Genomic DNA, 72,089 nt, shown 5'->3' with positions numbered 1-72,089 from the left:
GAAAGTTTAAAGTTTGTGTTTAGCGATTTAACATTTTTCATTAACATAGTGTTCCGATTAATTTGCACTATGAGGCGGTCCTAGCAATCCTACGGCAATTCAGTTAGCTATCGCTCAGTCAAAATGTTCAAGATGTCGAAGTGTAAAGCAGCTTAAAACACCATTCAGGGTGTTCTAGATTTCCATTCAACTGTTAAGGTAGGCTGTACTATGTATTGTAGCTTCCATTTATTCTATCAATCAATTTATGAGTGTAGTTTAATGACTACTGTGAAATCACTGCTGTGATATTTGAAAAACGAGGTCAAGCTCAGATTCCCGTGAATTTATTACAGTCCTACTCGTAGTACATTGGTCTTGTTAGTAACATTATCGCAAAAATTCTAATTCTGAATGCTAAAAGTGACCAATTTAATGTCAGAACTTTTTAGAGGACAATAGTAAGCAGCAGGTGGTAAAATGCATATCAGATACTCTGCAAAGTCAGTTATTTTTTATTAACTGCACATTTTATGCGTTATTTCACATAAACCATGGTAACCATTTTTAACTGTTTGTTATTGTATCATCCTTACTTGGATCCATCATCACCACTTGCCAGCCTTCTGTACCAAAAACACCAAGCAATATTACAGTATAGTAATAATGATGAGCATTTCTCCTCCAATTATGTATTCTGATCTTTCTTTATCATATGGTACACGAAACAAGATTTTCACAACAAAAGTCACAAAATTATGCACTACTCAAGTTTTATAAGAATGGTTCTACTCATTACAGTTTTCTTATTCTTCTAAGTTTGAGAACTACTTTGGGCTCTGTTTTTGTCTTACCAGGCTACATGTGTCATATTTAAAAGACAAAATGTCAGCTAATTGACCATAGACATAGAGAATTCACTGCTCAAGCTTGGATCTTAATCAGAACTATGAAGCAGTTTCAACACTCTGTTACACTTATGTTTCTAGTCATGCTTATTATTGGACTACACTCGATGATGTCAGGGAAACGAGGCTAAAAATTAGCAGTTGCTGTAAAGACAGCACACATGTAGATCAAAGAACTAAAATGAGGGTCTCACCAGCGCTGTAATATAATCCATGTATTAATGCAAATATGTACAGTAGAGTATATAAGACTTGCTTTTGGCAGCCAATGCAGCATAGGTCGAAATGAGGTGGAAATATCAAGCTAAATGTAAACATTATTATGTTGATAATGAAACTCCGTTTTGTGTAGCTTTGCTATGATTTGACATACTGCAATATAAGACTTTGGGTACTGTGTTTGTCTCACCAGGCTACATGTGTCATATGTAAAAGACAAAAGGTCAGCTAATTGACCATAGACTTAGAGAATTCACTGCTCAAGCTTGGAACTCAATAAGAGCCACTAAGCGGTTTAAACAAGAAATATAAACACCACACTCTTACATTTACGTTTCTAATCATGCTTTTTGTTGGACTACATTTGATGGTCAGGGTAATAAGTCTGAATATTAGCTGTTGCTATGAAGACTACTAGCAGCTGGCAGTACCCAATCAGATCAAAGGACTAATCAGCACTTTCCGAGCAATCAAAATAAGGGAGTCAGAAGAGCTGTAATGTAATAAATATATTGATGCCAATATACAGAGGATGTGAGGCTTGCTTTCGCAACCGATGCAGCATAGTTGATAAAATGTTCAGAATCTCTTCTGTAGTCATCTGAAGGTCAAAATGAGGTCAAAATATCAAGCTAAATGTATACATTATCATGTCAATAATACAACTCTGATCTGTATAGCTTTGCAGTTATTTGAAAGAATGCAGCTCTGCTTGATAGCCGTTGCTGTTCTGCTGTGTGACTTGTGCTAAATAGTTGCTGAGAGTGAGGAAGTGCCTGTTATTTATATCACACTGGCAATTTTATTCTTTCTACAGTGCAAACGCAGTCTCCAGTTTTGCAGGGCAAGATGCTGGTTCCCATGGCAACAGTGCGGACCACTCCTGCCCCTTCCCAGCAGTTTCCCCTGATGGCTCCGCCTCTTCCTGTCCAGAATGGAGCTCAGTCTGGAAACAAGGTGTGAAAACGTCTACGACACCGCTAATGAGCCACTCCTGTTCAGTAATGCTTACAGCTGAGGGTTTATACTTCTGGAGCTTGTCTGTGAGAATTTGTGTACACATATTTTTTGAATATTTTTCTGTTTTGTTCTAGATTATTCAGATTGCCCCTATGCCAGTTGTGCAATCCCAGCTTCCTCCAGCAGGGAACACATTCCCTGTGACCATGGCGGCAGCCACAGTGGTTGCCCCGGGCTCTACCCCCTCACAAGCTGTGCTGCTGCCTCCTCCACCCACTAGGTATGATGCACACACTTCCACTCCCCCACGACACGATTCCACCATCTCTCCACTCTCGAGCTCACCTCTCCTACACTGTCACGGTGCCGCAGTACTGCAGTCTTTCTCTCTGAACCAGTTTTCCTTCTCTCTGTAGAATCACATATGTCCAGTCCGCTCAAGGAGGCCCTTCTACTATTCCACTTGTATCCACAGCAACAGGCTCCAGCTCCCAAACAGCTGCTCCCACACCTGGCATGGCATACGTTCAGCCTTCGTTAGCCACTTTTACAGCAATTGGCCATCCTGGGCCAACTTTGGTGCAGCCTCTTATTACCGGTCAGTGTTTGTCAGTGTTTATTTTTAGTCTTAATTATAGCCTATTATGAGTTGCTTAAACATTCTTAAGATGCGTCATTCTTTTTTTTTTTAACAGGTCAGCCTCCTCTCTTAGCTCCACCCCAGTCTCCCAACCCAGCCATCTCAGCAATCTACCCCTCTACTGCTGTCACCTTGGCAACTGGAGTAGTGTCGGCAGCAACAATGCCGCCCAGCGTGGTCTATTCTGTCTCAAGCCCCTCCATCTTACCCAAACACACGTCCACCACATCTGCAACAACGGTGACCCTGGCAGGCTCAGAAAAGCATGGGCACGGTCCTGCACACCCAGAACTGGACAGACAGACTGAAAAAACACCTCTCTCACACACTGAAAGACTGAATAAAGGCGGCAGCTCAACAGCTCCACCATCTGGAGTGTCAATGACTTTACATTCTGCCAGCCCAGCTCAGCCTGGTACAGGTACAAAGCAGTAAACTGATAAATAAACCAATAAATAAGTAGATGAATAGATAGATAGATTTTAGAGAACTTTATTGTCATTGCTCAGTACAGTTACAAGGCAACAAAATGCATTTAGCATCTACCAGAAGTGCAAATAGTAGCATTGTGAAAAAAAAAAAAAAAAACTAAGAACATCATTAAACTTACATATCTAAGGTAAGTATAATAATTATATAGCTGTTTACATATGTGGTGTTAGGTCTATATATATATATATGTGTGTGTGTGTGTGTGTAATAACAATGGGAATACTAGGTATGTATAATAATAATAATATAATAACAATAAGAATAGGAATACTAGGTATGTATAATAATAATAACAATAAGAATACTAGGTATGTATGTATAATAATAATAAGCATAAGAATAGGAATACTAGGTATGCATGTATAATAATAATAATAATAATAAGCATAATAATAGGAGTACTAGGTATGTATAATAATAATAATAATAATATTAAGCATTACAATTAGAATATTAGGTATGTATAATAATAATATTAAGCATTATAATTAGAATATTAGGTATGTATAATAATATTATTAAGCATTATAATTAGAATATTAGGTATGTATAATAATATTATTAAGCATTATAATTAGAATATTAGGTATATATAATAATAACAATAATAAGCATAAGAATAGAAATACTAGGTATGTATAATAATAATAATAAGCATAATAATAGGAGTACTAGGTATGTATAATAATAATAATAATAATAATATTAAGCATTATAATTAGAATATTAGGTATGTATAATAATATTATTAAGCATTATAATTAGAATACTAGGTATATATAATAATAACAATAATAAGCATAAGAATAGAAATACTAGGTATGTATAATAATAATAATAATAATAATAAGCATAATAATAGGAGTACTAGGTATGTATAATAATAATAATAATAATATTAAGCATTATAATTAGAATATTAGGTATGTATAATAATAATATTAAGCATTATAATTAGAATACTAGGTATATATAATAATAATAATAATAATAAGCATAATAATAGAAATACTAGGTATGTATAATAATAATAATAATAAGCATAATAATAGGAGTACTAGGTATGTATAATAATAATAATAATAATATTAAGCATTATAATTAGAATATTAGGTATGTATAATAATATTATTAAGCATTATAATTAGAATACTAGGTATATATAATAATAATAATAAGCATAAGAATAGAAATACTAGGTATGTATAATAATAATAATAAGCATAATAATAGGAGTACTAGGTATGTATAATAATAATAATAATAATATTAAGCATTATAATTAGAATATTAGGTATGTATAATAATAATATTAAGCATTATAATTAGAATACTAGGTATATATAATAATAATAATAATAAGCATAATATAAATACTAGGTATGTATAATAATAATATTAATAAGCATAATAATAGGAGTACTAGGTATGTATAATAATAATAATATTAAGCATTATAATTAGAATATTAGGTATGTATAATAATATTATTAAGAATTATCATTAGAATACTAGGTATATATAATAATAATAATAATAATAATAAGCATAAGAATAGAAATACTAGGTATGTATAATAATAATAATAAGCATAATAGGAGTACTAGGTATGTATAATAATAATAATAATAATATTAAGCATTATAATTAGAATATTAGGTATGTATAATAATAATATTAAGCATTATAATTAGAATACTAGGTATATATAATAATAACAATAATAAGCATAAGAATAGAAATACTAGGTATGTATAATAATAATAATAATAAGCATAATAATAGGAGTACTAGGTATGTATAATAATAATAATAATAATAATATTAAGCATTATAATTAGAATATTAGGTATGTATAATAATATTATTAAGCATTATAATTAGAATACTAGGTATATATAATAATAATAATAATAAGCATAAGAATAGAAATACTAGGTATGTATAATAATAATAATAAGCATAATAATAGGAGTACTAGGTATGTATAATAATAATAATAATAATATTAAGCATTATAATTAGAATATTAGGTATGTATAATAATAATATTAAGCATTATAATTAGAATACTAGGTATGTATATTAATAATATAGATGCCCTTATGTGTTTCCTAGCTGGCATTTCTAAGCTGCCCCCGGTCCCTGCCAGGCCTCCTCAGAAAGTCAAGGCCACCCTGGCCAACATCCCTGTTGGATGCTACGACGGAGGGGGGCGAGGGAAAGAACGAGAAAAAGACAAAGAGAAGGACAAAGAAAGAGAACGTGAGAAAGAAAAAGAAAGTGGTAGCAGTCTCTTTTTCGAAGCGGAAAAAGGAGGAGAAACGGTCCCTGCTGCTCTCGCCACACAAGAGGAGAGCTCAACAGAAGCTGAAGCCCACAGCGTGGGTGAGACTGGAACCACAAGCGCACGCAGCAAAGAGCCAAATGCGAAAGAGGTGAGCAGCAACAAATACAAATCAGAGATCAAGATGACATAGCTTCAGAGCTTCAAAGAGGTCTGAGTCTACAGAGTGGCTGGATTTTAGCTGCACTAGTGAAAAAAAAATGGAAATTTATTTCATGTTTTAAACATGGATAAACAGTATAAGCAAAGAGTAACAGTGGATGCCACTCTGCAAAATGCCCTCGAAAGTACAGCCTCAAAAACACAAAATTGAATTTGCACCTCTTTGATGCAGTACATTCTGAGCTGAATGGCAGTTTCTTTGTTCATGTGAAAGCCAACAAGAAACAAAATGGTTCAATCTGAGCAAACAAAATGATTTCTAAGATGAATCAGGACCGATAATAGTCATGGTTCAGTTTGTACTATACGTGACAAAGTGATTACGCTAACCCACTACAGCTGAGAACTGGGTCCAGATTCCACAGACTTGACTGGCTGTGTCTGAAGGAGGGTGTCTGAAGGAGGGTGTCTGAAGGAGGGTGTCTGAAGGGGGGTGGCTGAACCTTGCGATAGATTGGCACTATATCCAAAGTGTGTTTGCCTTGATTGTCCAATGATTCCTGTTGGAAACTGACCCACTGCGACTCTAACCAGGATCAAGCGGTTGATGGAAAAAGAAAATGGAAATAAATACAATAAAATGCACTCACCTTAAACACTAAGTAGCTTTAATGGGAGAACAATCAAACTATAAATTGATCTTGTGTTTTCAAATTGATTTTGCAGAGATTATACTCTGATACATCTAAATCTGAATTCTTTAGAGACTGGCCAGTTTCTGTCATATGCTAATAATACATTTATTAAGGTAACAGCACCATGCTGACCACTGCTAAGGTGGTCTTCTGTTTGGTCTGTACCAGATTCCATAGCCTTTATGTGCTCTGGCATCAATGAGTCTTGGCTGCCTAACAACCTGTCAGCTGTTCGTGGCTTGTCTGTTCTCGGGCCCCTGTCTGTGGGTACCTATTACAGACTGCCTGTGAGTGGCCTGTGCTGTTTCAGAGATACTGCAACACAGTCACCCTGCTATGAGAATTTGGCCTTAATCCAGGTCACTCAGGTCTTTATGTAATGAACCACAGGTAACTACCATTAGCCCAATTTGTTTTGTATATCTTGACAGTGACATGCACAGTTGTTCTGAATATGTTGATGTTTAGCAGAACGGTGTGTATTTAAAAGCCACTGTATTTAAAAAAAAATGCACACAATGACTTAACGATTTGCGTCACACCATCAAAATTCTGCTGTGTATTAACTTAACTATGAGTGGTATCTGTCAGACTTAAAAGTTCAGGATCGTCATAATTCATCTAAAAGGTGCAGTTTATTAGTAAACTGCATATATTAAGTTAATATTATACATTTTTGTGTTTAGCACATGTGGTTCATACGTGTAAATAAGCTTCTAGCCATGCATCTGTGTCAGTAAAACAAAGTCAGTTTATAATTTGCCACAGCTCATTATCCTTTTTACTAATGTGTCAATCACAAGAAGCACCGTAGTCATTTCCCTTTTTGCAGAACACAAATAAGCACATGTTGTGCTCATTTCCCTCCTACCAGTTAGCATGTGAAACCTAAAAGCAACGGCGGGACAACTAGCAGCGAAAGTCTCTCATTAAAACTCTTTACAGTCAGAAGTAAGAAGCAGTAATTACCATAAAACCTCGGGGTCACATGCAGCTGACAAAACTTTAATACAGTTTCCTTGTTTTTCTTTCAGACCGAATGGAGAGACTCTGCGTCCTGCTCTCCATTACCAGTATCGACGTCAGACCCTGCTCCACCCCTTTCACAGTCAGACAAAGATGCACCGCCTCCCAAAAAGCTGAAGTCTCGCCCGCCGCCCCTCAAGCGCCCATTTGATTCAGTCGACAAGTAAGTTGCCTTCCTGACACAGCAGTGAATTTTTATGTTCCCTAACACACATGATGTAGATTTAACTTTTTCTTGGTAAGGTCGACGATTTGCAACACCAGATCTGGTCCCCATACCAGACTTGGTACAGTTTTTATGCTGGACGCCCTTCCTGATGCAACAAACATATCTTAATCCAGAATTGGGACCGGCACTGAGAGCGTCCCAGTCACTCAAATTGCTGCACCTCCCAATGGCTTGGCCGTTTTGCGATTCAAACCCCGGGTCTCAGCAGCAGTGGGCTAATATACTTTCCAGCTAAGCTGCCCGAATGTTAATGATGGTAGCTCTGATGGCAGTGAAATAGAAACAATATATTATGTCACAAGATGCCGTCCCAGTAGCCCAGTGGTTCTGAAACTCTGCCGTAATCCATATTTAATTAAAGCTTTGTTTTTCTGGTTGAATTCCATGCTTTATCGATTATTATAAGAGTACAAGTAAAGGTGCACTCAGGTGGTGCAGTGGTAAAACAAGCTAGCTCAACTGTGCTAAGATCTCCAGCTCTCAGGCTTGAATTTAACCTCTGCTATCAGCCGGTCGGGCATCTACACAGTTACACGACTGGTTGTGTGTCTGTAGAGGGAGGGACATTGGCTAAACAGGGTTCCTTGTCGCCGGGGCAATTGTGACCTCTGCTTACTGACTGAGGTGCCTGCATAGGGATGGCTGATCATGGATGGCAGTGGGGGGCTCTCCATACGCGATCCTGTGCTTGCAAATGGAAAGAAGTGATCCAGGAAAGAGGAGGGATGGCATAACAGGATTGCACTTAATACCAGTGGTTATTAAAACTACAAGAATTGTGAACATATCTGGTTAATTTAAGAATGACTCAATTTGCTCAGAATGCTTTAAAAGTTTAGACATTTTATAATTTCTACAAATTCTTTGTGGTCTTTTATTATTTCATTTGTGTAAGAAAACTAATTAAATATTTAGGTTTTTATCTTACAAAATATTGAACATTTCAGTACATTACATTTTAACTACGCACACTTGATATTCTCCTTTCTAAAAATTCACCAGCTGTATGTTTCCCAATGTTCTGTTGCCAGTCATTCAGCCCTTTCCTGTGATGCACTTCTCTAATGGATGTTGTGTCTGTAGGCGCTGACCTCAGTGTTTTTTTTGGGTTTTTTTTTCACTGGTCTCCCTTCTGTTGTGCAGACTTGATGTGCCGAAAAACTTTGTGTTCAAAGCCTCCTCATGTGTAGCTTTAAAACATCAGGGGTGCAATTTCAGTCATTCATATAGTGTGAATTGGGTTTTAAAAAAAACTGCACCGGCCCAGAAGAATGTGGAAGACTAGTGTTAGGTTAATACAAATCATTACAGAGAAAAGGGACATATGTGGATATGCTAGCTTAATATATGAGTGTAAATGGCATGACATGATTATATGCTGTCTTACAATTTAACCCAATTTGTTAGCTTTTTAAAATGTGAGTAGACGTGAGTACGCAGAAGTGGTTCTGTTTGATTTGGACATTTTTATACTAAGAATGTTAGTGGAGCATGTTATAGGGCAGTTGTAGCCTCAGTGATCTAGTAGGCCTACTAGTAATCATAAGGTTGCTGGTTTAAACCCCAACACTGCCAAGTTGCCACTGTTTGACCTTTGAGCAAAGCCCTTAACCCTCAGTTGCTTAGACTGTATACTGTAAGTTGTGTTGGATAAAAGCGTCCAATAAATGGCAAAAATAAAGTAAATATAAAATAATGTTTGTAGGCAGTTGTAGCCTAGTGGTTAAAGTACTGGACTAGTACTGGACCAGAAGGTTGCTGGTTCAAGCCCCACCACTTCCAGGTTGCTGCTGTTGGGCCCTTGAGCAAGGCCCTTAACCCTCAATTGCTCAGACTGTATACTGTCACAGTACTGTAAGTTACTTTAGATAAAGGTGTCTGCTAAATACTGTAAATGTAAATGTTATGTCAGACTGGCTGTTTATCCAAAAAGCTACAAGATTATTAATGTGACTAAAATTGACCTTTTGGCCTTCCATGCCTCACCTTCAGCATATCAAATGCTTTAATCTTTTTTTAAATGAGCAACTTTATTAAATCTGTATGCAGGGTGCTGTCTGAGGTGTACTTTGAAGAACGATTTGCAGAGCTGCCTGAGTTTCGTCCAGAAGAGGTTCTACCCTCGCCAACCTTGCAGAGCCTAGCCACATCCCCTCGTGCCATCCTGGGTAGCTATCGCAGAAAGAGGAAGAACTCCACTGGTGAGAGAGGCAAGAACTGCTACCTAAAGCTACTATCAGCTAAAAGATCAAAGTTGAAGACGTACAGACTTTAGTAGTAAATAATTGTATTTAATGTTTCTATTGTGTGCAGATCTGGACTCCTCCACGGACGACCCCATCTCTCCTAAGAGAAAGAACAGGCGCAGATCCAGCTGTAGCTCCGAGCCTAACACACCCAAAAGTGCTGCCAAGTGCGAGGGGGACATATTTACCTTCGACAGGCCTGGTAATACATCCCGAGTTTTATACCGACCACCTCCTGGAGAGGCACACCCCAACGGAGTTTGACATTTTTCATGTCTTTATGTATGGCAGGTACAGATGGAGAGGACGTATTGGGCGAGCTGGAGTTCGATAAGGTGCCATACTCGTCTCTAAGGAGAACTCTGGATCAGAGGAGGGCTCTGGTCATGCAGCTATTTCAGGAGCATGGCTTCTTTCCCTCAGGTAACAGGGCACTCGGTGATGCAGCCGCCTATTAAGCTGGTGGGGTGTTTTTAATAAAATGCCAGTAGGTTTAAGGAGTATTTAAGATTCCCAACACTACTGCACCTCATCACCATCACAGTTCTGTGAGGATCCCTTCTGAGTACAGGGGGGTAACAAAGTGTTCAGAGAAACAGATGGACTAAAGTCTGTAATTGTATACCCATCAAGTTTGTATAGTTTACATAGCTTATAAAAAATCAATAATTGTATATACCAGGGTGGCACAGTGGCTCAGTGGGTAGCACTGTTGCCTCACAGCAAGAAGGTCCTGGGTTTGATTCCCAGATGGAGTGGTCTGGGTCCTTTCTGTGGGGATTTTGCATATTCACCCCTTGTCTGTGTGGGTTTCATCTGGGTGGTCTTGTTTCCCTCCCACAGTCCAAAGACATGCAGTCAGGTTAATTGGAGATACAGAAGTCCCCCTAGGTAGGAGTGTGTGTATGTGAGTGTGTTTGCCCTGTGATGGACTGGCGGCCTTTCTGGGGTGTTTCCTGCCTTTCGCCCAGTGAATTGGACCCACCGTGACCCAGACCAGGATACAGAAAATGATGAGCATTATATAATACATAATGGCTCAGAGATCTGTGCATGCCCTGCTTGTAAATTTCTATGGTTTATGCACGATGGGCGGCACGGTGGCTCAGTGGGTAGCATTGTCTCCTCACAGCAAGAAGGTCCTGGGTTTGATTCCCAGGTAGAGCGGTCCCAGTCCTTTCTGTGTGGAGTTTGCACGTTCTCGCCGTGTCTGTGTGGGTTTCCTCTGGGAGCTCCGGTTTCCTCCCACAGTACAACGACATGCAAGTGAGGTGAATTGGAGATATGAAATTGTCCATGACTGTGTTTGATATTAAAGACTTGAACTGATGAATCTTGTGTGACCAGTGATTATTTGTCCTGTTACGAATGTAACCAAAGTGTGTAACACATGACGTTAAAATCCTAATAAATAAATTAATAAGTCCCCCTAGGTATGAGTGTGTGAGTATGTTTGCCCTGTGATGGACTGGTGACCTTTCCGGGGTGTTTCCTGCGTTTCGGCCAGTGAATTGGACCCACCCAGACCAAGATACAGAACTTGGGTGTAGTTAAGTAGCTTAAAAATAGCTGGCAGGCCAAGTTCATAATAATTTCATATAGGCTACATAGTGCACTACATATCATGTAGAAGATATTATGTTGTCTGCAGCATCAAACCAAATGAACATGATAGGCATTACATAATACATAATGGCTCAGAGATCTGTGCATGCTTGTTCATTTCTATGGTTTATACATTCCATTGTGAGCACCAGTGTGGATTTAGACCTTAGTCAAGACCTTCATCTGCAGTCTGAATACCATTATGCCAATTGCAATACTACAGCGCTCATCCTGCTAACATCAACACAATAAATGCAACCTGTGTCCAGTGGAAACCTCTAACTCACAAGTGTATTTCATGTTGTCTATATTTCTGTTTGCAGCCCAGGCCACTGCTGCATTCCAGTCAAGGTACGCCGACATCTTCCCCACCAAGGTGTGCTTGCAGCTGAAGATCCGCGAGGTACGCCAAAAGATCATGCAAAGTGCAGCGCCCGCCGAATGTCCCGGGACGTCGGATTCCTTCCCGGGACCGTCCGGATCGGCCAGCAACGAGGGCGGAGGAGGACCCGAGTGTGCCGAGAAAGAGCTGGAGCGGGAGGAGGACCTGAACCTTTCCGATTCCCTGGACTCTACCAGATGAGTTTGACGGACTGGCTGAGAGGAACCACTGGTTACCGGATTGCTCCGGGCGCATCTGTGAAACTCACAGCGACTCCTCGGAGTGTGTGAATGTGGGAAACGATGTTTGTTGGGCTTTCCGACTGAATTCCGCAGTATTTTAAAATAGACGATGGAAAATTTGAGACATTTTATTGTAAAATGGTTCTGCATAGGTCACATTTACACACCTACCCACTTACACCACTGATCACTGTCTTAATATCTGCACTTGAACTTGCAGCATTATTTACTGCTAAGGCTTCCTTTAGACTTTTAAGACTTGAAGATTTTGGAATGATCACCGTCAAGGTGATTCCGTTGCAGGACTTATAAGGGCATCTGATTTTTTTTAACTGTATCGTTTTAATTGGTAACGGTCGGGCATAGATGGTTTGTCATAGGCATGTCATAGTTTACCGCCAGTCATTGTGAGGCCGGCCTCCTTTGGCTTGGTTTTAAAGATGATGAAGACACAATGGACTCTTTTTTTAATACTTTTCCAGTTTTTTTCTTTCTTCCAGTGATTCATTTTTTGAAGGTTTTTTATCAAAGTTTGTTTGGTTTGTTTGTCAAGGCACTGAATAACCTCATCAATGGACAAGCTTAGCATTTAAAAGCTCCTCTTCCTATGATTGGCTGTAGCAGACGCTAATCAAGGCTAGAATCGGTCCTAAGGTGCAGCTATGAAGGAAGACGCCTTTAGAAGGGAAGTCAGTGGGAACATTATGACCACTGATTGGACTTTTTTCCCCTCCATATAGTCCTGTATTAAGAAACAACGTATTTAATTTTCTCTTGCCATTATATTCAAGGACGTTGGAACATGTTTAATAACTTTTCAATAAGAAAATAGACTTGGATTTTGAAATGTTGAGATCAGTGCCTAACTGGATTTCTCATTACTGTTCTTATGTGAATCTGATCAGTATACCATAGTACATTTACTGCAGCTTTTCATCATGCTTTCCTGGAAACTCCACATCCGGTTCATCTTTGAGAAAATGTGATGTTTTTTAAACAGAAAAGTTAAATATCGAAGGTGTTGTTTGGTATATCCCAGTCTTTTAGCTCTTAACATTCCTCACTATTCCTGTTGCTTCATTCCTCCTCCATTTCTTCCTCCTGTCCTCTGTTACTTTATTGATCTTTCTACGTCTCAGCTACTTTAGGTTGAGCAGACAGAGAGAGAGAGCGATCAGGAGGAGGAGGAGGACAAGGCAGGGCATCTGTGGTGATTGTATTGTGCAAGGTTTGTTCATGTTGTACATAGAACCGGTGGAGTATCACGCCACTGAACCATAGTAAGGAGCATTATTCAATGTTAAACAATACCATTACAGGAAGTGATGTTGTAAAACAAAGAAAAACTTTAAATGAAATGAACATGAATATTAACATTTTGCTAATTTTGCTAAGGATGTGAAAGATTTATACAAATAAGCTTTACATTTGTATCTATTTCTCTCAGTATATGAATAAATAGATGTTCAAATGAACAACAACTCAACTGTATTAACTGTCCTTGCAGGAAGCAGCGTCTCGTGGTGGATGCTACAATCAAAATATGACACAGTTGTGCGCTTCAGTAAATATTGTCATATTTACACACAACCTTAGACAGTATGGCTGATATGGTCAGACAGCACTAGGTGGACTACTGCTTTTGAGCCCCTACTTGCCCCTGCATGCTCAAATACAAGTGCATGTATAAATAGTGTGAAGACCTAGATTTTGACTGATTGGAAAAAGTGTCTAATAAAATACCTGCTTTCCTCGTAACGATACAAAATAATAAAACACAGCAAATGAACGTGCACATTTTCCATAGCTAACTTTTGATTTCTTTTTTATTATATTTTCCTTAATGTAATGATTTAGATATAGAAAATTCTGCATTTTACAGCACCGAGACGTTATTAATTGTCCTAATGCATGGAAAGCTGGTTGGCCATGTCTCAATAAATTAGCAAATATTTTAAGTTGGTTCCATTTTGAGATGATAACTCTCAAAGCTTTAAGTTTGCTTACATTGTGGAATAGTGTTTCTGTAAAAATGATATAAAAACTTTGTGATGTTTAAGATGAGTGAGATTTATATTTAAGGCTCCCTTACTTTGTGGTTCTAGAAAATCTTCCAATTCTTGCACTGGTGAAAGACGAGAAAATCTACTTCCCAATCTGCACTTCAGATCTTCCTAAAAAAGGCTTTATAAGATTAAAATCTGGTGGCAGGAGATGGCTGTGGGTTTTGTATGTAAGGGGGCATCATTGGTGAAGTTTAATGCACTTAATACTGTTCAGTTGCAGTGCAAAACATTCTGTGACCCCCCACAATGGATTGCATCTATTCATGGTAATCAGGGTAAACTGTACCCCCACAACAATGAAAATGAAATGAAGAATAATAATAAATACTAGTATTATTATTGTAAGATGAATAAAGCGCATGAGAGCGCAGAAGGACACAGCGAAGATGAAAAAACAACCAAATTATACTTACTCTTCGAATAAGAGCTATTTTGGACCTCCGAAGGCACAAAGAGCAGTTTTGTTTTGTTTTTTTGCTTTGATGCATGGAAACACATGAAGACACAGAGAAGCACACAATGGCGCACGAAGACGCACAAACGTTACTGTTATATATCATCTAAATACACCTATTTTAACACACTAAACATTTCCATTACGTTTTTCTTATTACACATTATCCTACTTAAAATGTTTTAACGAAGTTAAACATTTTATTGTAGGACTGAATATAACTAAATAATTAAAGAATAAAAAACACTGCATACATACGATTAATGCATGTATTTTGTTTCTGTTTATACTGTATATTAACTACATAAATTAATGGGGATTTTTACAGGCACTAATCTTGCAATCCTCTTTACCAGTTTTAGAAAAATTACTGTCATTACTAGCAGCCACGGACTGACAAAAATTTTTTCCTCAGCAAACATCATGGATGGGACGCTCCTTGGATAAAAATATATTATGTAAATATATATAAGCATAATTTATTTAATTTATTTTTATTGTTACTTTGAAATTTAATTGAAAAAAAGCTACATTACTAGTTAGCTAACTGGCTGACGAAGTGTCGATTTATATTAGAGTAAAAGTTGTCCACTTTATTATGCTAATGTGTTGTATTTGGACATAATGGACAGTGGGCAAGTTTATCGGCCCAAAATATTAGCTTGAACCTTAAATAAACTTTAATATTTTTTATATTATTTTTTAAATATTTATTTACAAAGTACATTCACTGATTGTCATATTTATTACACGAGGCTGTAGAACCAACAGAAAACAAGGTGTGGAACAAAGAATTACACTTGAATGTAGGACATATATTTGGCCCCTGTGTGTTGAGTATGGCCCTTTTGTGGCCCCTGGTTTTAAAAAATCCTAAAGCCGCCTTTGAAGCAGACAGGATGTGTGCCTCATTTACTCATGGAAGAGATTACACCAGTATGATTTACCTGGTAGCCTCCAGAATGTGATGGATCTGCTCGTAATGTTCTTGTACCAGATACCACAGGTGTCCTTCAGATGTTTTGTCTAGTCCATGTCTCGGTGGGTCAGAGCTGTTTTACCACCATATGTAGACAGGTCTGACCCCTGTGCCAGTCAGGCCATAGTTTGCCCTGCCTAAATCCGACTATGACGTCAGCAGCAACTAGTAAATTAAAAATAATAATTTTCTGAGCTTTTTTTTAGCCTTGTTACAACATTTGAATAATTTTAGGAGGATGCTCTATCTGAATAAATTCTGTATATATGTGCCCTTATAGTTTAGTCTTGGTAAAAATGATTTGCAAAAAATACTAATGTTTTAGCATGGTTTGTAGAAGGAAAACATGCATTAATAATTTGGAGTTCACAAATGTGGTTAGAAGGTTTGAGCTTGAGGATTTGTGTTCCTCCATATCAAACTAATCTTTGTGGATTTTGCTTTGTGCAGAAGGACATAATCGTGCTAAACGAGAGCCTTTTCGAAAATGTTGCCACGACATTGGGAAAATGTGTTATATACAGTATCTGTGATTAATGTAGGCAAAACATCTGAACTCAGATTTGATGGGGTGTACACGTTTTATCCATGCAATGTGCATGGCAATATCAGTCAGGCAAAATGGCATTCACAAATGACTTGAGGTGCTACCAATACTGACCTTGAAACCCTTGTTTTGAACAATTTGGAAAAAAAAACTGTATTGTTTACTTCAGTGTTGAACTTTGGATTTTCACATCTGATGATTTCATTGCTTGAGTCTTAGACAAATTATAAAAAACAAGTACATAATTTTTATTTACAACATATCCTACAGATAATGTAAAGCAAAGTAAAAAAGAAGTCATGAGAATGTGAACAGATAGCAGACAGCTACATATCTTAAGAGGCAAGACTGATACATTTTACGTAGCACTGATTCTCCTTGCCCATCTCCATGTTAGTGCCTGAGCAGATTGCTCACTTGTGTTTAAACCTTTCTGACAGTTCCTTTCGAGAACATTTTGTCCTGAAATATATTTAATCTTTTGTAAAATGGAACAACAGAAAAAATGCCTTTTGCATCAAGTTATTTAATTTATAACACTGTTATTTTAGACCCAGCGGGACTTCACAGCTTCACAGAGTGCCAGTCATTAAATCACTCTTGGCTCTCTCCTTTGCAGCGATGCTAACTGTTAGGATTTGATATTTGTCCACACCATTAGCTTTCTATTTAATATCCATATGTGTGTAACTATTTCTTTCTTATCACTTGAAGTCCTGATCTGTTATGAACTGGGTCACATCAGCTGCAAGTTCTCTAGTGTGATGCCCTCCATGTTAATGCCGCCCTCCAGCGCAGTCTGGTAAAGCTCTATAGCCTCCGCCAGGTCTCCACTCGTCTCGATGATGGCTATCGCCTCACCAAACTCATTACACATGATGGTTGGAGTGCCCTGAGTCTGTGATGAAAATAGAGAATACATTAGAAGGTTAAAAAGTCAACACATTACTCCAGTCCAGAAAATACTATGGAAATATTACTCAACAAAAACAGTCACAATTACTGCAGCTGTCCTAATGAAGTTCAGAATTCTGGGTCAGGATTTTTTTTCATACTTCCTGTTTATGACTTTTTCCTCCATTTTTCTCCCAAATTAGTCATATCCCATTGACTAAATCTAAACATTCCGATCAGATGCCAAATTCCATTAAAATAAAAATGCATGAACAAGGTTGCTTGTGGATGCCAAGGTGGTCTTAAGATGGCAGTGTACAAGTTAAACAAAAAAAGCTGTCACAAGGTCTTGAGCAAAGTTTTTGTTAATGGCTTAAGACTTTTAAGTGCTGGCCCCCAAGAGAATCCTGCAATAGCTACCTACCTGCTCAAGACTGGAGGTTTGAATCTGTATGACTTGTGGCTGCCCTAGTTGGATGCTTTCCTGGCTAAGATTCACCTCAGAAGCATTGACCACTGTAACTGTTGCCAGATTGGTCTCCAAGGCAGTTTCCAAACCAACATCTTTGCTCTGCTCCACCTCTTGTTTTGGCTTGTTGTGGATCTTGCGGTGGTTCCTCATGTTTGAGATGGTCTTAAAGGCCTTTCCACACTCGGTGCATACATGCGGCCTTTCCCCGGTATGTGTGCGTCGGTGCTCAGCTAGGTGCATGCTCTGTACAAAGCCTTTGTTGCAAAACTCGCATCGGAAGGGCCGCTCGCCCGAATGTGTGCGCAGATGCTCGCGAAGGTGAGTGTTCTGCCGGAAGCGCTTTCCACAAACTGCGCAAGGGTACGGTCGTTCGCCAGTGTGCACCCTCTGGTGCAACGTGACGCTTGATGCCGAAACGAACAGCTTTCCACACACAGGGCATGGGTGCGATTTTCCAGAGGCTGAGCTAGATCCACGTGGGCGCCCCGGCCCTAACCCGTGGCTCAGTTGATGCAAGCGTAGGTTGGCGGCCGAGTTAAGGCGCTTGCCACAAATTGTGCAGTCCAAGTTTGGCTTTTGAGTCAGAACTACAGCCGACTGCTCAGTGCTCTCATTAGACACTGTCTGACCTTGGTTCTGAGAGCTATCTGTAAATGGTTGTGTGAGGTTGGGATGCTCCTCCAGGCAGTGCATGTCCCTTTGTTTTTTGCGCAAGAACCCTTCGGGGCAGTGTGGGCAGGGGTAAGGTGCCGGCGACCCTGAATGGTGGAGAAAACGGTGAGCAATAAGCTTGGCTGGCTGGACAAATTTGGCCGGGCAGTCCGGACACGCCGACGGTGTGGGGTTACTGTGAAGCAGACGGTGCTGGCGCAGGTTGGAGGACTGTGTAAAAGCCCTGTGGCAGTAGTCACAGCGGTAAGGCCTTACCCCAGTGTGCGTCAGGCCATGGCGTGTCAGGTTGGCCAGGGAGGAAAAGGTCTTGCCGCACACGCTGCACTGGAACGGACGCTCGCCCGTGTGTGTTCGGAGGTGGTTTCGAAGGTGAATCTGCTTCTTGAACGGCTTGCCACAGATGTTGCATTTGAAGCTGCGCTCGCTGGAGTGAGCAGTTCTGTGGTGACTTAGCAAGCGGATCTGAGAGGGGAAGACTTTGTTGCAGGTTGAGCAGGGGAACTTCAAGTCCTCTTCGCCGATAGGAGCCTGCCATTTGTCTAAATCATTCAGAACGTCTGGGCCTGGATTGTCTGGATTGGTCTGTTGGTTTTGTGCCTCATCTGTGGTACTATCTGCAGCCTGCACCCCATTCACTGCTACCTTAACAGAAGAGGTAGCTGCCTCCAAAATGCTCTCATTAGAGTCTAGTTTAATAGTTACAGGTGCCAGAAGTCTTGACTGTTTCTGTTTAACCCATGCAGCCTGTCTCTCACGTGCCCTCTGCATTATGGAAAGAGGCGACCGCTGAGTCAGTGGAACCTGTAGAAGAAGCAGCAGACATGAAAGTAGTTGAAAGTCCATTTCAGACATAACAGCATGGAACATTCTTATAGGTATGATGTAAGCATTACTGTAGTGGCAGGGCTGACTGGTTCACGATTTGTGTGAGTGCGACGGTGGTACAGGAACTTGGTCATGTTGGTAAAAGTCTTGGCACAGACAGGGCAGCTGTGAAGTGGCTCAGATGTATGGGACTTCCTATAAAATCAAACAAAGGCTGTTATCACAATGTAATGCATTGAACTCATACACTATATGGCCAAAGGTGTGTGGACACACAAGTTTATTAGACATTCCATTCCACCCGTCCCTCATTCTTTACCCCAGCCAGCAGTGGATTCTAACGGATAGTCATATGGAGAGTCATGCTATACCCTATGTGTACTTTCAATACTTGAACTGGGGCCTTTACAAGACAGCAGAGGTTGCTATTGCAGCAGCAAAGCATAGAAACCCTACCTTACCTTACCTCCCTCAGACAAGGTCACTTGTGCCTGGTGAGTGACCTTTCAGGCCAGTAGCACTGCTAGAGTTTAATCCTAAGAGCTCGAACTCAAAAACTCTCAACGATGATTGGCTATTAGATTGCTGCACCACCCGAATGCAGTGAAGCATATTTTTATGTGAATAATTGTTACCACACCCCATACCTGTGTATGATGAGGGTCATCTCTGTAGTAAAGCTGTGACCGCAGTCTACACACAGGTAGCGAGCCTCGCCGGAGTGCGTGCGCATGTGCGTCTGCAGCGATCCCACCTTCTTGAACACCTTGTCGCACTCCGGGCACTCGTGTGTTCCCTGCTCGTGCACACGGAGATGCGCTGCAAGCCGATTGGCTGTGGTGAAAGTCCGATTGCACTCCTCACATTGCAGGTTGGCGGAAGAAACTGAGGAATTCAAACCGAGACCCGTCGATCTGGCGGCGTACAGACGTCCTGCGGTTTCTCCCTTCTTCTGCTGTGGCTTCCTATCCTCTTTCATCTCATCTTTTCTTTCATCATCTTTCATCCCAGTGCTGTCCTCATACCCTAACATGACCCCTGCACCCCCGCTCTCTTTATCCTGTGCCAGAAAGTGCTCTCCCTGGTGGTGGAGGAAATCCTCCGGCGTGCTGAACAGCAGGTTACATTCGGAACACTCGTACGGATGAATGATCAACACCTCTTCGCCAGCGTGCTTCCCCATATCTGTGTGATTGACCGAGGAAAGAAGATTGAGCATGGCAACACCGTTCTCTAACCTAATAGGCTCAGAGGGTAGAAGGTGAGGGAGGAGCTTGACTTTTCGGGCAGTCTTTGATACAGAGCCATCTGCGATTGCCTGCGCAGAGCAGAACTGGAGTCGGAGCATGGCAGAGGTGGAGGCAGGCATGGGTGAGGTGCTTGGCAGCAAGGTGGCTTTGGGTTGAGCTGCAGGTTTGGATGTGTTCTGCTGGTCTCGCAGAGCCTGGTGGTGGAAGGACAGAAAAGTCCCTTTAGTAACATAATAGTAATATGGAACAACGAGAGACAAAATATGAGAGACAAACAATGTGGTTACATTTCCATCAGAATGGCTGATAATAAACAAGATCTAAAGTTTTTAAATAACCTATTGATGGTCCTGACTTAATAAAGATGCTCTGGTGAGACCTGAAACAAACATTTATAGCCTGTTTGTTTATTAGGATTTTAACGTCATGTTTTACACTTTGGTTACATTCATAACAGAAACGGTAGTTACTCATTACACAAGATTCATCAGTTCAAGTTTAATATCAAACACAGTCATGGACAATTTTGTATCTCCAATTCACCTCACTTGCACGTCTCTGGACTGTGGGCGGAAACCGGAGCTCCCGGAAGAAACCCACGCAGACACAAGGAGAACATGCAAACTCCACACAAAAAGGACCCAGACCACACCTCAGCAGTGATGTAAAAGACAATATAATTGTTTAGTTGCAGCTATTTCTGCAATACGTGGTGCAACCAGTTCTTAAGGGAATGTGCCAAATGCTTTTTTGGAAGCGTGACACTCGTGTGGACAGCTTAGATCCCCAAATAAATAAAACTATAAATGACAAAATGTGTTGCATTTTTACTTTTAATGTTTTGTTTCCTTATCCAAAAACAATCAGTGTAATAAATATGCAGTGATATAAAAGAGGTGATCGATATGATTTATTAATATTACTTGAAAACATTAAGAAGTATTCAGTATAGCAAGCCAACCTGGGCTAAAGTCAGGATCTGTCCCGCCCTCCGTTCATCAAGCACCAGATTTTGCACACTGGAGACGGGAGTGACTGTACCATTGGGCTGTAGAACAAACTGCAGAAACAATGAGGGAAAACAGCAGAATCAAGCACACAGCACAGTTAGAGTTAGCAGATACATCAGCATGATAAATGGACCATGTTCTAGATGCTAGTATGGTACAAAATATTTAAAAAAACAACTGAATCTCCTCGGTTCAAAACTCGGTGTTGCCACCGGTCGGCCGGGCGCCATCTAGCAAGCATAATTGGCAGTGCCTGCAGCGGACACGTCTCCGCTAGGGCGGGATGACCGGACTACGTGGGTGGGGTCTTCAAACGCTGTGTAGGGACCCTGATTGGCAGATAGAGAGGAGTCTGTGCAGCATGCATAGGTGAAAAAGGGTTTCGCTAAGGGCTGAGTGTTGAGCGGAGGCATGAGCAGCAATATACCCACCTCCACTGCAATCAGGGATCCCCCAGCAGTGTAAGACAAATTGACTACACTAAATTTGGTAGAAAATGCATAAATAAAATAGAAAAAAAAAAACTGAATGGAAAAGGCCACAGAGACAGTAGATCCCTTAAACATTCCAGTCAGTATGTTTGCTTCCATAAGTCCAAAAAAAACAATAATTGTTTATAGACATATGCAAGAATTTACAATGTAGTAACAGACTAATCATAAGGAAAGGTACAGCAGCCAGCAGTTACTTAAATAGAGGACCTGAAAACAGCAGGAATAACAATAAGCAAAATTATAGCATATTTTATATAAGCTAGCCCCCCACCACTGGAATCCAGGGTTTGAATCCACAGTGGTGCTATCGACTGTTTGGGTCTATAGATACAGAAATGAGTGGCTATATCAGCAACAGATTGATGCCCTGTCTGGATGCATGACCATTGTGGGAGCATCACTATATGGGGTCGCTTCACATGAAACATGAATGAGGTGATCTATGAGGACATATTGCAGATCACACTGTTGGAATCCAAGCTGAATCTCAGCAGTGTGCCAGTGTAGCAGACAGCTACGCCACCAGAGCGCCTGGTTCATGTTCAAAAGTACAAAGTCAAAAAAACGTGGTGTGTAGACTCACAGTGTCTGACATGTTACTGTTTGTGCTGATCTTGTGTGTCTGTCTGTGTGCCATCCACAGTTCAGCGGTGTCAAAGAGGGCCAGGCACTCCAGGCACTGGTACTGAATTGGCACGGCTGCAACTGCTTCTTCTGTTTCAGCCACCTCACACAGTTCTGTTAGATAAAAACAAACCCAACATTGAGTAAAATGATCCAAAAATGACATATGAAGCTTACTCATTGTCCAAACTGTCCCATGTTTACTTCTTCCCCTTTACATCCAGCTTGTATACTGGACGTTGTAGCCTAGTGGTGAAGGTACTGGACTAGGAATCAGAAGGCTGCTGGTTCAAGCCCCACCACTGCCAGGTTGTTGCTGTTTGGGCGTTGAGCAAGGCCCTTAACCCTCAATTGCCTAGCCTGTATACTGTCACAGTACTGTAAGTTGCTTTGGATAGGCGTCTGCTAAATGAATGAAAATGTAAATGCAAAAATGTATATGCTTCTATTTATGTATTCACTGACCTCATCTGCCTGGTGCACAACCTCCAAATCTGTACACTGACCATGACAGATTTCAATGGTTTGTGTCATTACATATGGAGCTACTCCTCCTGTATACTCCCCGCTACTTGTTTCAAATTTTTTCTGCTATTAGTACTGACATCTTGACCAGACAGTAGGAGTTGTTGCAGTGGCAAATTTTGCATGGGCAATGGAAACAAACCCCATCCGACCTTCCCTCTTAGAGACACAGCCAATTGTGTCTGTTAAGCAGTAGCAATCAGGTACCTACCAACTGCATCTTTACACCAGTCAGTGAAGAATTACCACCTATAGATATAGACATATAGAGGACCATACTATGCTCTATATATTCCTCCACCACTCATAGCAGTAGGAGTCACACATAGCAGCAAATTAGATGTTTTAGAATGTAATATTCAAGAATCACATGTGGGTAAGATGTTTTGTGTCAGCATACACATAGTTATTTTTTTTACTATGTGCACACATACACACCTTGTTCTGCATTCAGCCCAGCCTCTCTCATGTGCATCTCTTGATGGAGCAGCAGTTCCTCCGAGTTACTGAGGATGGAACCACATTCCAGACACTGATACTGACTCTCCTCTGCATCATCATGGACGGAAAAATCCACCACATCTTCCATCTCAACGCCAGTGTGTATTTGTTGGTGTATCAACACCTCCTCAAGGGTATTGAAGAGCTGATGACACTCACTGCACATGTACTGATGCTCCACATATTCTTCCTGTTGCACACTCATGGTCACAGATTTGGTCGTAGTTCTGGTGAGCAGTCTTGTCTGTTTTATTAAGAAATGGCAATAATTGGGACTGTGATTTTTAGGTTATAAGCATCAGATTTGGAGTTCATGGAGCGTTTTCATGTTTCAGACGGATCCGCATCTTCATCGTGACTGGGTGGCCTGAAACAAATACATATACAGAGTTATCCATGTTCATCTAGACTGCGCAACAACACATCAATTATTGCTCTTTTAATAAACCAGAAACATTCTAAATTCAGCCCAAAAACTCTGACTGTTTGTGTCAGAGGTTATCAAATGTTTTGCAGACAAAGACCCTTGTGTGCAAAAAAATAAAAGTGATGATAACACTGATCAGCCATAACATTAAAACCACACTCACTGTCTATTTGATCAGCTCCACTTACCATATAGGAGCACTTTGTAGTTCTACATTTACTGACTGTAGTCCATCTGTTTCTCTGCATGCTTTGTTAGCCCCCTTTCATGCTGTTCTTCAATGGTCAGGACCCCCACAGGACCACTACAGAGCAGGTATTATTTAGGTGGTGGATCATTCTCAGCACTGCAGTGACACTGACATGGTGGTGGTGTGTTAGTGTGTGTTGTGCTGGTATGAGTGGATAAGATACAGAAATGCCGCTGGAGTTTGAAAACACCTCACTGTCACTGCTGGACTGAGAATAGTCCACCAACCAAAAATATCCAGCCAACAGCGCCCCGTGGGCAGCGTCTTGTGACCACTGATGTAGGTCTAGAAAATGACCAACTCAAACAGCAGCAATAGATGAGTAATCGTCTCTGACTTTACATCTACAAGGTGGACCAACTAGGTTGGAGGGTCTGATAGAGTGGACACGGTATTTAAAAACTCCAGCAGCGCTGCTGTGTCTAATCCACTCATACCAGCACAACACACACTAACACACCACCACCATGTCAGTGTCACTACAGTGCTGAGAATGATCCACCACCTAAATAATACCTGCTCTGTGGGGGTCCTGACCATTGAAGAACAGGGTGAAAGCAGGTTAAAAAGTATGTAGAGAAACAGATGGACTACAGTCAGTAATTGATTCTATATGGAAGGTGGAGCTGATAAAATGGACAGTGAGTGTGGTTTTAATGTTATGGCTGATCAGTGTGCATATATAAAGGAGAGTAAATAGTAAATAATATATTATATACATACATACAGTGTATCACAAAAGTGAGTACACCCCTCACATTTCTGCAAATATTTTATTATATCTTTTCATGGGACAACACTATAGAAATAAAACTTGGATATAATTTAGAGTAGTCAGTGTACAACTTGTATAGCAGTGTAGATTTACTGTCTTCTGAAAATAACTCAACACACAGCCATTAATGTCTAAATGGCTGGCAACATAAGTGAGTACACCCCACAGTGAACATGTCCAAATTGTGCCCAAAGTGTCAATATTTTGTGTGACCACCATTATTATCCAGCACTGCCTTAACCCTCCTGGGCATGGAATTCACCAGAGCTGCACAGGTTGCTACTGGAATCCTCTTCCACTCCTCCATGATGACATCACGGAGCTGGTGGATGTTAGACACCTTGAACTCCTCCACCTTCCACTTGAGGATGCGCCACAGGTGCTCAATTGGGTTTAGTCCATCACCTTTACCTTCAGCTTCCTCAGCAAGGCAGTTGTCATCTTGGAGGTTGTGTTTGGGGTCGTTATCCTGTTGGAAAACTGCCATGAGGCCCAGTTTTCGAAGGGAGGGGATCATGCTCTGTTTCAGAATGTCACAGTACATGTTGGAATTCATGTTTCCCTCAATGAACTGCAGCTCCCCAGTGCCAGCAACACTCATGCAGCCCAAGACCATGATGCTACCACCACCATGCTTGACTGTAGGCAAGATACAGTTGTCTTGGTACTTCTCACCAGGGCGCCGCCACACATGCTGGACACCATCTGAGCCAAACAAGTTTATCTTGGTCTCGTCAGACCACAGGGCATTTTAGTAATCCATGTTCTTGGACTGCTTGTCGTCAGCAAACTGTTTGCTGGCTTTCTTCAGCTTCCTGCTGGGATGACGACCATGCAGACCGAGTTGATGCAGTGTGCGGCGTATGGTCTGAGCACTGACAGGCTGACCTCCCACGTCTTCAACCTCTGCAGCAATGCTGGCAGCACTCATGTGTCTATTTTTTAAAGCCAACCTCTGGATATGACGCCGAACACGTGGACTCAACTTCTTTGGTCGACCCTGGCGAAGCCTGTTCCGAGTGGAACCTGTCCTGGAAAACCGCTGTATGACCTTGGCCACCATGCTGTAGCTCAGTTTCAGGGTGTTAGCAATCTTCTTATAGCCCAGGCCATCTTTGTGGAGAGCAACAATTCTATTTCTCACATCCTCAGAGAGTTCTTTGCCACGAGGTGCCATGTTGAATATCCAGTGGCCAGTATGAGAGAATTGTACCCAAAACACCAAATTTAACAGCACTGCTCCCCATTTACACCTGGGACCTTGACACATGACACCAGGGAGGGACAACGACACATTTGGGCACAATTTGGACATGTTCACTGTGGGGTGTACTCACTTATGTTGCCAGCTATTTAGACATTAATGGCTGTGTGTTGAGTTATTTTCAGAAGACAGTAAATCTACACTGCTATACAAGTTGTACACTGACTACTCTAAGTTATATCCAAGTTTCATGTCTATAGTGTTGTCCCATGAAAAGATATAATGAAATATTTGCAGAAATGTGAGGGATGTACTCACTTTTGTGATACACTGTACATATATGACTGGCACCCCTGTTCTGGACATGTCCAAACCAACAACAATGTATTTAAAATCTTTTGGCAGGCTAGAGGCATCAGGCGTGTATGATATCATTCTTGTATACTATGTAGTACAGTAGTGTGCATAGCCTGCTAATGTTAAAAAAACTGCCCGTTACTGACCTAATCTCCAAGCACACTACTCAGTACAGTGGGATGTGAATTTGTACACATCCTCTGTTTTAGTTCGATGTGTCTACTCGGGTTTGGCTTATGGCGGGCGTGTGGCGGCGCTCTCCATATTTAGCGGAGCTTTTGTCGGGGCGGCGGCGGCGGGGTGGTGGCTCGGGTTAGCCAAAGCGCGGCGGTCTTTAGGCGGCGCTCTTCACTTTTCCCCGCAGGTCTGTAGCACTCAGCTGAGGCCTTCTTTCCCCAATAATCTTACCTCCGCTCGGGTAGTCCTCATGCTCCGGGCTCTCGAGTCTCTGCAAGACCGTTACTGGCTGTCGGGCGCGTAATTTTAGCCAAACCAAGGAGAATATGTACACTATATACCACTGAAAGAATAATCCGGTATATAAAGAGCGCGGCGGATGGATTATATCAATTTCCACTCACCGTTGTCTTCTCTGTGTGCGTCTGTTGTACCGCCTTTCAGTCATGTGATCATTAACGGAGACGCTGATAGGGCATTCAGACTGTCAATCAAAAAGTCATGTTTCGTAGCCGGATTAGTTTTGCATGTCCCAAACCACACTATGTTCACTATATAGTGCACTAGTTTAGTATTTTGTTGTATTATAAACCGGCTTTAAAATCAACGTGAGAAAATTTTGCGCATTTCTGAAGGCACAAAATCCCTGTGTAAAAATATCTAATGTACTGCCTTAATGGTGTAAAACAACCATTACGCAATTTTGTACTTTCAAGGGTGTAGGGTTTAAGGTGCCATTTAGGACACCGCGTTTGAGCCTACTGTACTGCGTATCAAAAATAAAATATAAATGAGGTTTAAAGTTTTGTCTACAGTCACTGTCTTTTTTATGCATTTTGGTTCCAGCTACCCAAAACATGTTGACTAATGACTTTAAAGTGTCAGTAAATGTGTGAAAGTGTGTTTTCCTGCAGTGGATACACACTATCTCCGGGATAGACCCATTCCTGCTTCGCGCTCAACAGGACCCGCCGCGACCATGACCAGGATTCATGTCATGACAATAAAATTATATTAAATAATAGCATGTTCAAATATTTTATTTGGGGCTACTTGTCTATCCTTTTTTTATTATTGACAGGCCTATAACATTTAGAATAACACAGTCATGCAGCTGGTAGTGTTGGTGCCGCACAGCACAGCTGTCCTTGAGACCTGGGTTTGATTTTTTGATTTTTGGTCTGTTTTACCACCGCTTTGTGGTAGACAAGGCAGGAAACATCCTGGACAGGTTGCCAGTTCATCACAGGGCAAACACACAGACACTTATTTAGTACTTAAAATTAACCTGACCACATGTCTTTGCACAATATTGAAATTTGCACAATATTGCATTTTTTGCACCTTACTCTTTTTATCTCTGCTGCTATAAAACCCTTAGCTGTTAACTGTACGGGTGTGTTCGAAAACCTAGGGAGCTGCCTTGCTGTCTTACTGTCTACATAGGCAGCTGCCTCAGTAGAGAGGATTCTAATAAGTCAATGACTTATAAGTCAGGTTATTCGAACGCACAACTTAGACAGCGATTCCATTGGGTTTCGCGTTTAGCATTTAGCATCTTGCCATTAAAACCAATGAACTGAGGTAGCACAGCACGCTAACGTCAATATAACATCTCCCTTCATGTACCGATAACAGTTACATTTCCTGACAAGCTCGAACTTGCAAATAAAAACACTCGGTACAAGTTTATACAAGTTAAAAATCATTAATATTTTATTTACGTTTGAAAATAACTCCTTTCGTTTCTCCGCCCCGTCAGCTATGTTTATTTTGAATGCTGGGATTGCCTTGATCACTAAGGCAGCGTCGGATGCTCACTAGTTCTGGAGGAAAGTTGTTTTGTTTCAGTATGTACTTGTATATAGCTGAAATGACAGTGAAGCCTCCCTTAAACTCTCTTAAACTTGAACTGTGAAAGGAAACAGGAGGAAACTCATGCAAACACGGGGAGAACTTGTAAACTTCATACAGAAAGGACCCCAGACTGCTCCATTTGGGAATAAAATCCATGCAGTGGCGGTTCTAGGGGGGGGGGCCAGCGGGGGCCAGTGCCCCTGTGACAACCAGCTTGGTCCCCCCTACGGCCCCCTTAATGAGTACATCACCTCACTCCTGCGAACACACGGCGACAAAGCTGCACACCAAAGTAACCCACATTTTCCAGTTGGACTGTTTTAAGGGGTTTTTAGACTAAAAACTGCATAAATAAAATTGTTGAATTCTATTGAATATTGACTGTTTCCTCTTAATGCCCACAATGCACATTTGGGCAGAAAGTAATTGACCCCTCTAACATAGCCTCTGGCCCCTGCCTGGCCCACCCACCTCACATGGTCTAGAACCGCCACTGAATCCATGACCTTCTTGCTGCCATCGTGCCACCCCTATTAGATATTGGGTACTACGTAAAATGATTTGTAACATGATAAGTGTGTGTTGCCATGTCTAGGATAAATTCCTGCCTCACGTTCAGTGATTTCAGGTGTTGTGACCCTGACCTATAATATCTACTTTTTATTTTAGTCTAAATTAAATAGTTAATTTTTGTATTCTAAATACACATTCTAAACATCCGCATTTCGTTTCTGTCAAAACCTGAAAGAAAACCACAAATTTGGTGATTCCCCTTGTTTCACCTTATTTCAAACAGGTTTGTAGTTTCAGTCACAGGTTTGAACTACATTACCCAGAAGGAAAAGCGAGCGATACGTCGCTGTACGTCAGGTCCGAGCTCACAGTGCAGGCAGGGGGAAGAAAGACGAGAAGGAGCCACAGCGCCGCTGATTTACCATTCAACCTTCTTTATTCTTTTTATAACGGTTATTGTGATTTAAACTTAAATAGTCATCGAGCGACCGGTCCCAGCCAGTCGGTACACTTTCCCCCTGCCCCTGCACACTCTTTAAGAAGAAAATGAGCGGCAGCGGGCGGCCCAGGACCAGCTCGTTCGCCGAGCCACCAGGGGCTCCGGGAGCCGCTGCAGCCGCCGCCGGATCGACCGTTGCGGGCGGGAGCGGTGCAGGAAAGTCCGGTGCTGCACCAGGCTCCGCTGCTAGTTCTTCTGGATTTGGGAACTTGAAGCTAAGCAGTGAGTATGAATTTACCGAACCGATCCGAGTAAACCCGACTTTAACCGAAAGGATATTCATAATTATCTAGTTTCACTAGCGTAGCATTTGCTTTAGGTTTATCTAGGATGGACTGGTTTGTTCGATCAATGTTTTACTGGGATTAAGGGGCTCTGATTGTATGCCAGCCAAAGTAATCGAGCAATCCAGCTGTGCATATAATAAAATAAAGCACAATAGGATACATTTATGGTCTATCAGTGCTAAATATATAATATAATTGTTATCGAATTAGATTAGTTCAGCTGGTCTACCTGCTGGTCTGCAATCACCAGCCTATGTGAAAAATTTAGTGTTTTGATCTCATATATATATATATATATATATATATATATATATAGTAAATGTAGTTGCAGAATTGGTATGCTTTCATTTTTTATTATTTAAAAGGTTCTTGTCACCATCTGTCCTGGAATCATCCACCTTCATTAACCTAATAAATACATTACAGTTTTATAAAAACATTCTTAACCCCTTTATCCAGGACACTATTGTGATTGTTGCGGCACCACCTGGGCACATCGGGCACAGGGCTCTTATACACTTGTATACCCACTGGGGGTCATTTTAGAACAGACAATCCACCTACAGGAATGTTTTCAGCGGGTATGATCAAACTGGAGTATCTGTAAAAACCCACACAGACACAGGAACATTATGCAAATCATCTTCCAGCCAGGGACCGGCAGTGAGGATTGAACCCAGGTTTTTAAAATAAAAAAGAACTAAAAAGAACTAAACCCTGTTCTAAATAAAGGGAAAATATCAGATCTGTAAGTTTGAGGCCTGTTATCAGGTTCAAGATTTAATTATTTTTGTGACACATTTGACTGTAGCTTCATTCGCAAATATTAATCAGCAGGTCAGCGTCTTGTGTGTCATGGCATGTTTGGAGTACACCAAGAGAACACTACAGATCTGAATGCCTGACTTCCTATATAGAGTGTGTCAGATGGCAGTTGTGACATTGTACTCTTATGGTATTGATTGAGTCATTTTGTACCAATCAATACAAAGTTATTTTGCTTTATTAGCTCATTTCTATGTTGGAGTAGTTTGTTCCCAGATTATCCTATCCCATCAGTGGGGGAGGTTGGAAGGTGTGCTTGGCATATTAATATGTTGTAAATTATGACATATTTAGTTACCAAATCGTTTAAATGCTTATGAAAAGTTTTGATTTAAAGGTTCAAACAGAGCCCTCAACCATCATCATCGTTATTAAAACACCAATGATGGAGACCTCTTCTTGAGGTCAGTTGGTGCAACAGGTAATGTAGTGTGGCACGGCTCGATCATCATGGTCTTGGGTACCTTGGTCCAAACCTTGTGTCTTGTCACTGTGTGTAAGAGGTGTAGCATTTTCTTCCCATGTTCCTTCAGGTTTCCTATTGGTACTCCGGTGCCATGCTTAATGATACCAAAGCACATTTGTGATGAGGACAATGTGTACGAAATTGCATAACTGCCTGTGATGCATCTAAGCACTGGTATTAACTGCATTAGGCAGGATGAATAGTTATTGTAGAAAAATAGATGTCTTCATGCCTTCAGAAGAGCTTATGTGTGGTCTCAACAATCACGTTTACATTTGTGGCATTTAGTGGACGCTTTTATCCAAAGCAACTTACAATTATGAATTAACTCAATTAGAGCAAGTGTGGGTTAAGGGTTGTGCTCAGGGGTCCAACAGTGGCCACTTTACAGTGGTGGGGCTTGAACCGGCAACTGATCCAATGATTGCTAGTCCAATACCTTAACCACTGAGCTACTGCTGCCCCATCTCTAAAATCGTTTCACCAATTCATCAGCAAAATTTCAGGGTGTTTTCACCCCTGTATTTTGTTCAGGACACTTTTTGATACATAGGCATTTGTGGCAATTTTCACGTCTGGGTGTGGTATTAATTTCAGGAAATGAGGGTCTGGGTTTTGCTTCAAGCAAGTTCATGTGCAGATCGTACTGTGTGTAAAAGCAGTCCACACAAGAGTAGGGTAATGTGATTGTGGCACTTTACTGTGTTTCGTATGCCACAAATGTAACACGTACACAGATCATATATGGTCTTAGTATATATACATTTTTTTTGTTTATTAATTTTTTGCCTGGTTTAGTCATATCCAATTTGCAACCGTGCTGTTGCTGCTGCCCCCCACCTTCAGTCAAGGAAAGCGATAGGCTTTCACGCCCTACCTAATATGTGCACTGCCATAAGCTGCTTCTAGAAGCGGGGTCTCACAGACCACTGTGTTACATACAAAGAACCCAGGATTGCCACCCGCAATCAACCATGCTTGTGCAGGCACCTTGACCGGCCAGCAGAGGTTATGATTGCAGCAGGGATAAGGTGATTGCAGAAGCGGTCGATAGCACAGCTGAGATTCAAGGTCAGATCTCAACAGTGATGGACAAGCGCATTAGGCCGCTGCACGATTCAAGAGCTTTATATGTGGTCTTTTATTAAATGAGATTAAAAAGGTGGGAATTTAACACAAACTACAGAATTAATTACTTTTAAATAGAACACCATTTCTTTGTCTGATAGGCTTCAGCTAAAGTTGATCAGTGGTAAGCAAATTAAAGAAGCAATAATCTGCATGAGACACTGACCAGACCCACCAGTGTTGTGATCGTTCTGTGATTAGGTTCTGTTAGAGGTCACATGTATCTGGTGATTATTAAGAATAATGAGTACGCAGGTATAAAGATGTGACCCTCCTGTTGCTTTATCAGTCATACAACGCTGTCCAATTGCTAACATTTGAAATTTAGCTCAAATCCACTCACACACACACTTTTTCCTTTGCATCCATTCAGTTGAAAGACTATTTGTAAACTCTAATGCTGCACTGATGTTGTATAGGAAGGCCTGAATCACGGTCACCATTCCAGTTTATCCCAAACGTGTTCAGTTGGGTTGAGGTGATTGTATTTATGGACCTCAAATTGTTTACAGAAAATGTAGCACTGTCGCCTCACAGCAAGAAGGTCCTGGGTTCGATCCCCAGGTGGGGCGGTCCGGGTCTTTTCTGGGTGGAGTTTGCTGGGTGCTCCGGTTTCCTCCCACAGTCCAAAGACATGCAAGTGAGGTGAATTGGAGACACTGGAGTCCAAGACTGTGTTCGATATAACCTTGTGAACTGATGAACCTTGTGTAATGAGTAACTACCGTTCCTGTCACGAATGTAACCAAAGTGTGTAAAACATGATGTTAAAATCCTTATAAATAAACAAACAGAGTTAGAATCATCCCTGATTTTATCAGTCAGTTTCTACACTTATTAACAAAGTGACTGACTAAAACACCCCAACTCGTAAATTAGACCCGGAGTTCACAGACTTATGGCTGTATGTGTAGTTTGGGCTTTGTGCTGTAGCCAGTTGTCTGCCTTTGTTTGTGGTCTACAGCATTGTTACAAGCATATAAGGTAAGCCATTTTGTGCTTGCTTGCTGTAATTTTACAAGCATTTTAGCTGACTTGCATTAATAGGATTTAAATAAATGACAACGCTAAATATGATGCCAGAATACAAAATGATACTTCATGTTAACAAGCTCTTGCATAAAATTGGAGGTAGAACTGGACTTGAAAGAGCTAACGAAAGCTTACAGTATTCTGTACGGTGCTCTGAGCATCTCTGTGTTCCATACAGTTCATCTTTATCATTAATTGTCTTCGTAGGGTAAAGGAATGTTTATGTTGAAAAGAGATTCACTGGTGCGGCATAGACTTTGCGACCGGCTTTTATTTTCCATTTAACTGCAAGAAGTTGAACATGTAAGAGCTTAAAATTCAGGCTGGATCTTCTCTACTCCAGATAGAGCATGTTACAGTATAGGGTGTTTAAGAAAACCTTATTGAAGAAATTACTAAAAGTATACAGAATGTGGTGGTCAGGTGGTGCAGCGATTGAAAATCTAGCTCACCACCTATAGTTCTACCAATCTGGTCGGCATCCGACAGACCCGAAGGGAGGGAAGGTCGAATGAGGTTTCTGTTCACTGTCCACAGGACTGGACGAGGCACTGACATCAGTGGTGGGCGATCTATGTGTGGAGTATAGTGTGAGCAGAAGCCTACATTACCCAGAAGGTGGTCGGGTGGTGCAGCGGTTGAAAATCTAGCTCACCACTTATTGTTTGAGCTCTTGAGTTTGTAGCTTGGCAGTTCTACTGTTCTGGTCGGCATCCCACAGACGTGAAGGGAGGGAATGTTAAATAAGGCTTCTGCTCATTGTCCACAGGACTGGACGAGGCACTGACATGAGTGGTGGGGGATCTTTGCGTAGAGTATAGTGTGAGCAGAAGCCTACATTATCCAGAAGGTGGTCGGGTGGTGCAGCGGTTAAAAATGCTAGCTCACCACTGAGTGTTTGAGCTCTCGAGTTCGAAGCTTGGCAGTGCTACCAATCTGTTCGGCATCCGACAGACACGAAAGGAGGAAAGGTTGAATGAGGCTTCTGCTCGTTGTCCACAGGACTGGACGAGGCACTGACATGCGTGGTGGGGGATCTATGCGTAGAGTATAGTGTGCATCTTCATATGCAAAACAGCACAGTATGGGAACCTGGAGAATAACAGTATTCAATTTGGGGCCCTCCTCAGGCCAGAACATGGGTGGTGCACATGGCAGAGGATTTACAAAAACGGGATTTGAAACTGATAGAAGACTATTAGCACTGTCGCCTCACAGCGAAAAGGTACTGGGTTTGATTCCCAGGTGGAGCGGTTCAAGTCCTTTCTGGGTAAAGTTTGCATGTTCTTCCTGTTCCTCCAGGAGCTTCGGTGTCCTCACACAGTCCAAAGACACGTATGTTAGCTAATATGGAGACACAAAATCACCTGTGATGCTCTTTGATTTTGAACTTGAACAAATGAATCATGTATAACCTGTTACTCCCTGTCCTGTCATTAATGTAACCAAAGTGTAAAACCTGACCTTAATTCCTAATAAACAATTAATATTGATAATTGGTGCTGCAAATGAACAGGAAAATCCTACATTGGAACTTGATGACGCTATTAACTGGCAGGACGAATCCTACACGGCTTTGGACCTGTTATTATTATTCTACCCTACATAGGGGAAACATATCGACCCCCCACTTTGACTTTTTACAGATGAAACCTTGTATTCAGCCATTATAATAGCCATAGCAGCTGACATGGCATTAAAAATCAAACAAACAAACCCTACAAAGGCTGCCTAAGTAGTCTGTAAGAAACTATTTGAAATTTGGAAACACTGTTTCACATAAGGGCGGCACGGTGGCTAAGTGGGTAGCACTGTTGCCTCACAGCAAGATGGTCCTGGGTCCTGGGTTCGATCCCCAGGCGGGGCGTTCCGGGTCCTATCTGTGCGGAGTTTGCATGTTCTCCCCGTGTCTGCGTGGGTTTCCTCCGGGAGCTCCGGTTTTCTCCCACAGTCCAAAAACATGCAGTCTGGTTAATTGGAGACACTGAATTGCCCTATAGGTGAATGGGTGTGTGTATGTGTGTCTGCCCTGCGATGGACTGGTGCCCTGTCCAGGGTGTTACTGTGTGCCTTGCACCCATTGAAAAGCTGGCATAGGCTCCCTGATTGGATAAGCGGTTAAGACAGTGAGTGAGTGAGTGTTTCACATGAATAGGAAACTTTGGGCACTAGTGTGGTTCAAATGTTTGGTGTCAAAAACACGTTGAACTGTCAAAAACGTTGTTATTGAGCCCGTACATTTTTGATTAGCTGTTGCAGCCCTTTCTTGTTAGTGATCGGCCAGAGCTGGTGACCTTTCAATGGCAAAATAAATAGAGCTAGTTTGACTGCACCCATTAAAAGTATGTGCCAGCAAGCAAGCTACTTTATTTGTGTAGTACATTTTATAGACATAGACAATTGAAAGTGCTTCATAACAAATCAATAATAAATAATAAAACAGTAGGACAGTCAAAGAACTGTGAATAAAGAGGAACAATACAGGTGGAGGCCAACACAGCTTTAAAAGAGTAAAATTAAAATACCTGAGCTTTTAGCTTAGGAACATGAAAGTCTGTGTTGTTCAGATGCGGCTTCGCCATGTTTGGTTCTAATTGGCAATCGATTGATATTTAATGTTTGAATGCTTCAGGTGGGGTGGAACGGTGGCTCAGTGGGTAGCACTGTCGCCTCACAGCAAAAAGATGCTGGGTCCGATTCCCAGGTGGAGCGGTCCGGGTCCTTTCTGTGTGGAGTTTGCATGTTCTCCTCGTGTCTGGGTGGGTTTTCTCCAGGAACCTTGTGTAACGATTAACTGAAGTAACCAAAGTGTGTAAAACATGACGTTAAAGTCCTAATAAATAAATCAATGCTTCAGGTAGATCAGATATATATTTGTACCAGGCCAGTTATGTGATTGAATAACCTTGTGTGCTGAACTGGAAGCCAATGGAAGATTCTGAGGATTGAAATGCCATGTTTCGTTCCCTTTGTCCTGGATAACATTTCAGCGGCTGGAGTAGTTTGAGGGGTTTTAGGGAGACTTGTAAAGAGATGAAGGCATGAACGAGCTTCTCTAGATCCTGTTCGGACTTGAAATCTCTTAATCTGTGCATGCTTTCAAGATGGTGAAAAGCTGTCTGAGAAATTGCTTTTATATGGCTGCTGAGATCCGGGTCCAGTAGTTATCCATGATTTCTGACTTGATCTTTGGTCTGTATTGTATTTGTGCATTGTAATGGCGAGTCTTTTGGGTTGGAGTCTTTACGCTGACTCTAGTGTCATCAGCGTAGCTAGAATTGGCCTTTTTGTTGAGGAAGCTAATAAAGGTTAAACAGTACATTTGTCAGGACTGCTAGTTGTAATCCAAAAAATACGACTGGCTGTTGTTCATACAGGGTGGGAGCCGGATAGAGACCCCTCATAACTGATGCAATTATGACCTCTGCAGGCTGATTAATGGCGCCTGCACAGAGTCGTGGAATAATGCGTTGATCAGGGTGTGGCTCTGATCAACGCATAAAAACAGGTCAACTACAACTAGGTGCTAACCTGTGAAATTTGCCAAACACCTGTAACAATAAAACATATTCTGATGGAATGCCCCAAGTAAAGAAAACAAGTGCACATGCCTGAAACCATAAAGGAAATTCTTACACAAAAAACAGGAACAGTTTTAACCTACCTTGCAGCCATAAAAATAAAGATGAAAATATAAAAATATAAAAACAGATACATAATATCTATTATTGCCATTAGATGACACAAATGTGTTACACATGGTGTTAAAATCCAAACAACTAGGTGCTGCTGTAACATGACTAATTAAAATAAAATGTGTTTTTTTTTTCTTCTTTTGAAGAAAAACACCAGGGTGGCTCAGTGGGTAGCACTGTTGCCTCACAGCAAGAAGGTCCTGGGTTCTGGGTCCTTTCTGTGTGGAGTGCATGTTCTCCCCGTGTCCGCGTAGGTTTCCTCCGGCAGCTCCAGTTTCCTCCCACAGTCCAAGACATGCAAGTGAGCTGAATTGAAGATACAAAATTGTCCATGACTGTGTTTGACATTGAACTTGTGAACTGATGAATCTTGTGTAATGAGTAACTACCGTTCCTGTCATGAATGTAACCAAACGTGTAAAACATGACGTTAAAATCCTAATAAACAAACAAGAAAAACAACATACTCATTTATGATGTTTTTCTCACTTCAGTTACTCACGGAGGGTAACTGCACACTTGTCGAAGTGGGTGTGCAGTAGGTACAGCCCTCCTCAGTTAGTACAGGGGTGTGCAGCAGTGGAAGAAAGGTAGAACTGCAGAAATAACAAAACTGCAGTGATTGGCTTCACTCTAATGGAAAGTTTGTGATGTGAAACTTAGCTAATTGCTATGATTACTATTAAAAGTGATTGGCTGCAGAAGTTAGCTTGCAAAAATCTGCTATGGCCGCCCCTTAAAATTGTAAGTAAACCTTTTATTAAACATGGAAGGATATCAAATTTTCCCCAAAAGTACCCGAAGGGCATGACAAGTAACATTACCATTTTAAACACATTACTGAGCTGTGAACCTATTCCTACTGTGAAAATTATGTAAGTACTATAAAAATAACACAAGTTCCAACTTCACTTAAATTGACTTTAGTCCCACAACAAATGATATGTACAGATAGTTCATAGTTTAAACATCTTGAATTACAAAAAGAGATGTTATTATATTAGCAGGGGCGGCACGGTGGCTCAGTGGGTAGCACTTCCGCCTCACAACAAGAAGGTCCTGGGTTCGATTCCCAGGTGGGGCGGTCCGGGTCCTTTCTGTGTGGAGTTTGCATGTTCTCCCCGTGTCTGCGTGGGTTTCCTTCAGGAGCTCCGGTTTCCTCCCACAGTCCAAAGACATGCAAGTGAGGTGAATTGGAGTCACTGTATTGTCCATGATTGTGTTTGATATAACCTTGTGAACTGATGAACCTTGTGTAACAAGGGGTGCGGACGTCTCTCTGTTAGTAATGGGTCGTTCGCGAGTGATCCGATTCTATTGAACGGCTCTTTCAAATGAACCGAGTCGCATCCCTGGGAACCGTTATATATATGTTTTATATGTTATTTTCATTTTTGCGCCGTTCTTATTGGCTGTAATACACAAATTCTGCTGCACATCAGTACGGGGAATTAATCAGTCAGTTATCTTTATGCAGTGCGGCTCTCTGTGAAACTCCACAGCCAACGACTTTTTACGTCACCGTGGGGGTGGGTGCTAGTCTGGCTCTTCCTGATCACTGGGGGTTGTGCAGGCAGCAGAGGAATCATAATTGGGAATTGGAAATTGCTAGATTAGGAGGAAAAGAAGGGAATGTGGAAAATAAGAGCGTTTGTCAGGCCTGACTTGCAATCAGTGTCCCAGTTCATCCCAAATGTGTTTTGTGTGGTTGAGATCAGGGCTTTCTGCAGGCCCCTCATTTTTGTCCACACCGTGCGTCTCAAATAATGTCTTTATGGATCTAGCTTTGTGCATAAGGCCTCCCTCATGCTGAAATAGATGAGGGCCTTTTTCATATCGCTGCCACAAAGTTAGCAATGGGTGTGGCTAAAGCATTTAAACATAATTAGAAGGGATGTCCAGATACTTTTGACCATATAGTTTATAAGCACTATTAAATAGGCCTAAGGCAACATTGTCAGTTATAAATTAAGCTGATTTACGTTTGCTTTTTCCCCGTTTGTACCTGGGTGGCACGGTGGCTTAGTGGGTAGCACTGGGTTTGATTCCCAGGTGGAGCTGTCTGGGTCCTTTCTGTGTGGAGTTTGCATGTTCTCCCTGTGTCTGCATGAGTTTCCTACAGGAGCTCCAGTTTCCTCCTACAGTCTAAAGACGTGCAAGTGAGATGAATTGGAGATACAAAATTGTCCATGTCTGTGTTTGACATTAAAGACTTGAACTGATAAATCTTGTATAACCAGTAACGACCTGTTCTGCCATGAATGTAACCAAAGAGTAAAAATGTGACGTTAAAATCCTAATAAATAAATTACGATGTGTACCTTATACTAAAGGTGAAGAGGAGTAGTGTGCAGGTATGAAGCAAAAATGCGGTGATATTAACGGTCTTTTTATTTTTGCTACTAGAACTTTGTGAGTGCCATTTTGTGCTTTTCTCTGTGGTCTCTCGGTTGCTGCCCATATTTTGAGCTACATGTGTCCCAGCTCTCTGTTATAGGTGTAAATAAAAGTAAAAAAAAAAAAAAAAAAAGGTTCACCAGTTGTGTGCCATATATTTTTTGTGCCTCCCCACTGGGTTAGCTCAGAGGAGCACTGCAGAGATGGCAGAGAAACAACCCGTGGAAGCTTCAGGTTCAACTCTCAGCTACGTATGTCCTGAGGGCATAATCGGCTGTGTTCTCTTTCGGAAGGGATGCAAGCCAAGGCTCATGTCTTTGCTGTTGTTATGCAACATGCCAACTGGCTAGGCAACAAGGAGTTGTCGAGGACTTTGTGTACTCCTGTGACCTGTTTAGGTGCTTATCCATACTGTGGGAGCAGTTTGCTATAGTGCAGCTTCTTAACCGGTGTTTGGGTACAAGTTGTGTAAAATTGCAGGCTTCTTTTTGATAAAGGACAATTTCTGACGGCTAAATTGAGAGTGGGGTTTTCTAGTTGCATTTTTATTTAATCCAGAGGTTCACAACTTTTTAATATGCTAACAATTTCTTTTATAGGACCACAATATATACTTTTTTTTTTACTGTTTTCTACTATTTTCTTCCAATGTAGTCATATCAAGTCTCTGATTGTAAATACTTCTGCCACTGCAGCCACCGTTCTTGAGCGAGTAGAACCCCAAAATATCTCACACCCCTTTCAACAGGGTCTCACAGAGATCCACATTCCGTATAGTCACTCACTGCGAATCTGTGAATCAAACACCCCTTGTGCAGTTGCCTCAACCGTCCAGCAGGGGCCGCAGTTGCAGCAGTTCTGAGGAACCCTTTTCCCCTCCCTTCCTCAAACACAGCCAGTTGTGCCTGTTATATGAGATTTGAGTTGGCGCTTGATATCTCAGCCAAAAATTAAAGCTATCTGTGAATCAGACACCCCTTGTGCGGTTGCCTCAACCGGCCAGCGGAGGCCACAGTTGTAGCAGTTCTGAGGAACTTTTCTGCCCCTCTCTCCTTCAGACACAGCCAATTGTGCCTGTTATATGAGATATTAACTGAAACTTAATATCTCAGCAAATAATTGAAGCTTTCTAATAGGACACAATTGTCTGTAGATATAATTAACAGTCTTGACGGGGATTATTGGTATATGGCACCGTTTTTTACCCATATCTAACATGCAATACAAATGCATAATGTCTCACACAACCAGGCTAAGCTTGCTAACTAAGAGTAGGACGTGCACTAATTAAACATGAGTATAACAAGTGTTAGTCACAGACACAGATTCACAGACACAGACAGTGCCAGATGTACACAAATCCTTTGAGTATATAAGACACTGCATCATGTATGAATCCTATTTTATGTACTGGTTTGTGAAATGCATTGCATACACTGCTGTTGGATGTTAAATTCCATGGATGTGTCATAAATATTGAGCCAATGAAACACGCTAGCACACCACAGCTGACACACGAAAGATGATTAGCTCGTTCGTAGGGAGGGTGCTGGAGGGGATTCCTCATAATTGACGCAATTACGACCTCTTCTGGCTGATTTCCTCTTCTGTCTCTCTGTACATATGAACTCGCCCCGTGCAGGTGTAAAGATTTGTTTGGCTACTGCACACGTGTCGGAGGGGGCGTGTGTTAGTCACGGCTCTCCTCAGTCAGGGGTCAAGTTCAACATCAGTAGAGAGGAAGCAAATTGCAATCAGGTAATTGGATATGACTAGTTCGGGAGGAAAATTGGGGGGAACCCCACATACGCCAAGAATAATAACCATTGTCTAAGTGTTTTACAGTTATGCAGCAATGAACAACAACATTTATTAAGAAGCTGAATACAGTAACACAGTACCAGTTAAGTGTGTTAGGAGGTGATAACTCAGTCACGGTGTGGGATGTTACAGTGTCATGATGTATGATACAATATTGCGCTATTGTTGGCTTACAGATTAATCAGATTATGAAATGACCGTGAATACCTGAAGTCAGACACTGACCTTGGGTGAGAAGGTCTGGCTTACAATCACCATTCTAGTTTATCCCAAGGGTTTTGGTTCATCTCCAAAGGTGTAGGCCACCAAGCTCATCAAACCATGTCTTTATTGACCTTGTTTTGTGCAAAGGGCCAATTGAACTTATTCAGACTGTTAGATTTCTACCTCACTCACAATTACAACAGACTGATAGGTTGGGCTTTTTGCTAAGCAGATATCTAAACACAGGTGTAGGGACACCACAGCTTTCTGTGTGGAGTTAGCAGTTGGTAAAGACAGCAGAAAGAAACAGAGCCCGACATATACTAGCTGCTGTATATGTTAATAATATAACCAGCTGAGACATGGACTTTACAAGACCTTTGAGGGTATCCTGTGGGGTTTGGTACCAAGTAGGGATGTCCCGATCACGTTTTTTTGTTCCCGATACCGATCCCGATTATTAATTTTGATCCCGATCCAATACCGAGTCTCAAACCGATACTTGTATTTTCTAGATACTGGATAATACTGTTCACACAGTGCACACTTCAAGTACATTACAGTTATTCAAATTAATCCAATGTACATGTTTAACAACTGAATAGCTCTGCAGTGCTGAAGGGAAAAATGCTGCATCCAATCTATTGCTTAATGTTCTTTTATTTTTACAAAATCAATCAAAATGAGTGAGATAATTACAGTTTTACTTTAAACTTTACATTCGAAGAAAAAAAATCTGTTTAATGCAGTGATACACTAAAAATGAACAGATATATGTGTAGCAGCTTAACTCGAATAAAAGAAAAAAAGTTACTTAAAAGCATTACAGTAAAACCTGAATACCAAAATAAAATGAAAAGGCTCTTTTGTTATGAAGGAAAGCCAGTTCTTAAAGTGCTTGTATTGTGACAATGGTTTGATGGACGTTTCTATGCGAAGTGAGTGTGTTTTGACCCTTTGGGGCTTCCATAGTGCATGGAATAGCGCGCTTGACTCAACTGTCCGCTATTCGGTACCGTAACAGAAGAAGTTAATAAAGTGTTTTGCTCCCGACAATATGTGAATATACTGTGTATTTATTTCTTTATTAAGCGAGTGCATCACTATGTTGTTTTGTAAACCGGAGTGATCCTTGACTCACACACCATATAAACAATACAATTCTACAGTATTGAACGCACCTCTGCTACTACCGCCTCGTGAAACGCTCACAGTGCAGACATTACACGTCGCTGCTGGACTTGTTTCACTTTCCAACCACTTTCGGGTTTAGTAAAGCCGATTCCGATCAGTTAAAAAATGCCTTGATCGGCCCCGATCCCGATCTTTGAGATCGGATCGGGACATCCCTAGTACCAAGGCGTTACCAGCAGGTCTTTCAACTTCTGTATTGTATGAAGTGGATCGTTCTATAGTGCATCTGTAGGACCAGCTTTTCCCAAGGTAAATGACTCATTGAACTAAGTAACATTCCAATAGTACAGTGGTGGACAGGGTTTAGCCTGGGCACTTTGACCGAGCTGTGGTGCTCCATACCACCTGTCCTGTGGCCTTAATGAGTCTTAGCTGCCCAACACCCAGTCAGTGGTTTGTTTCGTTATGGGCCGCTCTTAGTGGGTTTTCACACGACTACCAGTGAGCCTGTTCTGACCCAGCTGTCTGGCACAGGAGTCTTTATGATGTCCCATTTTCTTAATTCCTTAATTTCCTTCGGTATTAATGAAGTATCTATCTTTCTGTCTATCTATCTAAATCTGCTTTGTTCAACAGTGTGCTATGAGTAACATCAGCTCAACATTTGTTATATCTCTAACATGTACAATTGATGCATATGCAGTTTCAATTGGTGTAAAGTTGATTGACGATGGAATATGAGCCAATAAACCATTCTCTGGAAGGCAGGAGACAGAGTTGTTTATGCAGCAACTAGCCAGACTGTGAATGAATCCAATCAGGCAAGTCATTTTCTGGAAAGCATAGAATGGATAGGTTAAGTATCGGTTTTATTAGATCAAGAGGTTCTAGCCAATGAGCTCAACTTAAGTTGGGTGTCTAGACAATGCTAAGGCAATAATCAGGTAATACAAGGTGTATAACCTGTAACAGTAACCATCCAGTTTGTGGATTACTCATTCTAAACAAAATGTCCTGGTGTTGCCATGTTTAAAAGTGTTTGTATAACAAACAATAGCTTGTTCTAACTTCTCTTAATAACCGTGTTCCCTTTCTATGTGGTTTAGGAGACAGTGGAAAAGTGACAACGGTGGTAGCCACACCTGGGCAAGGTCCAGACCGCCCACAGGAAGTGTCCTATACAGACATTAAGGTGATCGGTAATGGCTCCTTCGGGGTTGTGTATCAGGCTCGGCTCACTGACAGCCAGGAGTTGGTGGCAATCAAGAAGGTGTTGCAGGACAAGAGGTTCAAGGTAAGATCAGTACCTTAGAATCGAGATGTTATAGTAATATGCTGTTTAACATGCACAATACGGCTCTGTGTGGGAACCCAACACTGGTGGCTGATTGTGTAAGCAGCAGTGGATTCATAATTTGGGAATTGGAAATGACTAGATATAGGAAATAAAAGGCGGTAAATGACACTGTGGAAAAAAAACCTACATTTCTAATATTTCTTTAATAACAACTCTGGATAACTTTACACTGCATATAAACATCTGAGGTATCAAACAAAGTGTTACTAGTAGAGATTACTTAAACACACATTGACACAAAAAAACAAGAGTAAAACAACTGGGAAAAAAAAATCTTTAGATGTAATAATTTGTCTCTCCAAACAAAGAACTTCTCTTTGTTTTTGGTTTTATAAATGTGAAAGCTGGACAGTAAAATAGCAGGACTTGAAGAAATCAATGCCTTTAAACTTTAGTGGTAGCACAGACTTTTGAGAGAGGCTTTAGCGGCAAAGTAGACAAACAAATGGATCCATGATAAAATCAAACCTAACCTCTCAACCAATCTCAGATGAACCATCTGAATCTCTGTTATTCTGGACACGTTGTGAGAAGAACCAATTTATAGGAAAATGTCTATTATGCTTGAAGAGTTAAAGGTAAAGGAGGAAGAGGACGACCATTAGGACACATGAAGAGCCGAACAGAAGACATAATGTTCCAGGGAAAAAAAACACTATCCATATGATGGCTCTTAACTTTTATATGTTTTTATCAAGCCAAAGTCTGGTTAATAAGGACTAACAAGGGCGGCTCAGTGGTTAGCACTGCCGCCCCACAACAAGAAGGTCCTGGGTTTGATTCCCAGGTGGGGCGGTCCAGGTTCTTTCTGTGTGGTGTTTGAATGTTCTTTCCGTGTCTGTGTGGGTTTCCTCCGGGAGCTCCGGTTTCCTCCCACAGTCCAAAGACGTGCAAGTGAGGTAAACTGGAGATACAAAATTGTCCATGACTGTGTTTGACATTAAAAACTTAAACTGATGAATCCTGTGTAACCAGTAACTACCTGTTCTGTCATGAATGTAACATGTCAAGTGTGTAAAACATGTTGTTAAAATCCTAATAAATAAATAATGTGGACTAACGTGAAATAAGACGAATTACTCTTTGTGTCGTCATTATACAAATTATGTCTTTAAAAAGGGAAATAGTAAAAGAATAATTAAAAAAATGAAAAACTGTAGATCTTTAAATTCTGCCACACTACACACGTTAGTATCTTTAAACCGCAGTGCTATCATTTTATTAATCCTCAGATGTATATGAAGTGTCAGGGTGGCACTGTCGCATCACAGCGACAAGGTCCTGTGTTTGATTCACAGTGGTCCTTTCTTTGTAGAGTTTGTATATTCTCACCTTGTCCCTGTGTGTTTCCTCTGGGAGCTCTGGTTTCCTCTTACAGTCCAAAGGCATGCAAGTGAGGTGAATTGGAGACACACAATCTTGTGACGTGTTTACTGTTGAATTATGTGTAACCAGTAACTACCTGTCATGTCATTAATGTAACCAAAGTGTAAAACATGACGTTAAAATCCTAATAAATAAGTTAATGAAGTGTAAGTGTTATTCAAAATGCGACATAGCAATTATTAAAATATTTTAATTCAATTTACTGCTGTGTTCATAATGGAATCTAAATAGCTAAGCTGAGAAGCAGAGCTTTTTAACCACATGTGAGTCAGGTCTCTACGTCAGTCAGGTGCACGGAACCTTTCTCTTCTTTGATTTATTTTCTTTCTTTATTTTGTAAAAACTGTTGTATAAAAGCAATAGAACACTTGAGGTCGTGTGCTGTCGCGAATAACATCACGGCTGTGATGATCTGCGACCGAATCACAACCGTGATGTTATTCGCGATAACACGCTCCCTCTCGTGTTCTATTGCTTTTATACAACAGTTTTTACAAAATAAAGAAAGAAAATAAATCAAAGAAGCCCTGAATTTCGTAATAAATATGCTTTAATATTGACAATACCTTCCGCCAAAAAGTAGTTCCACAACGAATATAAAGTTTAACACTACAAAGCAGACATCCCAAGTTGCAAAAACTCATTTCAGAGAGGTAAGAACAAAAAGGAGAAGGCGGCCAGAACCTCCGAAGGGAAAAAAAAGAAATAAAAAACCTCTTGCTAACTGTTCGCGTTACAAACACATTAATGTTCCCTTACATAGTGCACTAGATTGTGTATCAGATCACAGATTATGTTCCCTACATAGTGCACTAGATAGTGAATTAGACAATTGGTTATGTTCCCTACACAGTGCACTAGATTGCATATCAGATCACGGATTTAAAACGCGATCGGGAAAAAAGTCTGTGTCACCTGCGTGCGCGCTTGTGTACATGAAGCTTGTCGTTACTGGCAATGCGTCAGCGGAGTAATACCATTGTGGTGTGAAAAGATCGTGCTGTTATCACAAATATCACCACGGTTAGAACGCTTCTCAACCAATCAGATTGTAAGGTCGGAACTAACTGTTGTATAAAAATAAACAAGTTGCACAAAGCGTGTACGAAGACACGACATGTACGTGTGTTCTCTGTACAAGACGTGCTCTTTTTAACGTAGAACATCAACAAATCCTGGGATTTGCTCAGGGCTTTGTAAGAAATGTTTGGTAAATAATAGTACACAGGTTTGTTTCATAATCCCTTATTTTTTTCTTTTCAAAGAACCGAGAATTACAGATCATGCGCAAGCTGGACCACTGCAACATCGTTAGGCTACGTTACTTCTTCTACTCCAGCGGAGAGAAGGTATTAAAGCACTTTTAACATCATGTTTCTGTCTACTTGACTGACTTGTCAGCAGATAGTCATATAACAATTTCAATTTAAAAGCTAAATGTGTTTTTAAATGCATTTGATTATTGTTATTAAATAACTGCTTATGCAGTTATTATGTACTGATGTCGTGTAGTGTTTCATTTTGTCAAGAGGATTTTTTTAAAATGTATTTTTTAATCTAGCCTTGTAATTGGTCTTCTCTTGACTTGTTAGTACATTTTTATTTTTAAGGTAGCTTTAAATGTTGTTTATTTACTGCAGCATTTTGTAAAGCGATGTCTCCTCTGAGCTATAAACAATGTATATTTACTGCAGTGCCGATTTAATTTGACCACTCCCTCCCTCATTTTTCCTTGTTTTTGTTTTCCCTCTTCTCATCCATAACAGAAAGATGAAGTGTATTTAAATCTGGTGCTGGATTTTGTACCAGAGACCGTGTACAGGGTGGCGCGCCACTTCAACAAGGCCAAGACCACCATACCCATCATTTACGTCAAAGTAAGTCCTCAGCATAGATGCTCGACTTCTTTTCTTTTATACGCTATATGGCCAAAAGTATGTAAACACCTCACCATGATCACATTGGGCATCCCAATTTAAAAACATGATGATACCTTAAAGTGCTGCCTACTAAGGTGCCAAGTATGTGCAAAGTTCAAGTAAACCAAGAACACACCAGGCACATAGACCAGGTCATATACACAAGGTGCAAAATCCCACCAACCGATCCCACCAGAGTAACCCACCAATGTGTTAAACATGGCGTTAAAACACAAATAAATAAATATTTGCAAGTTCGGGCTTGGCAGTAATAAGTTACCTGTTTTCAGTACACAGAGGAAGATGTGATCTGGCATGCTAGCTGGTTGCGCTGCTTCAGCACATTGGTTTGAATGGCCTGAGGCTAACTGTGTTAGCTTAGTAAGCGGAAACTGTGGTGACAATAGCCATAATTGCTAAGTAGTGTGTCTAAATAACCTGCCTTATAAGTTTGGTGTCTTATTAGGATCATCTCTACTTAGGCAGCTGCCTAGATAGGCATCTCACTAGGTTTTCAGACAGACCCCGTGTCTTTATTGCCTGTTGTAGGATTGCTGAAACACCCGTCCACATACTTTTGGACTTTTAGTGTATAACTATGTCTGCTTTACTTGCACTAAAGTTAAGTCACTGTAACTGACGTTTCTTGTGTGTGTTTGGCAGGTGTATATGTATCAGTTATTCCGCAGTTTGGCATACATTCATTCCCAAGGCGTCTGCCACCGAGACATCAAACCACAGAACCTTCTGGTTGATCCAGACACGGCTGTCCTCAAGCTGTGTGATTTCGGCAGGTGTGTGTTTGATTGCATGAATGGTTAAAAAGGTTGCCAAATGTTGCATTTATATTTAATTCAAAACTGCTTTTTTGGTATGATAACATTTGATCTCTCTGCAGTGCGAAGCAATTGGTTCGGGGCGAGCCCAACGTTTCGTACATCTGCTCTCGGTATTACCGCGCCCCGGAGCTCATCTTCGGAGCCACGGATTACACCTCCAACATCGATATCTGGTCAGCAGGATGTGTGCTGGCTGAGCTGTTGCTAGGGCAGCCCATTTTTCCTGGGGACAGTGGGGTCGACCAGCTAGTGGAAATCATAAAGGTGAGAGTGTGAACATTTACACTGTATCCACAGAGATGGACCCAGCCTAGCTGGATGTTTTATATTTATACACGGCTATGGACTGGAAGGGGCACACTGGGAAAACATGCCAAACTCCTAATAGACTGTGCTGCCATGTATCTACTCTGCTTTTTCTACTTTTTATCCCCCCTTTGTTCCTTGTTTACGCATTTCTGATTCCCATTACTAATCTTCTGCCGCTTGCACATCCCCCACTCTGGCTGAGGAGAGTTGCACACTATCACCTGCCTACTCTAGTGTTCTTTAACTTAATGCCATTTCTTATTATTGATTGACTATAACAACTGACTTCCTTATGTCCATATGAATAGGGCTAGTTTTACTGCACTTACTAAAGTTAGTGGTCTAGCGCAGAAGTCTAAAAAAGAAACCTGAAATGTCCCCTCCTGCTACAAGAAATTTGACCCGATGTTTAGTTGTATTCATAAAATCAGCAAAAACTGGTTCGTCATAAATGTAAAGATGCAGAAACTGTTCACAGTCAAGCTAGCTTTACATCGCCATGGGTTGTCGTGCAAGCATAAAGGAAGAATTGCACAGTTAAATTATAGCCTGCCGCTCAGGTGGCACGGCGGTAAAATACGATAGCACACAAGAGCTGGGATTTGGAATACATCGTATCGAATTTCAGCTCTGCCACCCGGCTGGGCTGGGCAGCTATATAAACAACGTTTGGCTGTTGTTCATCCAGGGAGGGAGCCGGATAGGGACTCCTCATTACTGATGCAATTACGACCTCTGCTGGCTGATTGACGGCGTCTGCTCAGTGTAGAGGAATAATGTTGATCAGGGTGTGGCTGATCCACATATGTACTCGCCTCGTGCAGGTGAAAAGATGCAGTCGGCTGCTGTACACGTGTTGGAGGGAGCGTTTGTCAGTTTGCTCTCCTCAATTGGGGCGGGGGTCAGCACCAGTAGGGAGGAAGGGTAACGCAATTGGGTAGACATTGGACACGCTTAAAATCGGAAGAAAAAGTGGGAAAATGCATTAAAAAAAAGTACACCAGTCAACAACATATAAGAAAAATAATAATCCATGGTTATTTAATATTCTGAATCATTTGTGGGATTAGGTGAATTTCACTTTTCAAAAATGTAAGCTGTAAGATCATAAACCATGATTAATTATTGATTAATGAGATAAACCTACTCATGACAAAAAAAATCCTCTTTCTTATCTGCAGGTTTTGGGGACGCCAACGAGAGAACAGATCCGGGAAATGAATCCCAACTACACAGAGTTTAAATTTCCACAGATCAAAGCGCATCCCTGGACTAAGGTAAAATTTTTTTGATCATTTCCTTATTTAGAAAAGAAAGTGTCTAAAAGTACCATCATCTCTTCAGGCTTAGCTGGGCTCAGTCACATGTCGAACTGGTTGTTCTATAATTGGATGGTAATGACTGCAGGGTTTCTATTCTGGACAGATAGGGATTCTACTGGGTTGCTCACTGAGAAGCAAGCATGTAATCTCAAGCGCAGTGCAATGTCACCTCCTAGAGTCACGATGCTGTAGTCCTCCTTAAACAATATGTTTTTAACGTATGAGTACATTTGTTATGCAATTGGCAGGTCTTCTTAAATAGTGCACATTTTGACCATTGCTGATGCTGGTGGAAGAGTGGAGGAGTGCTGGACCCAGGGGACCCGCATTTCCCTGTGAGAGCCAGCTCGTGTTTCTTTACAGCTTTACACTAATCCACTTCTTATGGCTCATTCACGTAAGAAGCGTTTTGCGCTTCGTTCACCGCAAGCCTCAGCACAAACTGCTGCTTTGCTCAGCGTTTGGCTTGAGCGAATATGAGACCACTAGGAGACAAATATGCATTTGTGTGTAACAACCATCAAATCCACTCTAAAAGCATCCGCATGTATCTGTGTTTAGCTGTATTTCCCTCACTGTTTCACTTTTAAACTTGTGTTATAGCTCGAGGTTCTGAGAAATCTGAGAATCATCTTTTCCGAGAGTCTAAAACGCTTATAATTAAAAAAATTAACATGGTTTAATGTACTAATGAACATAGGAACACTAAGCCTCTCTTAATTATTACTGGTTATAAGTTCTCTCCACTAATGAAATTCCTCACTCGTTGTTTTAGTACGATAAGTCACGTTAAGCGTTGTTCGTTCTGCCTGAGTCGCTTTTACCACGCCATATCAAACAGTTTGTCTCATTGGAAGCACTTTGAAAAGCTCAAAGTTCAATCAGATGTACTTTAAGCGCTGCGGCAAACGCTAATATCGCAAGTCCTCCGCAGCGGTAAAACACACGCTGTTTACCAGAGCTGAGATCTTGAATACATCGTATCGAATCTCGGCTCTGCCTTGCCGCCTGAGGCTGAGTGGCTACATGAACAACGATTGGCCTGTTGTTCAGATAAGGGGCGGGACTAAAGCCGGATGGGGACTCTCTCTCAGACTAGTGCGATTACGACCTTTGCTGGCTGGTTGGTGGCACCCGCATAGAGATGGGGAAGGAGTGAGGTAGGGGGTGTGGCCCTCTGTACACAGCGCTGTACCGCACTGCACTCGTCAAGTGTGGGTGATAAGATGTTCGAATCTCGCCTCTGCCTTGCCGCCTGACGCTGAGTGGCTACATGAACAACGATTGGCCTGTTGTTCAGTTAAGGGGCGGGACTAAAGCCGGATGGGGACTCTCTCTCAGACTAGTGCGATTACGACCTTTGCTGGTTGGTGGCGCCCGCACGAAGATGGGGAAGGAGTGAGGTAGGGGGTGTGGCCCTTCATGCACAGCGCTGTACCGCACTGCACTCGTCAAGTGTGGGTGATAAGATGTTTGATTTCTGTGCACGTTTCGGAGGGGGCGTGGAGCAGCCTCGTCCTCCCCAATCAGGAGCAGGGACCAGCATTAGTGAGAGGATGATTGACAGGTAGAAATTGGATGCGCTAAAGTGGGAGAAAAAGGGGTTAAAAAAAAAAACGCAAACCCAACACGGCAAAAGTGCTTGGCACACGCTGCTTTGGAAGGCGCAGCAGCGAACTAAGCATCAGCCACACTCCATAGGAAACAACGGCACAGCCAGCGCAAAAGTGGTTTTGCTGCTTCTCTTGTAAATGTGCCCTTAATATAAATGTAAGAAAACCATGACTTTACTCCTTCGACAGTCACAAGGTGCCACGATGAAGAAATTCTGGAAAGAGTTGCAAAGCTGAGCCTTTGGGACTCTCACAAATCACAGCGAGGGCCATTATATATAAAAAAAAAAAAAAAGACCACAAATGAAGCCCCACAAAGAACTAAAAAAAATCACAGGCTTCACCTGTCTTAAGATAATGTCAGTATTTGTGATTCCACTGTTAGATTGATCCAAAATCTGTTAGAGGGTGACAGAGTGAAAACATGGTGGTGCTGGTGGGATGATGTGTGGATGTGTGCTGCTTTAGGGCTGGATTAACTACCAACAAAACCAAGAACTCTGCCCTCTAGTGCTAAAGGTGGCACAACCAGTTAATCAGATTAGAATGGCAATTATATTTTCACATAATTTGGTTGGTACAGCACTAGTTATATAAAGACATATAAAAAGAACACATGCCACAATGATTCATAACAATGCTGTGTGTGAAGCTTTAAGGGTCCATACACCAGCTGGGTGAGGTCAGGTTGTCTATTATGTGATAGGCAGTGCATTACATTGAAGAGAACTGGTTATGATGAATGTGGTTGAAAAGTGGAACAAAAGACAGGTGGTTTCCAGGTTTTGTAGGTTCAGGATCTCGGACTGGTGCTTTTTGCCTGCGGGTATGTAAAGGCTGGAATGCACCACAGTTTTCATCTATTCCACTACGCCCTCCACTATGCCCTGTGCTAAAGTGTACACACTGTAGTGAGGACTGTAGAGGCTTAACTCTTAGGGCAGAGTAGAATAACAGCAATGTGGAACACTTCAAATTCTCAAATGTATTATTTTGGTTCTCTGTTTTTATGTCAGAGAACAAAAGAGAAAATAACCGGTTCCTACAGAGTCCCCAGATTTGTACTATGCTGCTGAATATGCAAAAAAGTTATTGCAGGGGAAAAATAATACCTGTTTATTAAAATCAAAACATAACCACAACAGGAAATTAAATAAATATATATATATATATACAGTATACAGTGTATCACAAAAGTGAGTACACCCCTCACATTTCTGCAAATATTTCATTATATCTTTTCATGGGACAACACTATGGAAATGAAACTTGGATATAACTTAGAGTAGTCAGTGTACAGCTTGTATAGCAGTGTAGATTTACTGTCTTCTGAAAATAACTCAACACACAGCCATTAATGTCTAAATAGCTGGCAACATAAGTGAGTACACCCCACAGTGAATATGTCCAAATTGTGCCCAAATGTGTCGTTGTCCCTCCCTGGTGTCATGTGTCAAGGTCCCAGCTGTAAATGGGGAGCAGGGCTGTTAAATTTGGTGTTTTGGGTACAATTCTCTCATACTGGCCACTGGATATTCAACATGGCACCTCATGGCAAAGAACTCTCTGAGGATGTGAGAAATAGAATTGTTGCTCTCCACAAAGATGGCCTGGGCTATAAGAAGATTGCTAACACCCTGAAACTGAGCTACAGCATGGTGGCCAAGGTCATACAGCGGTTTTCCAGGACAGGTTCCACTCGGAACAGGCTTCGCCAGGGTCGACCAAAGAAGTTGAGTCCACGTGTTCGGCGTCATATCCAGAGGTTGGCTTTAAAAAATAGACACATGAGTGCTGCCAGCATTGCTGCAGAGGTTGAAGACGTGGGAGGTCAGCCTGTCAGTGCTCAGACCATACGCCGCACACTGCATCAACTCGGTCTGCATGGTCGTCATCCCAGAAGGAAGCTGACGCACAAGAAAGCCCGCAAACAGTTTGCTGAAGACAAGCAGTCCAAGAACATGGATTACTGGAATGCCCTGTGGTCTGACGAGACCAAGATAAACTTGTTTGGCTCAGATGGTGTCCAGCATGTGTGGCGGCGCCCTGGTGAGAAGTACCAAGACAACTGTATCTTGCCTACAGTCAAGCATGGTGGTGGTAGCATCATGGTCTTGGGCTGCATGAGTGTTGCTGGCACTGGGGAGCTGCAGTTCATTGAGGGAAACATGAATTCCAACATGTACTGTGACATTCTGAAACAGAGCATGATCCCCTCCCTTCGAAAACTGGCCTCATGGCAGTTTTCCAACAGGATAACGACCCCAAACACAACCTCCAAGATGACAACTGCCTTGCTGAGGAAGCTGAAGGTAAAGGTGATGGACTAAACCCAATTGAGCACCTGTGGCGCATCCTCAAGTGGAAGGTGGAGGAGTTCAAGGTGTCTAACATCCACCAGCTCCGTGATGTCATCATGGAGGAGTGGAAGAGGATTCCAGTAGCGACCTGTGCAGCTCTGGTGAATTCCATGCCCAGGAGGGTTAAGGCAGTGCTGGATAATAATGGTGGTCACACAAAATATTGACACTTTGGGCACAATTTGGACATGTTCACTGTGGGGTGTACTCACTTATGTTGCCAGCTATTTAGACATTAATGGCTGTGTGTTGAGTTATTTTCAGAAGACAGTAAATCTACACTGCTATACAAGTTGTACACTGACTACTCTAAGTTATATCCAAGTTTTATGTCTATAGTGTTGTCCCATGAAAAGATATAATAAAATATTTGCAGAAATGTGAGGGGTGTACTCACTTTTGTGATACACTGTATATATATATATATATATATATATACAGTGTATCACAAAAGTGAGTACACCCCTCACATTTCTGCAGATATTTAAGTATATCTTTTCATGGGACAACACTGACAAAATGACACTTTGACACAATGAAAAGTAGTCTGTGTGCAGCTTATATAACAGTGTAAATTTATTCTTCCCTCAAAATAACTCAATATACAGCCATTAATGTCTAAACCACCGGCAACAAAAGTGAGTACACCCCTAAGAGACTACACCCCTAAATGTCCAAATTGAGCACTGCTTGTCATTTTCCCTCCAAAATGTCATGTGATTTGTTAGTTTTACTAGGTCTCAGGTGTGCATAGGGAGCAGGTGTGTAGTACAGCTCTCACACTCTCTCATACTGGTCACTGAAAGTTCCAACATGGCACCTCATGGCAAAGAACTCTCTGAGGATCTTAAAAGACGAATTGTTGCGCTACATGAAGATGGCCAAGGCTACAAGAAGATTGCCAACACCCTGAAACTGAGCTGCAGCACAGTGGCCAAGATCATCCAGCGTTTTAAAAGAGCAGGGTCCACTCAGAACAGACCTCGCGTTGGTCGTCCAAAGAAGCTGAGTGCACGTGCTCAGCGTCACATCCAACTGCTGTCTTTGAAAGATAGGCGCAGGAGTGCTGTCAGCATTGCTGCAGAGATTGAAAAGGTGGGGGGTCAGCCTGTCAGTGCTCAGACCATACGTCGCACACTACATCAAATTGGTCTGCATGGCCATCACCCCAGAAAGAAGCCTCTTCTGAGGTCTCTACACAAGAAAGCCAGCAAACAGTTTGCTGAAGACATGTCAACAAAGGACATGGATTACTGGAACCATGTCCTATGGTCTGATGAGACCAAGATTCATTTGTTTGGTTCAGATGGTCTCAAGCATGTGTGGCGGCAATCAGGTGAGGAGTACAAAGATAAGTGTGTCATGCCTACAGTCAAGCATGGTGGTGGGAATGCCATGGTCTGGGGCTGCATGAGTGCAGCAGGTGTTGGGGAGTTACATTTCATTGAGGGACACATGAACTCCAATATGTACTGTGAAATACTGAAGCAGAGCATGATCCCCTCCCTCCGGAAACTGGGTCGCAGGGCAGTGTTCCAGCATGATAATGACCCCAAACACACCTCTAAGACGACCACTGCTTATTGAAGAGGCTGAGGGTAAAGGTGATGGACTGGCCAAGCATGTCTCCAGACCTAAACCCAATAGAACATCTTTGGGGCATCCTCAAGCGGAAGGTGGAGGAGCACAAAGTCTCGAATATCCGCCAGCTCCGTGATGTCGTCATGGAGGAGTGGAAAAGCATTCCAGTGGCAACCTGTGAAGCTCTGGTAAACTCCATGCCCAGGAGAGTTAAGGCAGTTCTGGGAAATAATGGTGGCCACACAAAATATTGACACTTTATGAACTTTCACTAAGGGGTGTACTCACTTTTGTTGCCGGTGGTTTAGACATTAATGGCTGTATATTGAGTTATTTTAAGGGAAGAATAAATTTACACTGTTATATAAGCTGCACACAGACTACTTTTCATTGTGTCAAAGTGTCATTTTGTCAGTGTTGTCCCATGAAAAGATATACTTAAATATCTGCAGAAATGTGAGGGGTGTACTCACTTTTGTGATACACTGTATATATATATATATAAAGAGTATAAATTATCAATTATCTGTTTTAACTTCTACACCGCTTGCACCACACCTGTCTTGAATGAGAAGAGCCCCAAACTATCCAACACTACCTCCAACACGCATGTAGTCGCCGGCTTCTTGTTTCACCTGCTAGAAGTGGAGTCTCACAGAGAGCCGTATCGCAACCAGTCAATCTGTTTTATTCTATGATCAACCGCCTCTTGTGTCGGTGCCTTGACCAGCCTGTCAAAGCATTCACAACAGCATTGGGGAACTACACCAATATTTCTTTCTCAGGCACAGTAAATTGTTGTTGGATACCCAGCCAGGATGACGGTACAGCTGGGATTTAAGCTTGCAATCTCAGCTAGATTGTAAATTGGGCTAGATAATCTGGATTTTCTATAAATATCAGGACAGGTTGCCAGATAATGTAAAATTTAGTTGCATTACTTTTTCTAGAATAGAACCTTTTTTCTCCAGTGTCAAATAATAAAGGCACATCTCTAAATTTCATTTTTTTTACTTCATTAGTACAAGTTGTCCTGCTTTGAGGGTCCCCCATGAGACAGATCAAAGATTAGTGAACTTAAACAGTATTTATCTCATGAAGTTTGTTTATTTTGGACGTGACTAGACTCTCACCCCCACCCTACATCCATCAGACATTGGATCGGTTTCTGGGTTTAATTTCAGCTAGCTTTACTTTAGACCAACGTCCGTGTAAGCATCTGATTGGCAGATATTCATATTCCAGTTCTCAGTGGTGGCTCAGTGTGCTAGTGTACTTTAGTGCATTGGCACATTTTGAATTAAATAATTGCATTCCAGGCAGGTGGGTAAAAAAGTGAGTCCCATCTGTGGCTCCAAATCTGCCATACTTCCACCGATACCTGCAGATCTTTATCTCGTTTTTGCTTTATTGTGGTTACAGGCTGCAGTAATTCAAAATGAAATTGCATTTATAATTAAACCCGGCTGCTGCGTACACTTTTTTCATTCAGAGTTTGAAGTCTGAAGTGTACATCAATTATTCTCTTGGAGACCGTTGCGAAGAGACATTTTGATTGGTACACCTCTACAAATAGTTGCTGTAGGCGGTCCCACTTGAAGGTACTCTTCGTGGAGCCGATTACGTCAGATCGGGCTGCGTCCCACATGATGCCGATTTCAAATAATATAAAGATGCACAGATCGTCGTACCATCTGCTTTGCTCTCTAAGCAAAGCAAATTGTTTGTCCCGGAGTGAAATTATAAATTAAATTGAGATATAATATCAGTAAATTAAGTCTTAGTTCTGCCCTCCAACATTACTAAAAATCTAATAACCTACAATCTTGTTCTTGTTTTGTGTATTTTAGGTGTTTAAACCCAGGACACCCCCAGAGGCCATCGCGCTGTGTTCCCGCCTGCTGGAATACACACCTGTGACGCGTCTTTCTCCGCTGGAGGCCTGTGCCCATGCGTTCTTTGATGAGATGCGCCAGCCCAACGCTCGTTTGCCCAGTGGTCGGGAGCTGCCTTTGCTCTTCAATTTCAGCCCTGTGGGTCAGTAAATCCCACATTTTATTTTTCTAAAGTATTGGTAGTACCACATTTTAGATGCATGTAGTTAACGCCCACTAGCACACTTGCAGAGAATCTCAGGTTAGTAGTTTCCTTCTCTTTAGGTCTTTGTGAATCAGAAGTATGTAGCTGCTTATTTTGAAGTCCATGAGACAGGAGAGAAGTAGTCAGTGTGCATACATTGTAGTTTCTGTATTAAAGAACTTTGTTGTAGCTTGCTGTGCTGTAAACACTAGCACAGCTTGCTGTATGCTACTTAGTGGCCCATAACTCTCAGTGGTCTCCTTTTGGTCGAGGGTAACTTTAAACTAAAGGTAGAGTTTTTTATTATTATTTATTTACACATTTGTTATACTACAGTGCTATCTTGAAACTCAACATCAGTTAGTTCTGGGAGTGGCATTGAGATTTAAAGACGTTGAGTTTAAAGGTATTTTCCCCATAAGGATGTATGGGAAACCTGTTAATGCGTTCCATGGTCTGTGGAACTGCATATACACTGTATTGCCAAAAGTATTCGCTCATCTGCCTTCACATGCATATGACCTTAAGTGACATCCCATTATTAATCCATAGGGTTTAATATGATGTCAGCCCACCCTTTGCAGCTATAACAGCTTCAACTCTTCTGGGAAGGCTTTCCACAAGGTTTAGGAGTGTGTTTATGGGAATTTTTGACCATTCTTTCAGAAGCGCATTTGTGAGGTCAGACACTGATGTTGGACGAGAAGGCCTGGCTCACAGTCTCCGCTCTAATTCATCCCAAAGGTGTTCTATCGGGTTGAGGTGCAGGGCAGTCAAGTTCTTCCACACCAAACTCACTCATCCATGTCTTTATGGACCTTGCTTTGTGTGATGTTGGAACAGGAAGGGGCCATCCCCAAACTGTTCCCTCTAATACCCCTTTTCCACCGACGCGGCACGGAACCCGTTCCGGTTCCCGAACTTGACTTTGAACCGGTTCCGTGTGTTCCCACCGGAAAAAAGAGGTTCCAGACAGCGAACTAGCGGGCCAATCTGGCACCACAGAATACTTGGTTTTTCAGTCATTCCGTCAGCTGGTGTCTCATATGGAGCTTAATGCTGATAAAATTTTGAGCCAGTTTGCCGCTGATATTTTCAAAGCGCATTTAAAAAGGTGAACTGTGTGATATAACGTGGTAAACGTGACCCGGACAGAACGAACACCGCTTAACGTGAAAAATAAAGCGTGAAGCTTTTTCAACTCCCCGAGCTGCATAAACACACAAGAAGTAAATCCAGCTAAACACAGATACATGTTGTATTTTAGAGTAGATTTGATGTTTATTTCACACAGATGGATGTTCGTGTTGTGGAACTTTAGTGATCTTTTCAGTGATCGGCTATTTGTGCCGAGGGTCGCGGTGAAACCGAAGCACAAAACGCTTCTCACATCAATGAACTAAAGAAAACAACAACTGCGACAAACACGTCACGTCTTCTTATCACCATTGTTAGATCAATGCTTTTTACATAAAAACAAACATCTGTAACAGCAGCACAAATGCTCGCACATAATCTACACGCTCCGCCATGATATTACTGCTCTTAACTTTCGTTAAGTAACGCCCACCGCTGATGATGTAGCTTAGTTCTCAAAAACTGGTGGAAACGCAGGTTGGTTCTCTACAGAACACCAAGGTTCAGAGAAACCTGAACAGAACCGGTTCAAGAACCATGGTTTTTTGGTGGAAAAGGGGTAAAAGTTGGGAGCTAAATCTCTTGGTATGCTGAAGCATTAAGAGTTCCTTTCACTGGAACTAAGGGGCCGAGCCCAACTCCTGAAAAACAACCCCACACCATAATCTTCCCTCCACCAAACTTTACACTTGGCACAATGCAGTCAGACAAGTACCGTTCTCCTGGCAACCACCAAACCCAGACTCGTCCATCGGATTGCCAGACAAAGAAACGTGATTCGTCACCCCAGAGAACACGTCTCCACTGCTCTAGAGTCCAGTGGCGGCGTGCTTTACACTACTGCATTCGACGCTTTGCAATGTGCTTGGTGATATAAGGCTTCTATGCGGCCATGGAAACCCATTTCATGAAGCTCTACTTACTGTTCTTGAGCTAATCTGAAGGCCACATGAAGTTTGGAGGTCTGTAGTGATTGACTGCAGAAAGTTGGCGACCTCTGCGCACTATGCGCCTCAGCATCCGCTGACCCCGCTCTGTCATTTTACATGACCTACCACTTCATGGCTGAGTTTCTGTTTTTCCCAATTGCTTCCACTTTGTTATAATACCACTGACAGTTGACTGTGGAATATTTAGTAGTGAGGAAATTTCACGACTGGACTTGTTGCACAGGTGGCATCCTATCACGGTTCACTGAGCTCCTCAGAGCGACCCATTCTTTCACTAATGTTTGTAGAAGCAGTCTGCATGCCTAGGTGCTTGGTTTTATACACCTGTGGCCATAAAAGTGATTGGAACACCTGAATTTTATTATTTGGATGGGTGAGTGAATACTTTTGGCAATATAGTGTATATTAGGCTAATGTAAAATAATGGGGTTGTTTTTGACACTTACACACTGAAAATAACATCTACACACTCCATAGAAAACAACCGCACAGATTGACTGGACTGTATTGCAGCTGTACATTTGCGGGGTATATATGAAGTTTATATCGTGTCTCTACACAGTATAGTTTTCTGTTTGATAAGATGCAGCCAGTGACTACAAGTGTGGGACGGCGGCGCTTTATAGTCTCTGCTGTCCTCAGACGTGGGGGTGGTTTTTCAGCATCTCTTGTGTGATACAAAAATGGGAACTGCTTTTATTGTGAATTAATGCTCATGTGTATGTATGTGTATCTTTCTACAGAGCTGTCTATCCAGCCGCAGTTAAACTCCACTCTCATTCCTCCTCACGCTCGCTCTCAAACGTCACCTGCCTCACACGGTAATGACAACTCTTCTCACCATACTGTACCATTAGGCCTGTCATGGTTACTACATAACCATCATCTAAATTGTTACGTGGTATTTCATTTCACACCGGGTCCTGTTTTACCAGGAAACACTGGCCATGAGGCAGGAATACCCTGGACAGGGTGCTAATCCTTACACCCAACCTTCACCCTCCTCCTTTCCAGACAAAGCCAGTCATGTCTGTTTGGACTCCCAGCTGGCCGATAGCACCATTAAAATCCAAACCCGTATCTCAGCGGTAGAGGGTAATACCGCTGTTCCCACCTCGAGCTCTTGTTTTGGCAATTAATTGTTCAGCTCGATGGACCGTCCTAATCCAACATATTTGTACTGATCAGCAGTTCTTATCTTTAGCCTCTAGGTCCAAGCCAGTAAAAAGCTTGCTTGACTGTGGTTCAGCAGCTGATTGTTCATTTATAGGGCAGTTGCAGCCTAGCAGTTAAGATACTGGACTAGTAATCGAAAGATTGCCGGTTCAAGCCCCACCACTGCCAGGCTGCCACTGATGGGCCCTTGAGCAAGGCCCTTAACCTTCAGTTGCTTAGACAATACATGGTCAGAGTACTGTAGGTCTCTTTGGATAACAGCGTCTGCTAAATGCCGAAGACGTAAATGCCAGACCTGTTTTGGTTGTTTTTGTATTGCATCTGACTTGAGCCAAATTAAATCTCAGCAAGATTAAAGATTGGGTTTCCTCCTCACGCTGGCAATGAACCACTGTTTCATGTACTTGTAATAAGTCCACTCAAGCTAGCCTTATTGATCTGGGCACAGACACTCTCAACTGTAGTCATTTATTATTACTGACCATTTTGGAGTCCTTGAGCTTAAGATCTCAGCTGTGCTATCGACCGGGCTCAGCCGTCTGTTCCTAAGGGCGGAATGTCACCAGGTGCCTTGTTGTTGCTGCAAATGCGACCTTTCCTGGCTGGTCAAGGTGCCTGTCCTAGGGGTGGATGATCCATACGTCATAGGGCTCTCTGTGAGATTCCACCTCTGGCGGGTGAAAAGAATTGGCCAACAACTATGTGCATGTCTTGGTGCACATAGTTGGTGATGGTGGGATTTGAACCAGCAACCTTCTGATTACTAGTCCAGTACCGTAACTGCTGAGCTAAGTGTGTCCATTCAGTCAAGAACGTTTAAGTGGTCAGGGAATAATGTTGTATCAGAAGGCCTGGCTCACATTGTGTTCCAATTCATTCCACATGTGTGTATAGGCTTGAGGTAAGGGCTCTGCAGGCCATGCTGAACCAAGAAAGGGCATTTCTCAAACTGTTGCCATAAATTCACATATCAAATCATAAAATGCTATTTCCCCCTTCAACAATACTTGCTAGTATTATTAGTATGATTAATTACTCGTATACATTTTTTACATGATTGTTATTTTCTGTACGACACTTATGTGACAGGCCTACATACAGCACTCATGAGTGTTTATAGACGTGTGTGTATAACGAATGCTCTGTGTGCTTGCAGAAGGCAGCGTGTCGGACAGTTCGGCCCAGTCCAGCTCAGCACCAGGAGCCCTGAGCAACAGCACCTGAGTGCTCCCTCTGTGTTACTGCACCCCCGTTTCCTCTATCTATCCTCCTCCCCTTCCTGTCATTAATCCCTCATTCTTCCCCTCTATAAGCTTCACAACCTCAGTCTGTCTCGCACCGAAGCGTGACGTCTCCGTTACACATCCCTGCCTTGTTTTTATCATCCATTGTTTTGTTTTTATTTCGTTTGTGACTGTGTGGTGTAAAGGTGAAGAATGGTTCTTGGAGGAATCGCTGATCTCTAGTGGCCGGAGGAGCAAAGCACATAATCATCCTCAATCCTTTTTATTACGTTTTAGACCGATTACGCCTCACAAAATGCAGGTGTATATGTTTTTGTTTTTTGTTTGTTTTTTTTTTTAAATAAATTTTAGCTGTTCTCTTCTCTTTTAAACCAGACCCTGTTTTTGATGTACGTAGAAAGAAATGTGAATGTTTTTTACGTTTTTATGGGGATTTTGTCTCGTCTGCATCTCTGTGCCCAGAATTATGCTTCTCCCACATCAAATGAACAAACACAAGCTTACACAATTTGCCCTTCAAAGACAAACTGAAAGTGAAATAAACTTTTTGATTCGTTTAGTCCTCGGTTCAGAATCTGTGTTAATCACAACTCATTTCAAATTTGTCTGGTGTCTGGCACAAGCGCAGTGACGTTGTTTTGTTACATCAGAGATTAAGGAAAAAAGGCCGACCATAACATGGTATGGCTCCCCCCTTACGCACTGCCCATTCAAAATAAATGATATACATATATCTAAGGCTGTATCCCAAACCACACACACTGAATGGTATCTCTAAAAAGCAATGATAAGAATAGTGTACTGACTTGCTCTTCAGTATAGTAGTAGTGGTTTAGGACATGCCCTGTGTATTTTCACTTGGGTTTTCTTATCACAGTAAATATTTTACAGAACAGAACATGTCAACATGACTGTCACAGCTAATTAATACATAAAATAAAGTAAAAATGTATGAATGGAGAACTTAGCTGCATTAGAGCCATCAATTCGTACTAATTATTTGTGCTTGCTGGCTAACGTTATTGTCAATGAAGTGTCTTCTCTCTGCTTTGATATCCTAATGCAGTGCTTTTGCAGGACATAAAATCACCACATTGCTTTGTGTGGTTCTAAAACCCAAAATAATGCCATGTCTCAAAGTAATGTGTTTAGATTAGTGGTTCACATTGGCTTAATTGCTAAAATTGTCCAAATCTGAGTTATATATTTTGTCAGAGCTGATCCTAGAACAGTATTGATACTAGTGGCTCTTCGCCTCTTGTGCTATACACTAACACCAAAAATGCTTTGTAATACGGTTTATTCCCGCTATTGCAAATCTCCTACGGCATTATTTATAATGTAGAGTCCTGGTCATCATAATTACTACATGACTCATGCGCCCAGAATGTTTCACACTGGCAACATTTTCGCTGGTTGCTTTTGCGTCCTTTACTAAGTTGTTCGAGATCATCGGAAAGGTTTCCATTTCTTTACTACCCTTAGGATCCAGAAACCAACCAGAACGAAGCATCACATGGTTGTTTTAAAACTCTGCAGCTTTACATCACTGAGGCTTTCCAAATTGAACTTTAACTGGTACCAGAGCAGGGTTAATCTTGGAGATTTGGCCACCTCGCTCACGAATACCCCTCAGCTGATGTGTGTTTTAATTCACATGAGTGATTCTCTTTCTCTGTGGATGTTTATCAGTGCTAAATAGATCAGTTTTAATCCCAGTGTCATAAAATCGTATGCACAGAGAGATCTGTAGAAACATTCACATGACCTGTTGGCCAGCTGTTTAGTATCTGGGTGATTTTTATTGGCTGTTCATGCAGCAATAATTCTTTTGAATGTATTGTTTTTTGTTGATTTTAAACGTCCAGACATTAAAGGCGGTAAATTGTTTCCCCTTCATAGGATTAAATACCCGATAGGAACCAAAGCTGAACCTGGATTGGTTATCACCATGTGCTTTGTGTCTCGTTTGCATAAAGGTGAACTTTGCTGTCGTTGTCCATCACTTGTTCTTGCTGAAAAGAAATGACCCCCGGCAGCTTTGTGGCTCCCTTGCCGGTGGGAACGCAAGGTCTAACAGTTTCTGATCTGTATAATTGCAGAGCCCTGAATTCACACACTGATTCTGACTGGAAAAATGTCCAAAGATTTTAATCGTACGACAAGAGCCATTTCTCCTTCCCCGCTTCTGTTCCCTGTCCCATCAACCCCTACTTCTCCCTCCTTCCACTGCTGATATGTAAATACCATGTACCTTTTACTTTTTATTTTTGTTATTGGTATTCTTGTACCTTGATCATTTTCTAGTGGAGCGCTGGGTCAGATAGTGACCAGCCTCTCTCTGTCTCTTTGTCTCTCTCTCTCATTCTGTCTTTCTCTCCCAATCCTCCCATCTGTACATAGCTATTCTGTTGTCCCCCTTACACCTATGGAAGGGGGTTAAAAAAAATGGAACAAAATTGAGTCTCTCTCCCTCTCTTTTTCTCTCCCTCGCCCCCTCTCGATCTCTGTCCTCGTTCATGTGCTTGTCCATCCCTCCCCCCATAAATGTTCTTTTCATTGTTTTATTTATTGTATTGCAGGCAGTGTTTTTAGTATCTGATGGGTAGAGACGTGCGTGACCTGTCATTAGAGCAACATTCAGATCCTGAACTTGATATTTTCATCCTGGAATGTGTTAGAGAATATGTACCAAGTGTTCGGAACATTCCTTGTCAGGCCTAGCGTTCGCAAAGGTGCAGAGGCGCACATGTTTATCCTTGCAGGACTGAATGAATGGGTTAAGCGAGGGAGAGGGGGAGAGAAACTGTGTTTTTGTTGGTATAAATAAGCTCATTAATAAAGTGATGAAAAGTGGCTCTTGTGTTTTGATTGTCTTTTTTTATTCACAAATACACAACTGCATATGGATAAACACTATCTGACCAAAGGACCAATTTGGACATTTGTAATTAGTAAGTTTAGGTGTATATTAACTACATGTGTTCAAATTATACTCTTTTAAATTAGAGACAACTGTTAGTGACACAACTCTTTCTTGTTCCAGCATCTTTTATTGTGCACAAGGGCAGCATGGTGGCTCAGTGGGTAGCACTGTCACCTCACAGCAAGAAGGTCCTGGGTGGGACTGTCCAGGTCTTTTCTGTGTGGAGTTTGCATGTTCTCCCTGTGTCTCCTCCCACAGTCCAAAGACATGCAGATGAGGTGAATTGAAGATACAAAATTGTTCAGGACTGTGTTTGATATTAAAGACTTGAACTGATGAATCTTGTGTAATGAATGTAATCAAAGTGTATAAATCATGACGCTAAATCCTAATAAATAAACAATAAATATTGTGCACAAAGAGAAGTCCATAAAGATGTTGTTTGACAAGAGAGCCTTGCTTTAACCCCAAAACTTTTGGAATCATCGGAACGTTGACGGAGTGTGAGCCAGGCCTTTTTTTCTGGCATCACTGCTTTTTAGGCTGAACGTGCACAAATTAATACAAACACTCTAAAGACCTTATGTTAATGGCCGTGGTTTTGGAATTGTATGCTCAACATGCTTCTGGTCAGGTGTCCAAATACCTTTGGTCATGTAGTGTATGTTTTGGTATTTATTTATTTATTGGGATTTTTACTGTCATGTTTTACACACTTTGGTTACATTTATGACAGGACTGGTAGTTACTGGTTGATTCATCAGTTCAAGTTTTAAATGTCAAACAGTCATGGACAATTTAGTATCTTCAATTCACCTCACTTGCATGTCTTCGGACTGTGGGAGAAAACCCACACAGATGGGGGAGAACATGCAAACTCCACACAGAAAGGACCTGGACCGCTCCACCTGGGAATTGAACCCAGGACCCACTGACCCACTGTGTTGTCCTGTATGGTTTGGTAAAAGAAGAGATCACTTCTGCAGCAAACCTTTTTTTCTCAGCAAATGTTGGTATCACTTGGGCAGGTAACATGTGTAGCCTTATTCATGCCACTGACAAAGATATAAAATCGGCGTGTCAGATTTTATCAGGCGGCGTGAGTGGTCATAATAAATAGCATTGACGGCATGTCATAAGAGGTGATGATATTGCGTATTATGAAAGCTGTCAACAGCTTGCCAGCTGAGGGTGAATCTATTATGCTTTGGGGTTGTATTGTAGCCGGTAGCAAAAAACATGAACTGCACAGATAAATACAAAGAAATGAATTATTCAAAAATAAATTTACATTGAAAACAAATGTAGAAGTCAGTTTAAACTGAAACAAAAAAAGAGGTTGGTCCAGAACATCTTGAAATTTCCCATAAACCTCTTATAAAAAAGACACTACAGGATATAAGACAAATTAAACCTTCTCCTATGTATCCAATCTAGTGTTATACACATTTTCCACATGCAGACACAGGTGTATATAAGGCCACTTTATATACAGCACATAGTATATACAGTAAGTGTTTACCACTGCTTTCATAGTACAAAGTTGTAGCCTAGTGGTTAAGGTACTGGACTAGTAATCTAAAGGTCTCTTGTTCAAGCCCCATCATTGCAGGGTTGTCACTGTTGGGCCCTTGAGCAAGGCCCTTAACCCTCAATTGCTTAGACAGTATACTGTCACAGTACTGTTAGTCGCTTTGGATTAAAGCGTCTGATAAATGCTGAAAATGTAAATGCCACAAGTTGTGCTCATCTTGATCTACCCCTCAAGGCTCTTCTCTGTAAAGGCATTCAGGTGGTGAAATGAACTCTGTTCAAATAGCTCCGTTGATGACTAATTCTTTAATAATTTTAAAGAAAACTAACCTTGCACTCACCAGTGCTCCAAAAAAAACCTTTTTTAATATTTTGTTTCAACAGGGATTCAACTGATTTGTGTTCTTTAACTGTTTATTTGTACTAGAGTAAGGAATATTGTGTTAATCAGTCTGGAGCTTCTGCTAAATGCTGTAAATGTAAGTAAGTAGTCAATAATGTGTGCATTTAAAGTGGATATATGCACTGGAGGTATTTCTGTCTGGTATGTACATCCATTCATAATTTTTATAAGGTATACCTACATAACAGATGTTTGTTGTGGGTATTACTGACTGTAGTCCATCTGTTGCACTGTACACCCAGTTTTATTCATGGAAATGGGCCCTAACTGACCAGATGTTATTTGGGGGGTAAACCATTCCCGGCCTTGCTATTACAATAACAGTGTGTTAAACTGGTAAGTGTATCAGGTGCAGCAACAAAAACTAAATGGTTAAATACTTGTTGTACCATGTACCACATTGTGTCATTGAATAAAGCAATTCAAGTGAAAGTGCATGAGCAATGGTGTGTCCATGATTATATTGTGACTACAATATTAGGACGAATCTACTGTATTAGAAGTGTACAAACAGTATATTTCGCAAGTTCACTTCTTATGTGTTGCTTAGTCTTTGGACCTTCATATATCTTTACTAGATGAAACAAACTGGAGCTGATCAGCATTCAATTCACACATGTTTTTTTTCTCCTTTTTTGTCCACAGGTAAATAAAAGAAAAACAAACTCAGCTGGATTCTTTATCACCTTGCTCAGAGTATGTGTTGCCCACAGGCTGCAGAAGAAGCACAGCATTTTGACTGATTGATGATAGAAGTTAACTTTTCTTGTACTACAGGCTCATTCAGCCATGGGACTTTTTTTCCAAATAGACAATGGTTTGTAAGAGTCTTGGTGAGTCCACATGAAGGCAAAAAAGATCAACTGATGATCAACACTTGACTGCATAATTTGCAATCCTCCCGTGCATCTTTCCTGATGTGCAGCATCTTTTCTGTACATCTTACAACATTCTAAAAGCCCATGATGGTGCTTGTGGTCCTGCAAATAAGGCTCTTCAGATAAGTGTTTGAAGACTCATGCTGTTATCCATCCTTTGCCCAGTGACAAGGCAGACAGCTTAAATGGATTTGTCAAGGGCTTGTAGAAAGTTTGGTCGCAGCAGCTTTTCTACATCTTATCTCTCATGGTTATGATTAGATTGCATTTAATTCTGCTGTTATATAAAGTACACAGAATATCAGAACAGATTTTATTAAACAATGTACCTTGGACTTTTTAACCTCCTCCTCTCTGACAGGTGCTACCAAGCCCTTCACACAAAAGAAATTTTTTTTTCCATATGCCTTTAAACTCATAAATAATTGACCTGTTGTGTACGTGCCACACTGCCAGAACCAGACCATAGAAAACCCTCTTTAAATGCAGAAAGATCATTCTTAGAATGACAAATGAAACCTCTGTTTTGATTGTTTTTTGTTCATTAACTTAAATTTCTTATATTTTAAACAATATTTATTTTAACCCTGTGAGACAAGACCTGTGGTATCTGGTACCAGGACATTACCATCCATTCCTTCAACTTCTGTCTGTTGTAAGGTGGCTCATCCTACAGCGCATCTACCATGGGTAAATGATGGCTGGCTGTCAACATCTTGATCTGGGAGAAAACAGGATTCGTCTGACCATTTGACAATGGCACTTATCTAAGTCATTTAGGTCTTTATGCTGATCATGTCTGTTTCATTTAACATAAATACTACAAATAACTATCATAAGCCCAACATTGAATATAGGCCCATATTTGTGTTATGAAATAAACATTGCCCATTCACATTTTTGGTTCACTGGTGTATACCATTGCAGAACAGTGTTACATCCTCTAAGTATTCCTTTTGATAATATAACTATTTCAATAAAATATGGCAAATAGTAGTAGCAAATGTAAGCAAATGTTGCAACTTTGTGAGTTAAATTTACTTAGCAGTACTGGACTATTGACTATTCTAGCTCCAATACAGCCAAGTTGCCACTGTTGGGACCCATAAACCTTAACTGCTTGTATTGTGTTTGTTGACATTTTAAGTTGCTTGTTATGAATGTCTCTGCTGACTCTTTTAAATGTAAATTCATGTACTTTGTGACTTCTTGGTTGAATCTGCTTAGCAGTACCGAACTATTGATTGAAGGTCACTGGTTCTAGCTCCAATACAGCCAAGTTGACACTGTTTGTATTGTGTTTATTGACATTTTAAGTGACTTGCTATAAAGGTTTTTGCTAAATCTCGTAAATGTAAATTCATGTAATTTGTGACTTCTTGGATGAATTTGCTTAGCAGTGTAAATTTGTGTACTTTGTGACTTCTTGGTTGAATTTACTTAGCAGTACTGGACTATTGATTAGAGGTCGCTGGTTCCAGACCCACTACTGCCAAGTTGTCACTGTTGAGCCTTTAATTGCTTGGAGTTTGTTTTGTAAGTCATTTGCTATAAAGGTCTATGCTAAATCTTGTGAATGTAAATTTCTTTAATAAGTGAAATTACGCTTTATTAACCATATTTGTTTTTTATATTTAAGTGTTATATATCAGGGCCAGTGATAGCTCAGTGGTTAAGGTACTGGACTAGTAAACAGAAGGTTGCCGGTTCAAGCCCCGCCACCACCCAGTTGCCACTGTTGGGTCCCTGAGCAAGGCCCTTAACCCTCAATTGCTCATTGTGTAAGTCGCTTTGGATAAAAAGCGTCTGCTGAAAATGTAAATATATCCTATACGTATTCCTTTTGATAATATAACTTTCTCAATATAATGTTGCAAATGTTAGTAAGTAGCAAAATTAGTGGTTGGAACAACTTTGTGACTTAAATTTGCTTGTCAGTACTGGACTATTAATTGAAGGTCACTGGTTCTAGCTCCAATACAGCCAAGTTGCCACTGTTGGGACCCATAAACCCTAACTGCTTGTATTTTGTTTATTGACATTTTAAGTAGATTGCTATAAAGGTCTCTGCTGAATCTTGTAAATGTAAACTTATGTACTTTGTGACTTCTTGGATGAATTTGCTTAGCAGTGTAAATGTGTTTACTTTGTGACTTCTTGGTTGAATTTATTTAGCAGTACTGGACTATTGATTAAAGGTCACTGGTTCTAGCTCCAATACAGCCAAGTTGCCACTGTTGGGACCTGTTAACCTTAATATTTGAAGATTTGAAACAATTAAGAGTTTTATCTCCTATAAGTATTCCTTTTGATAATATAACTTTCTCAATATAATGTTGCAAATGTTAGTAAGTAGCAAAATTAGTGGTTGGAACAACTGTGACTGGAATTTGCTTATTAGTACTGGACTATTGATTAAAGGTCACTGGTTCTAGTTCCATTACAGCCAAGTTGCCACTGTTGGGACCCGTAAACCTTACTTGTATTTAGTAAGTTAATTTACTTTGTTACTTCTTGGTTGAATTTACCTAGCAGTACTGGGCTATTGATTGAAGGGCACTGGTTCCAGTCCCACTACTGCCAAGTTGCCACTGTTGGGCAGTTTGTTTATGGACCTTTGTAAGTCACTTGCTGTAAAGGTCTATGCTAAATCTTATTAATGTAAATTTGTCTACTTTAATAAGTAAAATGACTGTTATTTATTTAGGTTATCTTTGTCTTATAATAGGAATATTTGAAGATTTGAAACAATATATCAGTACTGCACTATTGATTGAAGGTCACTGGTTCTAGCTCCAATACAGCCAAGTTGCCTCTGTTGGGACCCGTAAACCTTAATTGTTTGTATTTTGTTTATTGACATTTTAAATTGCTTGCTGTGTATATAGATTTTTGCTGAATCTTTTACTTTGTGACTTCTTGGTTGAATTTATTTAGCAGTACTGAACACTACAGCCAAGTTGTCACTGTTGGGCCTTTAATTGCTTGTAGTTTGTTTATTGACTTGCTATTGTGGTCTATGCTAAATCTCGTGAATGTAAATTTGTTAACTTTAATAAATAAAATAACCGTCCATTAACCATATTTTTTATATTTGAATATATTTATTCAGATTATCTTTGTGTTATGTTAGGAACAAATGAAGTTTTGAAACAATTAGGTGTGACCGCTGTGGAAAAATAAGAGCTACATTATCATTATCATAACCGCCTCTGTCCCAACAGTTCTATCAGCGATGACGTACAGTTACTTCTGTACTGCAATCTTATTGGTGGAATTGAATCTCTATGTCGACCAATCAGGTTGCTCGTTCCTGAACAGTTCCAAATAAGATATGTGGTAGCGAGGAGTCGGTGTGTATTGGGTGAGTTGATCTGTTGTTTATGATGAATTGAATAATGGAGGTGATTGTTTTTATTAGAAATGTGTTTATAGTGTGTGGAGCGTTGGGCGGATGTGGAGTTTCTGCGGGGGGAGACAAGCTCCTTCTACTCAAACCTTTTTTCACCACCGAAGAAGCGCGGTGTCCTTCTTCTGCGCTTCTACTCCTCCTCAGCCTCATTCTCACACTTACATACACACTCATAGGCGCGCACTCCACCCTTACTTCACCGCCGGCGTTATTAACACTCCGCACAACCGAAATGTACACATATAATTCGGTTATGAACTACCTAGAGGATGACACTGCTAAATGTGAACTGGCTAGGTAGTGGTCGGTATTAGCATTTTTGCTAACGCTGACACGAGTATATGCTAAGCTAGTTAGCCTCTTATCAGTGAGTCACATCATTTGCCTCGGCTCCTTAATACGAGTCGACTCTTTATTATGTCATCTGTAAATACAGCACGCATTGCTTTCTACTTTGTAGGTACAGTTTAGGGAAGACCTTTCCCAGTTTCAGCAAGACTGCCCCTGTACATAAAGAAATGTCCATAAAGGCATGTTTAACAAGCCGCTCAGTGTACTTAAATATTCACTAGGCTGGAGGGTTCCCAACATCCTGCCACTCTGGGGCCCTTAGGCAAGGCCCTTATTTGTAAGTCGCTTTGGATAAAATATCTGCCCAATGCCTGAAATACAAATGTAAATCTGTTGCATAAGTTTACTACTGGGAGTAGATTTTTTCTATCGAGTCATGTCTGCTGGTTCAGTTTACATAAGAGTCACTTCTAGAAAAGAGTCGACTCTTTTCGGTTTGTCGCGAGTCTTGGCTCATTCAAACCATAAGAGTCGACTTTTTGTAGTGAGTCAATTTTATTTGATTCAGTTTATTTTCTATCGAGTCATGTCTGCTGGTTCAGTTTACATAAGAGTCACTTCTAGAAAAGAGTCGACTCTTTTCGGTTTGTCGCGAGTCTTGGCTCATTCATTACTATTTGTAGTGAGTCAAATTTCAAACGGCTCTTAGTTTAGTAGCACAGACGGTTTTTTATTTTTATTGATATTTTTAAGTGATTCAAAGATATTATTTTTATTTAAATCCACCAAGACATCTTCTGGCTTCTGTAGTAAACTAAACATTAAATAAGATGGATATTTAATAAGTACAGAAAATAGTACAATTACAGTATAACTTGTACAGCTAAAACTAGGGTCTGTTTCTGTTCAGTCAGGTTTCGGATTGCTTAGTATGTGTGCAC

General features: G+C 41.1%; 3 protein-coding genes across 8 annotated transcripts in view; 2 read left to right on the top strand and 1 right to left on the bottom strand.

The window, feature by feature from the left end:
* cicb (capicua transcriptional repressor b) overlaps positions 1-13,553 on the top strand; it is an 88,416-nt gene extending 74,863 nt beyond the window's left edge. For 2 of the 3 annotated variants that reach the window (XM_062992737.1, XM_062992739.1), the window contains 10 exons: positions 1,924-2,063; positions 2,201-2,346; positions 2,483-2,664; positions 2,762-3,127; positions 5,317-5,636; positions 7,377-7,531; positions 9,647-9,807; positions 9,911-10,045; positions 10,135-10,266; positions 11,772-13,553. In XM_062992737.1, the coding sequence (XP_062848807.1) occupies positions 1,924-2,063; positions 2,201-2,346; positions 2,483-2,664; positions 2,762-3,127; positions 5,317-5,636; positions 7,377-7,531; positions 9,647-9,807; positions 9,911-10,045; positions 10,135-10,266; positions 11,772-12,031 (1,997 nt within the window). In that variant the 3' untranslated portion in view covers positions 12,032-13,553. The remainder of the gene's footprint in view (positions 1-1,923; positions 2,064-2,200; positions 2,347-2,482; positions 2,665-2,761; positions 3,128-5,316; positions 5,637-7,376; positions 7,532-9,646; positions 9,808-9,910; positions 10,046-10,134; positions 10,267-11,771) is intronic. The other variant, XM_062992738.1, reaches the window with a different exon arrangement.
* Positions 13,554-16,342: 2,789 nt separating this feature from the next.
* znf526 (zinc finger protein 526) lies at positions 16,343-27,010 on the bottom strand. Of its 3 annotated transcripts, none has more exons than XM_062992735.1 (8): positions 26,980-27,010; positions 23,323-23,752; positions 22,319-22,473; positions 21,193-21,291; positions 19,629-20,425; positions 19,050-19,176; positions 17,437-18,957; positions 16,343-17,016 (listed from the first exon to the last, which is right to left on the bottom strand). In XM_062992735.1, exons 2-8 carry the CDS (start codon positions 23,588-23,590, stop codon positions 16,855-16,857), a joined length of 3,129 nt encoding a protein of 1,042 aa, XP_062848805.1. In that variant the 5' UTR covers positions 23,591-23,752; positions 26,980-27,010; the 3' UTR covers positions 16,343-16,854. The 3 variants fall into 3 exon arrangements, with proteins under 3 accessions (XP_062848805.1, XP_062848804.1, XP_062848806.1); XM_062992734.1 differs by lacking the exon at positions 26,980-27,010 and adding an exon at positions 26,807-26,972; XM_062992736.1 differs by lacking the exon at positions 26,980-27,010 and adding an exon at positions 26,807-26,972 and having other exon boundaries at positions 17,512-18,957.
* A 2,316-nt stretch (positions 27,011-29,326) lies between these two features.
* On the top strand, positions 29,327-64,561 carry gsk3ab (glycogen synthase kinase 3 alpha b). 2 transcript variants are annotated; one of them, XM_062992733.1, is made up of 10 exons: positions 29,327-29,666; positions 43,540-43,727; positions 46,442-46,525; positions 46,943-47,053; positions 47,759-47,889; positions 47,994-48,198; positions 49,425-49,520; positions 56,970-57,156; positions 60,029-60,106; positions 61,618-64,561. In XM_062992733.1, exons 1-10 carry the CDS (start codon positions 29,492-29,494, stop codon positions 61,683-61,685), a joined length of 1,323 nt encoding a protein of 440 aa, XP_062848803.1. In that variant the 5' UTR covers positions 29,327-29,491; the 3' UTR covers positions 61,686-64,561. The 2 variants fall into 2 exon arrangements, with proteins under 2 accessions (XP_062848803.1, XP_062848802.1); XM_062992732.1 differs by having other exon boundaries at positions 29,392-29,666; positions 61,621-64,561.
* Positions 64,562-72,089: the final 7,528 nt, after the last annotated feature.

Source organism: Trichomycterus rosablanca, chromosome 3, assembly GCF_030014385.1.
Source record: "Trichomycterus rosablanca isolate fTriRos1 chromosome 3, fTriRos1.hap1, whole genome shotgun sequence".
Lineage (NCBI taxonomy): Eukaryota > Metazoa > Chordata > Actinopteri > Siluriformes > Trichomycteridae > Trichomycterus > Trichomycterus rosablanca.
This window is presented reverse-complemented; position numbering and strand designations above follow the sequence as displayed.

Bases quoted from the DNA above. Each gene is read 5' to 3' on its own strand.
- znf526 (XM_062992735.1), bottom strand. From the start codon at position 23,590: ATGAGTGTGCAACAGGAAGAATATGTGGAGCATCAGTACATGTGCAGT. The intron at 19,177-19,628 runs GTATGGGGTGTG...TTGATTTTATAG, and splicing joins ATGACCCTCATCATACACAG to GAAGTCCCATACATCTGAGC. The intron at 17,017-17,436 runs GTAGGTAGCTAT...TTTTCATCACAG, and splicing joins AAACCTCCAGTCTTGAGCAG to ACTCAGGGCACTCCAACCAT.
- gsk3ab (XM_062992733.1), top strand. From the start codon at position 29,492: ATGAGCGGCAGCGGGCGGCCCAGGACCAGCTCGTTCGCCGAGCCACCA. The intron at 47,890-47,993 runs GTGTGTGTTTGA...ATCTCTCTGCAG, and splicing joins AAGCTGTGTGATTTCGGCAG to TGCGAAGCAATTGGTTCGGG. The intron at 60,107-61,617 runs GTAATGACAACT...GTGTGCTTGCAG, and splicing joins AACGTCACCTGCCTCACACG to AAGGCAGCGTGTCGGACAGT.